The 71,676-nt window shown below is 43.9% G+C and overlaps 2 protein-coding genes and 1 non-coding gene across 5 annotated transcripts; 2 read left to right on the top strand and 1 right to left on the bottom strand.

The window, feature by feature from the left end:
* Positions 1-12,211: 12,211 nt before the first annotated feature.
* DRAM1 (DNA damage regulated autophagy modulator 1) lies at positions 12,212-62,214 on the bottom strand. Of its 3 annotated transcripts, XM_003832579.5 has the most exons (7): positions 58,098-62,214; positions 38,037-38,104; positions 34,535-34,677; positions 27,634-27,811; positions 21,755-21,813; positions 15,783-15,875; positions 12,212-14,870 (listed from the first exon to the last, which is right to left on the bottom strand). In XM_003832579.5, exons 1-7 carry the CDS (start codon positions 58,226-58,228, stop codon positions 14,826-14,828), a joined length of 717 nt encoding a protein of 238 aa, XP_003832627.1. In that variant the 5' UTR covers positions 58,229-62,214; the 3' UTR covers positions 12,212-14,825. The 3 variants fall into 3 exon arrangements, 2 of the variants coding, with proteins under 2 accessions (XP_003832627.1, XP_034790238.1); XM_034934347.3 differs by lacking the exon at positions 15,783-15,875; XR_010108951.1 differs by lacking the exons at positions 12,212-14,870; positions 15,783-15,875; positions 21,755-21,813; positions 27,634-27,811; positions 34,535-34,677 and adding an exon at positions 45,773-45,894 and having other exon boundaries at positions 38,083-38,104.
* A 152-nt stretch (positions 62,215-62,366) lies between these two features.
* Positions 62,367-62,919, top strand: LOC100986001 (10 kDa heat shock protein, mitochondrial-like). The gene has a single exon (XM_034935019.3). The coding sequence runs from the start codon at positions 62,382-62,384 to the stop codon at positions 62,688-62,690; it is 309 nt and encodes a 102-aa protein (XP_034790910.1). The 5' UTR covers positions 62,367-62,381; the 3' UTR covers positions 62,691-62,919.
* A 1,312-nt stretch (positions 62,920-64,231) lies between these two features.
* Positions 64,232-64,333, top strand: LOC112436763 (U6 spliceosomal RNA). The gene has a single exon (XR_004665792.1). It is a non-coding gene; the product is annotated as a U6 spliceosomal RNA (small nuclear RNA).
* Positions 64,334-71,676: the final 7,343 nt, after the last annotated feature.

Genomic DNA, 71,676 nt, shown 5'->3' with positions numbered 1-71,676 from the left:
TGAGTGTTATGTGTCAGGGATGTATTATTTATAGGGGTGCTATTATCATCACCCATGACTTACCAGTGAGAAAAATGAGGCTCAGAGTTTGATTGAATTGCCCAAGTACAAGACATAAACCCACATCTTTCTCACACTTAAGACTGTGCTCTTTTTAAGGGATAAAATAGGGACCTAAAGAATGGTCATGGGAGTCCCGAGTTCCAAGCAGAGGAGGGAGAAGGAAAGAGAAATGAGGAAAACTCCAAGAGTGGCAGCTCTGAATTCAAAGGAGGAGAATTTTGAGACATAGTCAACTGCGTCTAAAGCCGGAACAGGTTTGAGAATATAGACAACATTGGCATGAAGATGCCTATTGGCAAATCTTTTCAACAAAGATTTCAGTAATGGGTCTGGAAGAGGTTATTAGGAAGAGGGTAAAACGATATAGATGGCAAACAAAAGCAAAGAGCAGCCACATAGATGGTGGAATAAAGCAGGAGAGTTGTTTTGTATCCACCAAATGGAAAACTCTGGGGCAGGTCCCAGAAACTGTGTTTTAACAAACCCTCCAGGTGATTCTGATGCACACTAAAGTTAGCAAACCGCTACAGCAGAACCGTGTTTCTCAGCCTTGGCTGCACACTGAAATCACCTGAAATAATAACGCTTCCATCTGACTTCCTGAAATTCTGATTTAATTGCTCCAGGCAACAGGGTTTTAAAAAAAACTCTCCAGGTGATTCTCATGCGCAGCCAGAGTTGAAAACTGCTGCTGTACAGGGAGAAGACAGTTGAGGGTATGCAGTCGAGAAGGAGGTGGAAGGGCTATAACAGCATCTGCCATGCACAGCTCTGGCTGTGCCAGGCAAAGTGCTAAGGCTGGGCATTTCAAGCTTCAATGCGCAGGCATAAGGATCACCAACAAGTTCCCAGGTGCTTTACAGGCATTGCTTCAAGGAATCCTCGTGACAAGCCTACAAGGCAGGTGCTAGCATTATTCCCACTTTACAGATAAGGATACTGAGACATCAAGATGTTATCTGACTTGACTGAGGCGTGACAGAAAGGAAATGGTAGGTCTTGAAAATTAGGTCTTGACTCCAAAGTACTTATTCTTTAAAAAAATTATGATAAAATATACATAACATAAAATGTACCACTTCAATCATTTTAAAGTATTTACAATTTCATGGTATTCACAATGTTGTACAACTATCCATTTCCAGGAATTTTTCACCATCCCAAACAGGAACTCTTGTCCATTAAGCAATAATTCCCCATCTCCCCCTGTCCCCAGCCCCTAGTAACTTCTATTCTGCTTTTTCTTTATGAATCAAAGTACTCATTCTTAATCACTATCTTTCAGGATTGGCTCAAATATGAGATGGAGGTATCAAATTTGATCAAACTTTTTTCTTGAATTGATGGCATGTCTGAGCTAAGTGAGGCCACCATCAGCAATTTGTTCCCAAAATATGGAACAACTTGTAACTTCCCCCAAACAGCACATCCTCTTTTGCCTGTGTGCCAAAGCACATGCCAATTTGTCCAGGACATGTGCCTCTTCCCTCCTCGCCTTCATTTAGCAAACTCCATCTTCTCTAAGTCTCTTGCCAGGCATGACCTCTCCTGGGGATCTGAATCAAGTGCTTCAACTAGTGTGGTCCCATAGACCAGGACTTCAAAAGCTGACATTCATTCCAATCACCTAGGGATCTTGTTAAAATGCAGATTCGCATTTACTGAGTCTGGCTCGGGGCACTAAGATTCTGCATTTCTTTCTTTCTTCAGACACAGCGTCTCACTTTGTTGCCCAGGCTGGAGCACAGTGGTGCAATCATAGCTCACTGAAGCCTCAAACTCCTGGGCTCAAGCCATCCATTCTGCTGCCTTAACTCTCAAGTAACTAGGACTACAGATGTGTGCCACCACACCAGCTAATTTTTTTTTTTTTTTTGAGAGATGGGGTCTTGGTGTGTTGCCCAGGCAGTCCTCAATTTCTTGGCCTGAAGTGATACTCCCACCTCAGCCTCCCAAAGCTGAGATTACAGATTTGAGCTACTGCCCTAGGACTTAGATTCTGCATTTCTACAGAGCTCCCAAGTGATGGTCATGCTGCTGGTCCCTGGACAACACCCTGAATAGTGAAGCCATAGGTTGCGGTGCTTTGCCATGTCACATATTGCTACAGCATCCCCTTGGTTGTTTCTCTACTCCGCTATAAATATCTTGAGGGCAAAAACTCATCTTATTATTATATTCCTGGAGCCTAACATTGTACTACCCACAGTGACAATAAATGTGAACAGAGCAATAGATAAACGAGCAAACAGCCTGGAAGGCTAGAAGGAACCAGATCTGTGAGGAACCTCATAAGCCACACTAAGGAATTTGAAATGTATCATGACATTATGGGCAGATACTGAAAGGTCTGAAAAGGGTGATAGATCAAATGTTTATGTGCAGTGTGTAAGATACGTTGGAAAGGACCAAGATTGAAGTCAAGGAAACCGTAGCAAGCTACTACACTAGTCTAAGCAAATAATTTTGAAGGCCTGAACTAAGGCAGTAATAGCAGGGAGAATGTAATGGGAAGAGGATTCAAGACCATATGGACGGGTTGACCATACATCCCCATTTGCTTCAGACAGTTTACCCTGGGTATGATTATTAGTAGTGTCCCATTTGCTCCCCCAAATGCCCTAATTTGGATGATAATTATCTATTCATACTGTACATAGGAGCCTTTTCTTTTTTTTCTTTGAGACGGAGTCTCCCTCACTCTGTCGCCCAGGCTGGAGTGCAGTGGTGCAATCTCGGCTCACTGCAACGTCCGCCTCCAGGGTTCAAGTGATTTTCCTGCCTCAGCCTCCCGAGTAGTTGGGATTAGAGGCGTGTGCCACCACGCCGGCTAATTTTTGTATTTTTAATAGAGACAGGGTTTCGCTATGTTGGCCAGGCTGGTCTTGAACTCCGGACCTCAAATGATCCACCGGAGTGGGCCTCCAAAAGTGCTGGGATTACAAGCGTGAGCCACCGCACCCGGCCAGGAGACAATGTTAATAGAACATGGGGTGTGGGCTTTGAGCAAAGTGAGATGTCTAGGATAATGCTCATGTTTCTGCCCTGGGTGACCCAACAGATCGTAACATCATTGACCAACCTAGGCAATCCAGGAGATAAAGCAGTAGGAGAAGTTTCTCTTTAAAATAAAAATATTTAAGTTAAGGAGCCATTGCAAAGTATTAAGTAAATTTTCGTACACAGCATGACAAGAAATTTCAAAAGAAGCACAGATGGCTGAAGTTTGGAACACTGATGGAAGGTATCACCAAGTGAAAACATCCTCCCTCCCTGGCGCTCTGAATCAAATTAGTTTCAGAGCAATGTACTACATTAGGAAACCTTCCCTATGTGCTATTCAGACCAACTGCAGACGGGCTGTCACAAAGGCCAACGAATTCCGAGTTTTGTTTCTCACTCCTTATTCTCTTCCCTTCAAGTCATTGCTGTGAATGCTCCAAACAACTGGATCACAGTTGACTGCGGTCATTGAGACAGTCAATATAAAGATATACCAAGCCACGGCCAGGTTGAGTCTGAAGACCACATCGCTTGGTTCAACTGTCCTGAGTCAAAGGTCAGTAACACCAAAATGTTCCACCACATTTGAAAGCCTCATGACTCAAGATCCTTCCTAATCTCTACTCATATTTGCCAACATCTCAGCTTTTTCTCCCGCCTACAACATTTCAACAAGTAGGTAATTATTTAATAAATCTCAGAACATACCTTTGCTTCTTCTGGCCAGAGACCTGGGGTTTTCCCGGTTTCAGTTTCAAGGTGGCTGTTATTTAAGGGTCCAAATGCAATCAAGCGGAAGAATAAATTCACCTGCTAGAGCCTTTTAAGAGAACTTTAAAACAAAACTGTAGCTTTTCAAGTATTAAAAGGAAATGAAAGACTGAACTAAGCTCAGTATTCATTTTAATATGCGTGTTAAAGGTTATGTTTGCAGCTGTCAAAGCACTGGCCAATTCTAAATACATCACTCTTCACCTTAAATCAGATGTCTTAGGTGGTACCCAGAACCTGCTACTCTGGGCTGACCCTGAGTAAAAGGATTGTTAAAGAAGGTGAAGTTAGTCTTCCAGGCTTTCCTGTCACTCATGCTGATATTAGCCTGATGAGCAAGGGAGAGCAAGAGAGCTGGAACCCAGGAGCCAGAGTCCTCACCGCTTCCTGCTGCTGCTTCAGCTCCAAGAAGACTAACTTACATGCTGCTGATCTGATATCACATCCATACATGTGACAAGACTGAGGACTGAGGAAAACAACCCAATTCAAAAACGAACTGAACAGATGTTTCTCCAAAGGAGATATATAGGTGACCAATAAGCACATGAAAAAATGACCAACATCATTAATTCTTAGGGAAATGCAAACCAAAATACTATGAGATACCACCTCACACCCATTAGGAAGGCTACTAACCAAAAAAATGGAAAATATGTCAGGTGCTGTGGTTTGTGACTGTAATCCCACCTACTTTAGAGGCTGAGGCATGAGCATCTCTTGAGCCAAGGAATTGGAGGCCAGCGTGGGTAACATACCAAGACCCTCAAATTTCAAATAAATAAATAAATAGGAAAAAACAAATGTTGGCGAGGATGTGAAGAAATTAGAATCCTTGTGCACTGTTGGTGGGACTGTAAAATGGTACAGCTGCTATGGAAAACAGTATGGTGGTTCCCCAAAAAATTAAAAATAGAATTTCCATATGATCCAGCAATCCCACTTCTTGGTATATACCCAGAAGAATTTAAAGCAGGGTCTCAAAGAAATATTTGTACACACATGTTTGTAGCAGCATTATTCACAATGTGGAAGCAACTGAAGTGTCCATCAACAGATGATTGGTAAACAAAGTGGGTATAAATGTACAATGGAATCTTACTAAGCCTTAATATGGAAAAAATTCCAACACATGCTACAACATGGATGGTGCTGAGACATTACACTAAATGAAATAAGCCAGTCACAAAAAGAGAAATGCTGTATGATTCCACTTATATGAGGTATCTAGAATAGTCAAAATCATAGAGCCAGAAAGTAGAATAATGGTTGCCAGGGGCTGGGGCAAGAGGGAATCAGGAGTTATTGTTCAATGGGCACAGAGTTTCAGTTTTACAAGATGAAAAGGGTTCTGGAGATGGATGGTGGTGATGGTTGCACAACATTATGAATGTATTCAAAACCACTGAACTGCACACTTAAAAATGGCTATGACGGCCAGGCGTGCGTGGTGGCTCACGCCTATAATCCTAACACTTTGGGAGGCCCAGACAAAAGGATCTCTTGAGTCCAGGAGTTTGAGGCCAGCCTAGGCAACATAGTGAGACCCTATCGCTACAAAAAATACAAAACTTAGCCAAGCATGGTGGTGCACACCTGTAGTCCCAGCTACTTGGGAGGCTGAGGTGGGAGGATCACTTGAGCCCAGAGGTTGAGGCTGCAGTGAGCCAAGATCACACCATTGCACTCCAGTCTGGGTGGCAGAGTGAGATCTGTCTCAAAAAAAAAAAAAATCACCAAGATGATAAAATTTATGTTATATTTTACCACAGTAAATTAATAATAATGGTCACCAAGAGTGTTCAAAAATAATAGTAATAAATTAAAATAACTTTTTTAAAAAGTGAGCACTGAGGACTTCTTTTACCCAGCCCTGTGATAGCCTAGATGGTCCTTTCCCTGGGTCTCACCATGACTTCTCCTTTGGGAAGTCCAGACAGACGGACGACAACCCCCAGTCCCTCTTACCGCACCATCCAGAAGCAAAAGACACCAGGAGTTGAGAGTCGTAAGAACCCACACCTCACAGCCACCAGAGCCTGAATCGTGCTGAAAGCCTGCTGCACCCTGTCTCACTGCGCAGTGGAATCCTTGGCCTCTTCAGTGCTCCTCCTCGGGCTGTGGTGGTTGCAGGAGAACTGATATGGCTTGGCTATGTCCCCACCTAAAATCTCATCTTGAATTGTAATAATTCCCACGTGTCAAGGGGGGACCAGGTGGAGATAATTGAATCATAAGGGCGGTTTCCCCCATACTGTTCTTGTGATACTGAGTTCACACGAGATGTGGGGGTTTTATAAGGGGCATCCCCCTCTTTGCTCGGCTCTCATTCTCTCTCCTGCCACCATGTGAAGAAGGATGTGTTTGCTTCCCCTTTCGCCGTGAATATAAGTTTCCTGAGGCCTCCCTAGCCATGTGAAACTGTAAGCCAATTAAAGCTCTTTTCTTTATAAATTACCCAGTCTCTGGTACGTCTTTATTAGCAGCATGAGAACTGACTCATACAAGAACTGATCCCCATTCCCACCAAAGACCAGGTGTATCATACAAACCCTCTCTTAGGGTTTCTACTCCTGATTCCTATCACCTGCTCCCACCCCCACAATTCTTAGATGCCCAGACTTCAACCAGGACCTGCCCTTTTGAAGTGGCAATCCAAACATTTCACCCATTTTTCTAAACTTGCCAGCTTAAGGGTTTCATTTCTCAAGGCCTTATATTATATAACCCTAGAAAAGCTGACAAATTAATTCATACTCCTAAGGCAGTGACTGGGAATCACACTGTCAGCATGGCAAAGGTTGACCATAGGAGTCACAGTCCTGGGTTTGGTTCTAGCCCCATCATTTGGTATCTGGTGACAACCTCGCTACATCTTAATTTCCTCATTAATAAAATAGGGTTAACTATGAGGAAACGCCCTCCTCACAGTGTCTGTGATATAAGAAATAATCAGTATTAACAGAACGTAAGTGATCATGTAAGCAGATGAAGAAATATCCTTAGTTTTTAGGTGAAAGTCCCTGAATACCTGGTACTGAAAAAATTATGATGCCTCCCCATAGGTAATTCCAAATAATATTTTCTTTTTCCAAATGACATAAAGGATACATTTAGGCAAACATAAAGCTGATTATTTCCAAGTCAATTATTAAGTTTCTCAAAGGTAAAGTTTCTTTCCTCTCTCTTTCTCTCTCTCTCTCTCTCTCTCTCTCTCTGACTACTGAATTGCTGGTGTCCCCCACTCATTGAGTCATTCTGCAGTAACCACCAAGCTACAAGGTCAGGGAGGATCAAAAGGTCTGTGGGTTGCCCCTGGTGTTCTGTCCTGGATCACTTTGCCAGAGAGGAGAGAATATTGTGCTTGATTGTTGATGTCTATAAAAATACAATTGTCTCCAGCTGGGCACGGTCGCTCACGCCTGTAATCCTAGCACTTTGGGAGGCCGAAGTGGGCGGACCATGAGGTCAAGAGATCAAGACCATCCTAGCCAACATGGTGAAACCCCGTCTCTACTAAAAATATAAAGCTTAGCTGGGCGTGGTGGCACACGCCTATCGTCCCAGCTACTCGGGAGGCTCAGGCAGGAGAATCACTTGAACTCGAGAGGTGGAAGTTGCAGTGAGCCAAGCTCGCACCACTGCACTTTAGCCTGGTGACAGAGCAAGACTCCATCTCAAAATTTAAAACAAACAAACAACAACAACAACAAAAATACAATCCTCTCAAAAGATAGGGAAGAAGTGTAAGACAAGTAACAGGACTTCAGAGAGATAGCAAAAAGGAAGTGAGTACAAACTGGAAGAGGCATTGACAAAACTTTTGCAACTAATTGCAAAAGTTTGCAAGATCATAATGAAAAACCCAAGTGAACTGGAGACACTCTTGCCCATAAAAAGAAGACATGTCCGGGTTGGGGTAGGAGGCAGAAGATAGGTGAGTTCTGCTGTCAGCAGAAAGAGGAGCACACAGCCTTGCATTCCCTGCAGTAGGTGGTTACATAAAAGAGGGAACAGAAGAGGTGTTTGTAGAAGACCCGTGACCAAGTTGGCAGGCCTCTGTCCCACACCATCTACTGCAAAATCCACATTTGCACCTGATCTACAGTCATGGATGACTGAGTCACCAAGGAAACATGAATTTATATTCAGCATCCTCAGGTTAGAAGAAAATGTGTGTAATCAGAAAGATTCCTGGCTTGTCCGAGTGCAGTGGTGTTTACAACTAATTGATCACAACCAGTTACAGATTTATTTATTTTAGTTTAGTTTTCTTTGAGACAAAGTCTCGTTCTATAGCCTAGATTGGAGTGCAGTGGCACGATCTCTGCTCACTGCAACCTCTGCCTCTCCAGGCTCAAGCGATCCTCCCCGCTTGCCTCCTGAGTAGCTGAGACCACAGCTTGCACCACCATTCTTGGCTAATTTTTTAAATTTTTTTGTAGAGATGGAGTCTTGCTATGTTACTTAGGCTGATCTTGAACTCCTAGACTCAAGTGATCTACCCGCCTCAGCCTCCCAAAGTGTTGGAATCACAGGCATGAGCCACCATGCCCAGCCCAGTTACAGATTTTTTTCTTCCTTCTCCACTCCCACTGCTGCACTTGACCAGCCTTTAAAAAAAAAAAAAACAAAAGAAAAAGAAAAAGAGGTTCCCAACAAAAATATTCAAGTAAAAAAGTTCTAAAGGCAAGATAACATTTGCAAAATAACAGATGAAGTTTCCAACATCCCACTCACTGGAATTTGTCCTAGAGATTTCCTTGCACATGTGTGATATGATGTATGTACAAGGTCATCTACTTGTAATTGCAAAAATTTGGAAACCACATAATTGCTCATCAGATAGGGAACTTGCTAAATAAATGATGGCACAGCCATACAATGGAATACTGTAAGGTATAAAACAAAGCAAATTAACCTTAAAAATGAGGGAGATCTCCATGTATTGATAAAGGAAACATCTCCAAGATACATTGCTATGTCAAAAAAGTAAGGCTCAAAACTGTTCTTACAGTATACTATATTTGGGGTGAAAATGAAAAGGAAAACGTTAAAATATTTGTTTTGGCTTGTATTTTCATAAATATCTGATAAAAAGTGGATACCTAGGCTGAGCACAGTGGCTCACACCTGTAATCTCAGCACTTTGGGAGGCCAAGGCAGGCGGATCACTTGAGGTCAGGAGTTGACCAACATGGTGAAACCCTGTCTCAACTAAAATACAAAAGTTAGCTGGGTGGGGTGGTGGGCACCTGTAATACCAGCTACTTGGGAAGCTGAGGCAGGGAGAACTGCTTGAACCCAGGAGGCATAGGTTGCAGTGAGCTGAGATCATGCTACTCCACTTCAGCCTGGGCGACAGAGCAAGGCTCTGTCGTTAAAAATAAATAAATAAATAAAGTGGATATCTGCAAAGAGAGAGTGAATTGAGTAAATGCAGGTAGGGAAAAGCAAAAAGGCTTTTCACAGTATAACTTTTCATACTGTTTTGAGTTTTGAATTGTGAAAATATTACTCAAATTTTTTTAAATAAAAACAAATGGTTCAGAGGGCGAGGGTTGTGAGTGGGGGCAGCTGAATCCACTTATATAAAAATGATCTTTCCTGTGAAGGCAAGTCTGTACTGAAAAAAAAATGCAAAAGAAAAAAATGAAATAAAAATGACTCTAGATGATAGTTGTTTACTGTATTTTCATATTAGGGGAACTCTTGTGTATCCGTTATCAGTCAGGACTCTTACAGGTATAATCATCTGAAGTCTAACTCCAGTTTATTGAAGTTAGAGACTTTATCAACTCATGTAACTGAGTCGTCCAGAGGTGGAACTGGCCTTGAGGATGGTGGGGCACAGAGCAGTGCTCCTTGCTGAGGAACTACCTAAACCACAGGCTTTCCAGGCACCCCACGCCACCCCGTCTTAAACCACAAGGCAGATTGTTGACATCTTCCTCAGCATTTTCCAAGCATGGACTCTGGAGGTCACTGCCACCTCCAATATGGGTCTGGAAAACTGCTACCCTTCATTTTAGAAGATGAATCTGGGGCCGGGCGCAGTGGCTCATGCCTGTAATCCCAGCACTTTGGGGAGCCAAGATGGGTGCATCACCTAGGGTCAGGAGTTTGAGACCAGCCTGGCCAACATGGTGAAACCCTGTCTCTACTACAAATACAAAAATTAGCTGGGCGTGGTGGCATGCGCCTGTAATTCCAGCTACTTGGGAGGCTGAGGCAGGAGAATCGCTTGAACCCGGGAGGCAGAGGTTGCTGTGAGCCGAGATCACGCCATTGCACTCCAGCCTGGGCGACAAGAGCGAGACTCTGTCTAAAAAAAAAAAAAAAAAAAAAAATGAAGATGAATCTGCTGGGAGTGACCAAGGAGAGTCAAAGGCTTCTCCTCCAGGGCTTGAGGCTGTGGTTGCTCTCTTGTGCAACAGACATGATGCAGATGCATGACATTCTGGACTGGAGAATGTGGGGCATTCAGAGCCAGACCAAGAGTATGTGTGTGGGGAGACGGCTGGGCTTACTGGCTTGCCAGAATCAGGCAGTGGGAGAGAATGGGATACCACTTATCTTCCTCCCACTCCCCTTTCCTCATTCCAGGCTCAAACACCAGACTAGTGTGTCTCCAACTGAGTAAAAATGAGAACATGGGACAATGCCACATGTAAGGGATGTTAGGAAACCCAAACACAGCACAACACTGATGCACTTAATTTGGTTTATAAAATGCAATTTCTGTGGAATCCTCAGTGTTAATGTTAAAAAAGAAAAAAAAAAGACCCACTTGATTAGAAATCAGGAAAACTGATTCTAAATAAGAGAGACTAAATAAGAAAACAAGAACTTTTTAAAAATATAAACAGAACTTTGGAGTTAACACAAGGTTTTTGTATTATCTAAATGGCTTATTTACTTTCAAATTCGAAAAGGTTATTAGCAAGTATATTTTGGTTTACTGTGAAGCGAGTTAGGTTGCCTTTTGGGCGGGGAGGGTATGAAGGGAAAGGGGGTTTTAATTCTACAGTGGAATCTGCTGCTTTTTGTCTGTTAGAGACCCATTTCCACCCTTTTCTTCTGAGAAACAACCTTCAGCCACCATCAGCCCACTAGTTTCGGCGGTGTTGACCCCTCCCTGCTCCAGAGGTGAACATGTGACTCGTGTCTGACCAATCAGAGCCTCAGACCTCCCAATGGCATGTGATCCAAGCCAGCCAATGGGAGACAATTCATGGGCTTGTGGTTGGAACTGTTGAGAAGTCCTTTCTTTCCACCTCTTTTTGTGGATAGGTTGTGGGTCTGGGGGTTCTAGATGCCCTGTCACTTCCACCAGGGGAAAGCCTGCCTGAGAATGAAGCCAGCTGAGAGGAGGAAAGAGAAGATGGAGTCCTAATGGCACTTTTAGATCCAGCCCCCATAAAGCCAGTTCCACTCCTAAATGTCTCAGTTACTTGAGGCAATATAGATTCCCTTTTCCCCTTCTTGTTGGATTTCTGATTCCCTTTTCTCCTTCTTGTTGGATTTCTGATCTCTTCATCTCTGAATCTTGAGTGACATAAACTTCTGATGCTAACGTTTGAGAATCTACAAAGATGAACCAATCGTGCCCTCGTGGAAAACTACATGAATTAAGAAAGCATAAGGTTTAAATCGTAATCATACCTTTATAAAGTCCAAATGGATCTGGAATCATCTCCCAGATAAATCTACTTCATAGTAGTAGCCAAGTGACATTTTCTAATTTAACAGCAAAACAAATTACTGGGCCGGGCGCAGTGGCTCACGCCTGTAGTCCCAGCACTTTGGGAGGTTGAGGCAGGCAGATCACGAGGTCAGGAGATTGAGACCATCCTGGCTAACACAGTGAAACCCCGTCTCTACTAAAACACAAAAAATTAGCTGGGCGTGGTGGTGGGCGCCTGTAGTCCCAGTTACTCGGGAGGCTGAGGCAGGAGAATCCCTTGAACCCAGGAGGCAGAGGTTGCAGTGAGCCGAGATCGCGCCACTGCACTCCAGCCTGGGCAACAGAAAGAGACTCCATCTCAAAAAAAGAAAAACAAATTTTAAAATAAATATTTCATTTCATTTAACTATTTCAGCCATGAGGTACAAGGAAATGCAAGTTCATGGAAATTAGAAATAATACCAAAATCCGAATAAGACCGGGTTTAGAGGTCGCATGGAATCTGCTGAATATGGTTGTCTGGAGTGATTTTTTTGGCCTTCTCAGTTTGCCAAGACAGGTGTACCATTTGGTCTAGCCCATGTAACAATTTTCTGTGGTAACTGTCCAGGTTGAAGATAGTTGTCATAGAATGGTGATGCCGAGACAACTGAAATGTTTACAGTACACAAAGAAGAAGAGTCAACATTACCAGGCGATACAGACTATTTATTATGAAACTAACTGGTAAAGCAGAGTAAATCCCATTCTATATTATAGCACTACAAACATCCTTAGTCATTCCTTCATTTGTTCATTCATTCATCCATGCATTCAGTGAGTATTTCTTAAGCTCCTACAGTGTACCAGGAGGCACTCTGTTCATTGTGGCATTACAAAGATAAAGATTAAGGCACGTACTCTGCCCTCAAGGAGCTCCCAATCTAATTGTGCAGAGAGATGTGAAAATGAACCATGAGACTCCATCGTGACGAGTGCCGAGAACAAAAGTCTGCTCGAAGTGAGGCAGAAGTATGGATTCATTCCACCACAGGTCCCATGGGAAAGGTATGTGGCATTTCTCCTCCTCTTCAGAATAACGAATGCTTGACATAGCTTTCGTCACTATCTTTCAGTTCCAGTGTTACAAGGGGGATCCCCAGCACTACAATGAGTCACAGTGAACCCAGAAATGATTAGCATTCTCTTTATTTATTTATTTATTTATTTATTTATTTATTTTTGAGACAGGGTCTCACTCTGTTGCCCAGACTGGAGTGCATTGGCATGGCTCACTGCAGCCTCCACCTCCTGGGCTCAGGTGATTCTCCCACCTCAGCCTCCCAAGTAACTAGGACTACAGGCATGCCACCGCACTTGGCTAATTTTTGTATTTTTGTTGTAGAGATGGGATTTTGCCATGTTTCCCAGTCTGGTCTCGAAGTCCCAGGCTCAAGCAATCCTCCTGCCTAGGCCTCCCAAAGTGCTGGGAATACAGGTGTGAGCCACCACAGCCAGCCAGCATTCTTTTTTTTTTTTTTTTTTTTTTTTCTTTTTTTTTTTTTTCTTCTTTTTTATTGATCATTCTTGGGTGTTTCTCGCAGAGGGGGATTTGGCAGGGTCACAGGACAATAGTGGAGGGAAGGTCAGCAGATAAACAAGTGAACAAAGTTCTCTGGTTTTCCTAGGCAGAGGACCCTGCGGCCTTCCGCAGTGTTTGTGTCCCTGGGTACTTGAGATTAAGGAGTGGTGATGACTCTTAATGAACACAGCATTCTTAATGTTTTCTTACAAAGGTGTTTCTGTCAAACTCTTCCATTCACTTAAAGAAAACCATGTATGATGCGTCTTAAAGAAAGCATGCTTACATTTGCCTTTTATTGCCAGATTTCTCTACTTGGCTTTATTAAAGGGCCCAAATGGCAGTGGTAGGGGTGTCGGACGTGTTCTAATAACATATGCTAAACACATAGAGGGGAGGCAGCTTGTCATTGCAGAGGTACCTGCCACTGAGCCTCACCCCTTTACTCACCCAACAAATAGTTAATGAGGAGCTATCCCAAACTCCCTACACCCCCATGCCCTCTGAAGCTGTCTACATGGGCTGCTCTGCCCTTGGCATGTGCCCTTGAGGGCTGATCCCACTTGGCCACACATGAGTTTATGCTCTAGGATTTGAAAGAGAGAATTCCTGCTCTTCACCTTTCAAGCCTAAGCCTTAACATTTCAAGGGCTGCTTCTTCCTCTGGAATAACTTGCTTTTTATTGGTCATTCATGATTTGGGTGAAAAGATGGAGTCTGTAGTTCTTGCTTAACACAAAGGGCTTGACTTATATTTCCTATAGGGTTGTGGGACATCCAGCCACAGGCATGAAGAGGAGGAGCAAATAAACAGCACCCTGAACCCAGAAGTTCTTCTTGGCTGCCCCCTTCTCCATTCTTCTTGTCTCGCTCTTGGGCCTTTCTTCTCTTTGCCACATTTACTGGCATGAAATGAATTTGAGATGTGAGCTTCAGTTCTGAGTCAGACTATTTATCAAGTTGTGCCAGCAACAATAAAGGATGGTTTTCACCTGACTTGCTGAAACCATTCCACCTGGAATTACACCCACTATGAATGGGCAATTAGCAGCAAGAGCAAAAGGTGCGACCTCATGAGCAGGGAGAAACAAGGTGGCAGAATTTCAAAACCAAGGTCTTCCGTATTCACTTAGAGTTACTGTACATGGTGGTATAAAGGCCTCCCAGTAGAAGCACTTTGTTTAGTTCGGCTAAAAATCAGAGTATCTTAGTGTTAATGTATCAACTAAATCTTCATTATTTGGGTATATGATCTTTATAAATTGAATTTTATAAATGCTCTCATGATAAAAAAAATTATACAGTTCATTCATTAAGAATAAAATTTACAAATGAATATCCCCTGATTTCACTTTGTAATAAATGTACTGAACCTGAATTACTCATTTAGTGTATTTCCATAAATCGCACACAAATAAAAAAAAATGACAGAATCTGTACAAAAATAAGAGCTCTCCATTTTTTGTAACACCTTATTTTTTCTGTATATGAATTTGTTAATATAAAAAAATCTACTTAGAAAATTATAAAAACATCACTACAGTGTCATGAGGCTGTACATTCTCTGGGAAACACATCTTTAGAAATACAACTATTAGGAACTCGTAATGAAATTCAAGTCCTGGATGTGCTGCAGATGCATCCCAATAATCAGGGTGGCCTCAAAACCCTGTCTGTCCTCTGTAGCACTTTTAGAAATGGCCTGCGACATTCACTGAGTGAGACTGAATTCTTCCTTCTTCAAATATCACCATTGATTTCTGTGGATATCCTTAGGGTGACACTCTATTTTTAAAAATGAAAGAGAAAGGTTTAAAAGAAGTTAAACAATCCCAGCATTGACAATGACATTTCCAACAGCTCTGCACCACCTAAGGAATGATCTCACTATTGTTTGTGCTATGCTTGAGTCAGGTCCTAAAGAATTTTCTTGGCTTTCTATATCCTTTGAGCTAATAATTCACTTGTTTCAAAATGTAAGATTTTTCCTGTGGACAAATCTGATATAGTCCCATCTTCTATCTGCTTTGGGAATGTTTTTTGAACAACACACTTTTATTTTTTATTTATTCATTTATTTATTTATTTAGAGACAGAGTCTCGCTCTTGTTGCCCAGGCTGGAGTGGAATGGCATGATCTCAGCTCATGACAACCTCCGCCTCCCAGGTTCAAGTGATTCTCCTGCCTCAGCCTCCTGAGTAGCTGGGAATACAGGCATGTGCCACCACCCCCAGCTAATTTTGTATTTTTAGTAGAGACAGGGTTTCTCCATGTTGGTCAGGCTGGTCTCGAACTCCTGACCTCAGGTGATCTGCCCGCCTCAGCCTCCCAAAGTGCTGGGATTACAGACGTGAACCACCACACCTGGCATACTTTTATTTTTAAAAAAGATATATTTACTTTGTATTATTTGGAACTAGTAAGTGAGACCTCCTAAAAGAAAACAACCAGGATACATGACTATTAACATCAAACAGCAGAGGACATATGAAAATCTCATTGGTGGGAGAGCTATTAAAGATGCCTCCCATTGGGAATAAGCTAACACATGAAGTTGCACAGTCCTTACAGATTTTTCTCAAACACATTAAGGATAAAAAGAAAGTGCTCTTTTTAAAAATGCAAAATGTCTTCTGCAAATTTTTACTAATCCTAATTGTCCGCAATTTAAAACATTTGAATTGATAAACACCTACCTGGAAATCTTGGATGAAAGTTAGGAAGTAGAAAATAAAACCAAAGGCCACTGTCCATTCACAGATCGCACTCACTACGTGATATACATAATCCTAATGCAATAATAAAGAAACAGAATTTAGCCGAAAAAGACTCACTTTAATGTACATACTGAAATACAATGAGGAGTTTCAACCAAAGGAAAAAGCTGTCCAGTGAGCATAAGTCAGAACTTTGAGGATATACGGTAAGCACAACCACGTTACTAAGTGTCAGGGCACCTGCCCACTGAGAATGCGAAGGCAGGTATTCCAAAGTTCTTTCTGGCTCGCACAAACTCTTGTTTTAAGATTTAGTTTGTCACTTCAAAAGGTAGACTAAGGACTGCAAAATGGCTGAGACTGGGAAGCAAATTTGGACTCAACAGAAGAAAGAAATTTCCATACAAGGCATGACTTGGTCTCGCTCTGCTGAGAATCCCTAAGTGTAAGGGCATGCTTAACAAGCACTCTCGCAGTTGTTCCAAAGAAAGTGTGTACACATCTAGATGAACTTGGCCAACTAGTCCCCTAGGTTTCGTGTTTCCCTGTTTATATAGAAATGATCATTCAGGAAATAGTTCTGCTTAACATCCTAAGGTAAATACAGCTACAAAGAAAATGCTAATAATGGACATCCACATGTTAACTGTATATCTTCTTGGAGGCAAGAATGGGAGAATGGAAGCCAAGGAGAATGGCTTCAATCAGATGTTCCAAACTCAGTTGCCTATGGAGGCCAGAAAATTAACAATAATAAATAAAACTGATGGTTGTGAAAAGAGAGGGAAGTTAGGGAGCCCACGCCTCATCAGCTCAATTCCATGGGAAAATAATACACTAGTGTTGCTTTCAAAGGGGTTTAAAAAAAAAAAAACGTGTTTGCGTGTGCGTGTGTGTGCGTGTGTGTGTCTGTGCGTCTTTGGATGTGTCTGTGTGTGATATCTCCTGATTTTTCAGTGCTGGAAACTAATTTTAAAACTCTGTTGCAATGGCTCACACCTGTAATCTCAGCACTTTGGAAGGCTGAGGCAGGAGGATCACTTGAGCCCAGGAGTTTGAGACCAGCCTGGGCAACATAACGAGACAAAAAAAAATTAGCTGGGCGCGGTGGCCTGCGCCTGCAGTCCCAGCTACTTGGGAGACTGAACTGGGAGGATCACTTGAGCCTGGGGGATAGAGGTTGCAGTGAACCATGATTGCGTCACTCTACTCCAACCTGGGTGACAGAGTGAGACTCTGTCTCAAAAATAATAATAATAATGAAATAAAAATAAATAAAACTCTGAGTCAAATATGCATGTCTGCATTCTGATGTTAGCTCACATGCCAAATGAGGCCTGGGGACTGTCAGTGTGCCCCCTCTGATTTCCTACGTCACTTTCTGCTCTGCTGAAATGAGGAACTACCCCTAACTCCCTACACCCCCATGCCCTCCGAAGCTGCATACATGGGCTGCTCTTCCCTTGGCATGTGCTGTTGAGGGCTGATCCCACTGCTCTTCTACCCCAAACTGCTGTAGGCTACAAGGGTAAGTAAATGTGCTGGATCACAGGGCAGCTCCATGGTGACAGTTGTTTTCTTTGATCCTGTTTTCATCCAGACAGATCGAGTGGAGGCACACCAAGCCCTCTGAGCGTCACTCTTCACTCTCCTTGTCATGGTCACACTCACCCACTGTTTTCATGCTAGGTCACACCGAGGAGGACCTGACCAGCCTACAGTAGGAGGTACAGAACAGAGGCTTCCTCCTTCTGGTACCAGTACCAGGGGACCTGCCACATCCCGTATCATTCCTGAACAAGGAAGATGGCTTCTAAAAATAAAGGCAGAACTTTGGGGGGAATTTCTTAAGCATAATATTAATGAAAGTACATGGAACCAAGAGTCCTGAATGCAGGCAAAGCCCTAATATCCTTGCTATGTGAAATGAGATAGTGACATTATAATTCTCACCTCCCCCTACCAAGTAAGTCACTGCATATAAATGTGCTGTGAAAGCTGTAAAGCACTACACAGAAGTTTGAGGCAGTACCTAAATGATTATTCAGTGAATTAATGTAAAGGGAAATTTTTTACATCCTTTGATATTAGGAACAGGAGGAAATGCAAGAGTGGCACAGTCATTTATGGAGTGAATAGAAAACCATGTGCTTTTCACATTTTTAAGATAGAAAGTGGAATACAACAGATTTTTAACTGCCTGGGAATATACTTCGATAAGCCCTTCCCAGCAGCGGGTTTGTGATAGAAGGTCTCCCCCGAGTGGCTGAAAAGTAAAGTACACCTGAACTGCTCCGCTATGCGGTCTCACTTTCGGAAAGAGGTTCTCTCCAATGGAAAGAGGAACTGAACCCCCTTCGCATGATGGGGCTAATTCCCCATATATAAGAAAGAAAAAAACCCTGCCTTTTGCCTAGGTCTAACCTATTGACGAATTTGACCATTTTAAGGTTAGATTTTAAAGAAGCCTTTTTTTTTTTTTTTTTGAGATGGAGTCTCACTCTTGTTGCACAGGCTGGAGTGCATTGGCGTGATCTCGGCTCACTGCAGCCTCCAACTCTCCAACTCCTGGGTACAAGCGATTCTCCTGCCTCAGCCTCCCAAGTAGCTGGGACTACAGGTGTGTGCCATTACACCAAATTTTTTTTTTTTTTTTTTAGTACAGACAGGGTTTCGCCATATTGGCCAGGCTAGTCTTGAACTCTAGCCTCAAGTGATCCACCCGCCTTGGCCTCCCAAAGTGTTGGAATTACAGGCCTGAGCCACCGCACCCGGCCAAGAAGCACTTTTTGATCTCCTGTCTGGATCATTCTCTTCCTCACCATCTTCTGTCTCTCTCTTGTCTTGGCAGGCTTCCATTACCTGCCAGAGTTCTCCATATTGGGAAATCCTGCTGTCTCCTCTAGCCACCCTGGTGTTCCTCCTTTACCTCTTACCTCCAGTCCAGAACAGGACTCAATAAACATTTGGTTGACAGCTGAATGAATGAACCATCCCTCTCACTATTTAACTTCTTGCCATTGGCTTCTAACCTCGGCGTTTTACTGAAACTACTTTTTGACAAACATCACTGACTCCCTTATTGCCCAAATTGAGGGACTTCATTCCTAAAGGCTATTCAGCTGCATATGCCATAGTTAGCCATTTCCCTTGCCTTTGAAAAATGTCCTTTAGTCTCTGGGATCGTATCTCCTCTCATTCCATCATTAGGATTAATTGCTATTGCTTCTGCATTTCCACAATGTGTTGTCTGAAGTCCAGTTCAGCATTTTTTTATTCTTCAAAGTATTACATTTAGCCATTGACAACTGGCTGTTTGCCCCTCTGAACTATAAAATCCCTCAGGATCCTCTATCCCATGGCCACCCTGCCCTCTATAATCTTTCACAGTCTTGCATGTGGTAGGGACTCATCAATGAGGTCTACCATACAGCACAAGTCTAGTTCTTCTCTCTGGTCCATGATCCCTTTACTTCTCCTTTGCTGGAGGTATTCTTCCACCTGCTCCTTGGGGGAAAGAATCCTCTGTCTCTCACTAACTCTCTTCTTTCCTGGGGCATCCTTGATTCTCCTGTAAGGCATCTAGATGAACCACTACTACAGGTATCTAACAGGATGGGTTGATCTCAATGTCAAACATTTGGTTCCATGTGTTCTGATGCTTGGTCCAAAATGTCCTGGTCTACCCCACACTCTAACAACTCTACCCTACACTCTGACGACTCCCAGTCCCACCAGAAGTCTAGGCCCACCGGAGTGCAAGTGATCCTTCCACCTCAGCTTCCCAAGTAGCTGGGACTACAGGCGCATGCCACAACGTCTGGCTAATTTTTGTAGAGACAGGGTCTTACTGTGTTACCCTGACTGGTCTTGATCTCCTGGACTCAAGCAATCCTCCTGCCTCAGCCTCCCAAAGTGCTGGGATTACAGGCATGAACCACAGCACCTGGCCTAGGCCCATGTTTCTAACCTCGATATCTCATCATATCCTCAGAGTCATCAACTCTAACCAAACTCATCCACTTCCACCTACTAAATTATTTATCCCTGTTAGGGGCCTTATTTCTGGTCAAGGGAATAAATTCTTTGGTTCACCTAAGATAAAAACTTAGAAGTCATCTTTGATTCATCATGCCACTTCATTCTTGTGTTAATCATTTGCCAACACCCATCAGATTTCCCCTATTTGAAATGTGAACTAGTAGAACTGCCTTCTCCTTGTCCTCCTAATGCCAAGCTCTCCAAGCCATCCCAGGCATTGCTTCTGTCTAACACTCATCTAATAATACTCTTTCTATTTGCTTTACCGTTCGAAAGTCTGCAGGTTGGGCGTGGTGGTTCACGCCTGTAATCCCAGCACTTTAGGAGGCCAAGGAGGGCAGATCACGAGGTGCAGAGATCAAGACCATCCTGGCTAACACGGTGAAATCCCGTCTCTACTAAAAATACAAAAACTAGCTGGGCATGGTGGTGCACGCCTGTAATCCCAGCTAGTGCCTGTAATCCCAGCTATTTGGGAGGCTGAGACAGGAGAATTGCTTGAACCTGAGAGGCAGAGGTTGCAGTGAGCCGAGATCGCGCCATTGCACTCCAGCCTAGGCAACAAGGGCGAAACTCCGTCTCAAAAAAAAAAAAAGTCTTCAAAGTCTTACTCTGGTCACCTAGGCCAAGTACAAGCCTCTCTGCCTGCCTCTTACAGCTACTACACCCTTGCACAGTTATCCCCGGCTGCAGTGATTTCTCACTCTATCCTGAAATGAACTATCCACCACACTGGAGCTGGTATCGTCCTCTCTACTTAACATTCCACGCTCCCTTTCACCACCAAACACCTTCATTCACACTGTCCCTCTACCCTCTTTTACTAAAGATAGATAGTTGAAGTGTTTAAGAAAGAAATTAAAGGCCAGGTGCGGTGGCTCACACCTGTAATCCCAGCATTTTGGGAGGCCGAGGTGGGCAGATCACAAGGTCAGGAGATCGAGACCATCCTGGCTAACACGGTGAAACCCCATCTCTACTAAAAATACAAAAAAGTAGCCGGGGGTGGTGGCAGGCGCCTATAGTCCCAGCTACTCAGGAGGCTGAGGCAGGAGAATGGCGTGAACCCGGGAGGCGGAGCATGCACTGAGCCAAGATTGTGCCACTGCACTCCGGCCTGGGCGGCAGAACGAGACTCTGTCTCAAAAAAAAAAAAAAAAGAAAGAAAGAAAAGGAAGAAATTAGAGGGACGGGTGCGGCGGGTCACGCCTATAATCCCAGCACTTTGGGAGGCCGAGACGGGGGGATCACTTGAGGCCAGGAGCTCCAAACCAGCCTGGTCAACATGGGAAAAACCCTGTCTCTACTAAAAATACAAAAATTAGCCAGGCATGTGGTGCACGCCTGTGGTCCCAGCTACTCGGGAGGCTGAGGCACAAGAATCACTTGAACCCAGGAGGCAAAGGTTGCAGTGAGCTGAGATCACGCCACTTCACTCCAGCCTGGGTGACAGAGCGAGACTCTGTCTCAGAAAAGAACAAAACAAAACCAAAAATTAGCTGGGCCTTGTGGCAGGTGCCTGTAGTCCCAGCTACTTGGGAGACTGAGGCAGGAGAATCGCTTGAGCCTGGGACGCAGAGGTTGCAGTAAGCTGAGATTGTACCACTGCACTCCAGCCTGGGCAACACAGCAAGACTGTGTCTCAAAAAAAAAAAAAAAAGAAGAAGAAGAAAGAAAGAAATTAGGAACTCAAAATTTTGAAAATACTTCCAGGAAGCATTTGGAATTACCCTGATAGCTAATTACTACATACTGCCAAATGATTGGACAGTAAATTGATTACATGCCATATTTATTTGACATTTTGCAACTTGTTCTAAGGAACGGCAGTGATCTTCCCTACGCCTAGCCTGGCCACAAGCTCACATAACCACGTCCGACAACCACATTCACAACAACTTAAATGTTACCTTTTCTCTTGGATTCCACTCCAGCTTGGTTATGGAAATTAGTGAAGCACAGACAATCACTGAAAGAAGTAAACAGTTAAGGAAACTACAGCACACAACAGTTCCTTTAATGTTAAGACTACATTATTCTCCTAATAACATAATCATTATACGGTGTTAAAATGTTAATACCAACATTTCTATCATCAATTAAAATGTTAATACCAACATTTCTACAATCAAACCAGTTATATTAGCTTCTTATAAACTCAAACTTCAAATTCAATGATGAGAGTTAAATCACAACACGGAAATACCTTCGCAATAGTTTTCCAGTGTGTATAGTAAAATTTATTAAAACTTGTCACTACATTTTGCACAACCCTACATGTTTCTGGATCTTCCCATTTAAACTAGCTGTTTAAATTCGGTCAAAATGACTGACGCAGCAGTCCAGGATGGTTCTTTTTGAGTACTTCCCACTGAATAAAAATACTTTTTCCCTAAAATACTATTTTCCTTTCCTTGTTTTTTTTTTTTTTTTTTTTGAGACGTACTCTCGCTCTGTCACCCAGGCTGGAGTGCAATGGCGCGATCTCGGCTCACTGCAACCTCCACCTCCTGGGTTCAAGCATTCTCCTGCCTCAGCCTCCTGAATAGCTGGGATTACAAGCACCCACCACCATGCCCGGCTAATTTTTTGTATTTTTAGTAGAGACGGTGTTTCTCCATGTTGGTCTGGCTGGTCTTGAACTCCTGACCTCAGGTGATCTGCCCACCTCGGCCTCCCAAAGTGCTGGGATTACAGGCATGAGCCACCGTGCCCGGCCTGAAACACTATTTCCAAGTTAACAGCTTTAAGGAAAATTTTAAATTCCAAAGTGCCAAGGCTCATATACAAAAACAAGCTACAGAAACTCAAACTATTATCTTTAAAAAACAGACTTCTGTTGGGTAATTGGGTATAAGGTGAGCCCTTCCTTCCTGGACCAAAGATCTGGCAAATCAAAGAGATTCGCCCCATATCAGACTTCAGGGATGACTGACACATGCCTACAGTCCAGCCTAATAATGCCAGGGGCTGAGGCTCCTATCTTCCACTGGCAATACTTTCTGCATGAAGGCAGTGATAACCATTTTGATTGAACTTAGAATGCAAAAGAGAAAGCTAGAGAGAAATGGGATGCTCTAAAAAGTCTGCAAAATATTAGAAATTCAAAATGTTAGGCCGGGCGCAGTGGCTCACGCCTGTAATCCCAGCACTTTTGGAGGCTGAGGCGGGCGAATCACCTGAGGTCAGGAGTTCGAGACTAGTCTGACCAACATGGTGAAACCCAGTCTCTACTAAAAACACAAAAATTAGCTGGGCATGGTGGCGTGCACCTGTAATCCCAGCTACCTGGGAGGCTGAAGCAGGAGAATCGCTAGAACCTGGGAGGTGGCAGTGAGCTGAGTTTGCACCACTGCACTCCCACCTGGGCAACAGGGTGAGACTCTGTCTCAAAAAAAAAAAAAAAAAATGTTGAGCCAAGGAAAGTTTAGAGCCTCCTCTGAATTCAGAGTCAGCGTCATCTCTCTTAACTCCAACCCCCCCGCAAATTGTGCAGAGTTTAATGCTTCTGATTCTCAAAATAAAAGAAGTAGAGAGCACAGAAGATTCTCTGATCATTTCATCACCTCACATCTGTTTCTAATAGTTTAAAAGCCTCTTAATTCTTTCGTTTATTTATTCTTAGCTCCATCTTCAGTGCACCAGGTACCATTCTGGTCTGGGGGTGGGAGAAGGGAAAACTTGGTCTCAGCTCTCAGAAATATCACAACTTTGTTGGACCAGACCCAGAGAACGTACCATAGTAGACAGAAAAGAACTGGGTACAGCAATGACTGTAAGGGAAAATTATTAATTCAGAATGGAATGGGAGAAAGCTTCATTCAGTGAAACTTAATGTAAGTTGTGAAGTTTAAGGAGCTCTCTAGAGCAGCACCATCCCAAAGAAATATGTGTAATTTTTAATTTTCTAATATCCAAATTTATTTATTTATTTATGTATTTGAGATGGAGTCTCGCTCTGTCACTCAGGCTGGAGTGCAGTGGCGTGATCTCAGCTCACCTGCAACCTCCACCTCCTGGGTTCAAGCGATTCTCCTGCCTCAGCCTCCTCAGCAGCTGGGATTACAGGTGCCCACCACCACACCTGGCTAGTTTTTCTATTTTTAGTAGAGATGGGGTTTCACCACGTTAGCCAGGCTGGTCTCGAACTCCTGACCTCAAATGATCTGCCCACCTCGGCCTCCCAAAATGCTGGGATTACAGGCGTGCCTGACCCCTAACTTAATTTTAATAATATATCTTATCTAACCCGACACATAAAAATATTGTCAATATAAGATATACATAATATGCAAAACATATCTTATATATTGATAAACAACATACATCTTATTTAACTCAATATATCAAATAATATTGCTGATGATATTATCATTTCAATGTGTAATAATATAAAAAATTATTGAGATATTTTACTTCTGTTTCTTATCAAATCCTTGAAATCAGGTATATGTTTTACATTTAGGACACATCTCAATCTGGACTAGCCACATTTCAAGTATGCAAAAGCCACATGTGGGTACCCTGTTGAACCAACAGCTCTAGCAAGACAAAGTGGAGGAGGATAATCCAGCCAAGTAGAGATCAGTTAAAAACAGAGGACAACAAACAACCAAGCCTAAGGGAGAAGCCGTAAAAACAAGGATGAAGAACTAGGAGGTCTCAGATCATGGGTCTGATGCAGAGGAACCTGGACTTTATGCTGTTGGTGAGTTCTGCGAAGGCTTTCAGAAGCTTTAGAAGCCCGGTGCAAGACAGATAATTCATCAGGAAAGGTTTAGAAGCAGGATTCTAACGTCTGCCTCACTAGGTGCCTCGGTTTCTTCGGTAGTCAAATGAGGCTATTATACAGAAATACTGCAGTAAGAAGAAACCAGGGCATTTTAAAGATGCTTTCAACTCTTTTTTTTTGAGACGGAGTCTCACTCTGTCACCTGGGCTGGAGTGCAGTGGCACAATCTTGGCTCACTGTAACCTCCCACTCCTGGTTCAAGCGATTCTCCTGCTTCAGCCTCCCAAGTAGCTGGGACTAAAGGCATACGCCACCACGCTTGGCTAATTTTTGTAACTTTAGTAGAGATGAGGTTTCACCATGTTGGCCAGGTTGGTCTCGAACTCCTGACCTCAAGTGATCCACCTGCCTCGGCCTCCCAACGTGCTGGGATTACAGGTGTGAGTCACCGCACCCAGCCTATTTAAAGATGCTGTCAATTCTTTGTAAGGAAATATAAATACCACGTTAATGTTTAAGACAGAAGATCTTTTTGTGTGGATGAATTCATTCAAGTTAATCTGACATAGGGTTATAACCCCTTTCTGTGTGGGGCTGCTTCCTGTTGGCATGACTTATAATAAGAACTTCCTAGAGGCCAGGCACAGTGGCTCACACCTGTAATCCCAGCACTTTGGGAGGCTGAGGCGGGTGGATCACCTGAGTTCAGGAGTTTGACACCAGCCTGGCCAACATGGTGAAACCCCCGTCTCTACTAAAAATATGAAAAGTAGCCGGGCGTGGTGGTGAGCACCTGTAATACCAGCTACTAGGGAGGCTGAGGCAGGAGAATTGCTTGAACCCGGGAGGCGGAGGTTGCAGTGAGCGGAGATCGCACCATTGCACTCCAGCCTGGGTGACAGAGCAAGACTCTGTCTCAAAAAAAAAAAAAACTTCCTAGAAATGAGAATTATTAGTAAGTGAAACTCTGAGGCCTGAAATGCTTATTTTGCAAAAACTCTCTGACTTTGATATCTAGGGATCTGTTTCCGAAGTTGGAAGCAAGGGAAGGTTTCCTGCATCAAGAAACTTTGCTTGTAACACTACAACCACTATTATGAATTTTACAACTAACACAAGATAAAAAGTTGAAGGAGATATATTCAAAGAGAAAGTGTTCCTTTAACCTATAAGTAAGACAAGGAATTTGAGAAGCAACTATCTTAGGAACAAGGGTATATATTTTGTTGGTAAACTTCTCGGTACTAGGATTTGGCTACTCTGTGCTTGGAAATTTTGTAATTAAAAATGTCCTTCCCCAAGATGGAAGAAAACCCAAAATCATACTTAGACTTCACATTTTGTAGTTTCTATTTTAGAAAAGAAACACAAAGCTTAATATTTAGAAGCAAGTGATGTGTTTTCACTCCATCTTGCCCACTTTATACCGTAACTCAACCCAGACTAACAAAATTGCCGCCGATAACATAGTTCCGATTTTCCTACAATCTGACATTAGTCATCAATGTTTAATGACCCTGAAGCTTTCTCTGATATGACTACAGATGGTATTTTGAAAGATGGGGAATTCTGCAACTCTTTAAGATCACGGCTTTTTTTCTTTGTTAAATACTTCATTAAAGAAAAGAAAAAGGGAAAGAAAAAGCTTTCGTTTCCTCTAAATCAGAATCTACAAGCATGCTAAATTTATATTTTCATTTCCTTTCAGATTGCTGAGTTAGAAAATAAAATGGATTTCATTTTGAAAATGAAATCAGTGACTATAAAAAGAAAAGGCTAAACATTTAAATTTACTCAGTAATAAGTGATCTAGAGCTTTTTAGAAATTTCTTCACATGAATGAGTAAATCAAACTGTCTTGCCACCTACGTGCAGGGAGGGGGGAGAGTTTAGCCTTGAGGGACTTTGTGGGGCTATTACTTTGAGTACAATATCAATATTTGGTGTCTTTAGCCAAGCACTACAAAGAAAAATAAATATTTTCATATGGCTCATGAAACTGGCCCTGTGAGAAGGAAAGTAAACAGAGACTAAAGTGTTCCTACATTTTCCACCCTTCTTTCATACCTTTCTTCCCCGCAAAGAGACTTTTGATCTAACTAGACAATGTTGAGACATTTTCTCAATGATCTACACTTTTTTTTTTTTTTTTTTTGAGACAGAGTTTCGCTCTTGTTGCCCAGGCTGGAGTGCAATGGTGTGATCTGAGCTCACCGCAACCTCCATCTCTCGGGTTCAAGCGATTCTCCTGCCTCAGCCTCCCAAGTAGCTGGGATTACAGGCATGTGCCACCATGCCCGACTAATTTTGTATTTTTAGTAAAGACAGGGTTTCTCCATGTTGGTCAGGCTGGTCTTGAACTCTCAACCTCAGGTGATCCACCCACCTGAGCCTCCCAAAGTGCTGGGATTACAGGCGTGAGCCACTACGCCCAGCTTGATCTACACTTTTATCCCAATTGTTTTTCTGAAAAAATGTGGAAACTTGGTTGTTATACTTTGCTTTTTTTTTTTTTTTTTTTTTTTTTTTTGGTTGTGGGGAAGGGAAGTGTCAAGCTTTGCTAAGACACCGTGACAAAGATCCTTTGCTTGGCTGAACTTTAGTCAAGCTCCTGAAACTTCTCCTAGGTCCATCTGTGCACTTCCTTGTAAGATCCAGTTTTAGCAAAGAACCCTGGCTAAGTCAGTTTAGCAAGGACCCCCCACCCTCATATCTGATCACACTCAATATCTGATTGGGTTCCTCCTCCTCCACCCTTCCCAGGTGATGTCTGATCACATGGCCAGTACTCAATAAGAATCCTGTTAGGTTGGTTTGGCCAGAATTCCCCCTCATCCTTGAGGTTTCCTTTTAGTACTTTTCCATTCACTGACCTCATCCTACTCCTTGGCTATAAATTCGCACTTGCCAATGCTGTATTCAGAGTTGAGCCCAATCTCTCTGCCCTGCTGTCAGAACTCATTGCAGTGGTCCCTATAAAGTCTTCATTACCCTTCTTTAACAAGTGTCATTGCATGTTTTATTCCTTTAACAAGGCACAAATGTGAAAAAGGATACTGGGGATGACAGCTGCGCAAGAAACGGCAGAGATGACCATCCGTATGTGGCATGTCGAGAGACTGTTCCACTGGGGACATGATTTGTAAGAGATGATGGACTGTAGGAGCGTGTACACGACACCACAGACAAAGGCCAAAAGAGCGCCCCCGTCATGAACCACTGGCACAGCTAACTCCTGGAGAAAAAGTCATAAATGTGTGTTACTCTGGGTGGGTTTGTCAACATCGAGCCGCAAGCACTCTCACTCTGGGCTGCTTTGAGCCATTGGTCATCACAGATGCACCACTTCTTGGAAAATGTGGCTGTTTAACTACCAAAAGAAAAGCCCTCCAGGTGCTGAAATTAATGCCAAAAAGTTGGTTGTTCCACAGCCAACCTGGGCTCATGGGACAAGGAAAGGAGGTCTGCCTTACAGGTGGGAGGGTTGAGTATGGCGGGCTTCAGAGTCTGGTACACCTGGATTAAAAGTCCTGACTCCACCATGAGGCTCTGTGACCTTACTGCAAAGCCTCGATTTCTGTATCTAAAAATGGGCATAATCATCTCAGTCTTGCATGTTTGCAGTGAAGATTATAGGATACATATCATATACAATTTTCTTTTTTTGTTGTTGTTGTTTTTGAGACAGAGTTTCACTCTTGCTGCCCAGGCTGGAGTGCAGTGACATGAACTCGGCTCACTGCAACCTCTGCCACCCAGGTTCAAGCAATTCTCCTGTCTCAGCTTCCCAAGTAGTTGGGATTACAGGCACGTGCCACCACGCCCGGCTAATTTTTGTATTTTTAGTAGAGACAGGGTTTCGCCATGTTGGCCAGGCTGGTCTCGAACTCCTGATCTCGTGATCCGTCCACCTCGGCCTCCCAAAGTGCTGGGATTACAGGCATGAGCCACCGCACCCAACCCTGCCTTTTTTGTTACAGAAATTTTTGTTTGATGTCATCAATAAACTTCGGTATGATATGATTGAAAAAAAAAACCAAAGTACGTGACTCGTTCCATGATGGTGCCAAGGGTGGTTTGGGGTTTTTAGGCTCCCTGCTCCCTGATAATCTCTACTCATCCCTCCCAAGGCACCTCAAATGAACACACCATCTAAGTAAAACCACTGCTTTTGTTATGCAAATGCAGCTTCTTCCTTTTTCTTCTTTTTTTTTTTTTGAGACAGGGTCTCACTCCATCGCTTAGGTGGGAGTGCAGTGGCATGATCATAACTCACTGCAGCCTTGAATTCCCAGGCTCAAGAGATCCTCCCAGCCCAGCAAGTAGCTGGGACTACAGGCACATGCCACCACACCCAGTTCTGGCTAATTTTTTTTCAAAGGCAGCTTCTAAACAAGTTCCCTGTCCCCGCCATCCTGTAACCAGCCATTTCAACCAGAAGGTAGCCCCTGTGCCAGTCTAGGCAGAAAGTTGGTGCAGACCCTATACACACTACACACTCAAAATGCACCTCACCTTCGGCTCCCTTCTTTTCTTTTCTTTTTTTTTTTTTTTTTTTTTTTTTTTGAGGCAGAGTCTTGCTCTGTCACCCAGGCTGGAGTGCAGTGATGAGATCTCAGCTCATTGCAACCTCCACCTCCCGGGTTCAAGCGATTCTCATGCCCCAGCCTCCCGAGTAGTTGGGATTACAGGCATGCACCACCACACTGAGCTAATTTTTCTGTTTTCAGTAGAGACGGGGGTTTCTCCATGTTGGCCAGGCTGGTCTCGAACTTATGACCTCAGGTGATCCACCCACCTCAGCCTTCCAAAGTGCTCAGATTATAGGCATGAGCCACCACGCCCAGCCTCGGCTCCTTTCAAATGTGCACTGGGCACAACCTTCCAGTCGAGGAACATTTAGATGGAACCACTGGGTCTTGACTTAAGCTTGAACATGCAAGCTTTGCAAAGGGCAAGTTAAAGTGTTGTCCAGGAGAGCCTGGTTTTGGCCACAGGCCACCCCTTGGCCTCAGCTCACGGTGAACACACTCTTCCCCCAGCTTCCCTCTGACCTGGGCTTCCCCAGCACAATATTTGCCATCCAGACAGTTCAACCTCAAGCTGGAGCACAAATGAACTGATATTAAATTTTCATTCACCACATAAGAAAGGGAGGTGCAGAAAAAAAAAAAAAGACCTTTTAACTTATTTCTAAGGAAATGTATTTCTTAGTATCAAACCTAGAAATAAGGGGAGAAATTGATTACATGATTGGTGTTATATTCAAATATGACTGCACTGACTCTGCAATACATCATATAGTTTCTGTATACCTAAGATACCTTGCATGGGCCAGGTACTGTGGCTCACGCCTGTAATCCCAGCACTTTGGGAGGCTGAGGCAGGTGGATTACAAGGTCAGGACTTTGAGACCAGCCTCGCCAACGTGGTGAAACCGCGTATCTACTAAAAATACAAAAATTAGGCAGGCGTGGTGGCGCGTGCCTGTAATCCCAGCTACCAGGGAGACTGAGGCAGGAGAATTACTGGACCCCAGGAGGTGGAGACTGCAGTAAGCCGAGATTGTGCCACTGAACTACAGTCTGGGAGACAGAGCGAGACTCCATCTCAAAAAATAAATAAATAAATAAATAAATAAATAAATAAAATCAGATGGGCATGATGGTGTGTGCCTGTAGTCCCAGCTACTTGGGAGGCTGAGGTGGCAGAATCACTTGAGCTTGGGAGACCAAGGCTGCAGTGAGCTATGATAGCACCACTGCACTCTAGTCTGGGCAACAGAGTGAGACCTTGTCTCAAAAAATAAAATAAAAATAAATAAAAGACTGGGCACAGTGGCTTATGTCTGTAAACTCATCACTTTGGGAGGCCAAGGCAGGTGTATCACTTGAGCTCAGGAGTTCAAGACCAACCTGGACAATGTGGTGAAACACTGTCTCTACAAAAACTACAAAAATTTGTTGGGCATGATGGCATGAACCTGTAGGTTTAGCTACTCAGGAGGCTGAGGTGGGAGGATTGCTTGAGCTCACAAGGCAGAGATTGCAGTGAGCCATGATCACACCACTGCACTCCAGCCTGAGCAACAGATCAAGACCCTGTCTCAAAAAATAAAGGTAAAAATACAAATACAAATAAATAAATAAATAAGATTCCTAACATAGGCATATAGATTCAGGGAAGTTATATATGAAAAATAAAATACGACAGGGTATGGTGGCTTGTGTTTGTAATCCCAACATTTTGGGAGGTGGAGATGGGAGGATCACATGAGGCCAGGAGTTGAAGAACAGCCTCAGAAACATAGCAAGACCCCATCTCTACAAAAGTGAAAATAAGAATTAGCTGGGCATGGTGATGCACCCATAGTCTCAGCTACTCAAGAGACTGAGACAGGAGGAGTTCAAGGCTTAGTCTAAGCGTTCAAGGTTACAGTGAGCTATGGTTGTGCTATTGCACTCCAGCTTAGGTGAAGGAGCGAGACCCTTCCTCAACCAATCAATCAAAAAAGCAGGGAAATGATTTTTAGATCAGACATGAATTTTCGATAAAGTTAAAACCCGGCACTCTTTCTGGATTGCTTTTTAGAAACTCTCTTGGTAATTTAAAAGGTAATAACAACAGAGAGGGAGAGAGAGAGAGAATAGTTTAATAAAGCTCTATCAGCCAGGCGCGGTGGCTCACGCCTGTAATCCCAGCACTTTGGGAGGCTGAGGCAGGTGGATCACGAGGTCAGGAGATCAAGACCATCCTGGCTAATGTGGTGAAACCCCGTCTCTACTAAAAATACAAAAAATTAGCCGGGCGTGGTGGCGGGCGCCTGTAGTCCCAGCTACTTGGGAGGCTGAGGCAGGAGAATGGCGTGAACTCGGGAGGCAGAGCTTGTAGTGAGCCGAGATTGCGCCACTGCACTCCAGCCTGGGTGACAGAGCGAGACTCTGTCTCAAAAAAACAAAAAAACAAACAAACAAAAAACAAACCCTAAAGCTCTATCACTCAGCTTCAAAAAAAAAAAAAAAAGAATACGTGAATACTGACAGGGTTAAACCTTGGAAAGTTTGTTTTCTAAAAAGGAAACTTTAAAAGTTTTTATTTTTAATTGACAAATAATAATTGTTTATAGGCTGGGCACGATGGCTCACACCTCACAGCACTTCAGGAGGCCAAGGTGGGAGGATCACCTGAGGTCAGGAGTTCAAGACATGCCTGGCCAACATGGCGAAACGCCATCTCTACTAAAAAAATACAAAAATCAGCTGGGCATGGTGCCAGGTGCCTGTGATACCATCTGCTCGGGAGGCTGAAGCAGGAATAATTGCTTGAACCTGAGAGGCGGAGGTTGCAGTGAGCCGAGATCGCGCCACTGCACTGCAGCCTGGGCAACAGAGAGAGACTCTGTCTCAAAAAATAATAATAATTGTTCATATTTATGAGGCTTATAGGTGTGTGTGTGTGTGTGTATGTGTGTGTGTGTTTCCAGAGGCACGGTCTCCCTGTGTTGCCCTATGTTGCCCAGACTAGTCTCAAACTCCTGGGCTAAAGCATTCCTCCTGCCTTGGCTTCCCTAAGTGCTGGGATTACAGGTATGAGCCACCACACCTGGCTGTAGATGTTTTGATGTATGTTTACACTGTGGAATGATTAAATCAAGGTAATTAACATATCAATCACCTCACATACTTATTCATTTTTTTTGTGATGAGAACATTTAAAATCTACTGTTTTAGCAACTTTGAAATATACAATACACTATTATTAACTATAGTCACCATGCTGTGCAGTAATAGATCTCCAGAATTATTAATTCAGTCTAACTGAAACTTGGTACCCTTTGACCAATAACTCCTCGCTCCTCATCTTCCTCTTCATTCCTGTAACACCATTCTACTCTCTCCTGTAAGTTTGATTTTCTTAGATTCCACATATAAGTGACAGCATTCAGTATTTGTCCCTCTGTGACTGGCTTATTTCACTTAGCATAAGGTCCTCCAGGTTCATCCATGTTGCCACAAATGACAGAATTTCAAAAAGAAAACTTTCTGAGGGAAAATAAAGTATTGACAGAAGTTAGTGAGGACACACCAAAAAGTAGCCATCTCACCCACCCATTTGGGAAAAAGATTATCTGTGAAATTCTCAAAAATGTGATTTATTGCAACTCAAGAAAAATCACCATGGCTGGGCACGGTGGCTCATGCCTGTAATCCCAGCACTTTGGGAGGCCAAGGCAGGCAGATCACTTGAGTTCAAGACCAGCCTGGCCAACATGGTGAAACCCTATCTCTACTAAAAATACAAAAATTAGCTGGACATGGTGGTGGGTGCTTGTAATCCCAGCTACTCGGGAGGCTGAGGCATGAGAATCACTTGAACCCGGGGCGGAGGTTGCAGTGAACCGAGATCACGCCACTACACTCTAGCCTGGGCGCCAGAGCAAGACTCTGTCTCTACAAAAAAAGAAAAAAAAAAGAGGCAGTCACACTCTCTCTTGCCCACACATCTCAAAATCATCTTGAGTTAGCTCAAGTTGGTTTGCTCCTGATATGACGAAAATGAATTACAGGATACCAAACAAGGAAGTTGTAAAGATACAGTTATCGGAACAATGACAAGTCAAACACTTTGCTCCTTGGGAAGTTAAGATTCTATTTCTGGTTTTTGTGAAGATTTAATCACATCATTGAAGACTTAAGGGGAACCAAAAGTTGAAATTATTTAACCATCTAAGTTTTCTTCTTAAAGTCAGCCCTTAAATGGTTTAAAAACTGACATCTGTATCTCTCATGATGTGGTTATTCAGAGGATAAAGTGATATATCTATACTAGCCCCCATTAAACCATAACCACACTGTACTAGACAAATTATACCACTCTAGGTCTTCCTTTTTAAATTTTCTGTGTGTGTGCTTCCTGATGGTAGAACTATGCATCGTGTACTTGGTTTTTTTTGTCACAGATATATCTTCATGTTAGCATTGAGGATAGCTCTCACAGGCTCTAGGAAGATGACTTCAATTCAAAGCTCGCCTCTGCCATGCATTATTCAACTGATCTTAGGCAAGTATTAACCTCTCTAGGCCTCCATTTTACCATTGATAAATGGGGAAAATAATAGTGCCTATCTTACAAGGCTTTTATTATAATTGTATGGTTAAAATATGGAATATTTTCTTAAACATGTGTCACAGGAAAATTTCAATAAATGTTTGTTGTTATGAAAAACAAAATGCATACTGTCATAAAAATATAAAGAAATGTCACCGGGAGCCTCCTCTTTGAATACCAGAGGTTTACATGGTAGAATTGGTAAACACATACAAATATTTTCACACTCTTAACAAAATCATCACAGTAGCTGAAGTAGCTCTCCCAACACATCAAACCACATCAATGACAACATGGAGCAATGCAAAGCCCAAGGCCTCCTCTGAATCACACACTCTCATAATCATGCAAATGTGCACCCCATTTTTCCCAAGTATCAGAACTCACTTTCAAATGCTTTTTTTTTTTTTTTTTTGAGATAGAGTCTCGCTCTGTCAAGTGCAGTGGCACAATCTCGGCTCACTGCAACCTCCACCTTCCAGGTTCAAACAATTCTCCTGCCTCAGCTTCCTGAGTAGCTGGGATTACAGGCATGTGACGCCACGCCTGGCTAATTTTGTATTTTTAGTAGAAATGAGGCTTCACCATGTTGGCCAGGCTGGTCTTGAACTCCTGGTCTTATGATCCACCTCAGTTTCCCAAAGTGCTGGGATTACAGGTGTGAGCCACCACACCTGGCCCTGATTTCCAAATGTTAAAGGTTTCTAAAAAGCAAACTAACCCACTTATTGTAAACTCATCAAGCATTTAATGGCTATAATGGCATAAGTGTGCCTCTTGCATTTCTGCTGCTCTCTTCAGACACATACACTCCACCACTCCTCATAACTGAAAAAGCTCCAGGTTATACCTGAAAATTGGCGACAATGCCCATTCCGAAACATCCCACCAATCCAAGCACTAAAGACACCAAGTTAAAAACAGGAGTGCTGAAATAGCAGGTTTGATTTTGCTTCTGTACTATTTTATATCTTGTATACATCGTGGCTGCACCTGAAAAAGAAGAGAACTTTGATGAATGTTCATAATTTGATGTCTTTAGGATGAAAAACAGGAGCAGCTTTGTATCACTTTTTAAAAATGTACTGATTGCAAGTCTCCCCACTTTCCCACCCCTGTCCCTCCTGACTCCATCTTACTCTCTCCCCAGCATGAACAGACACACACACACACATACACACACACACACACACACCCCTTGGCTGTTGTCCTTTTCATGTAAATGCTATTATAGTACATGTATTACTCTGTGACTTGCTTTTTCCATTTAACAGTGTACCATGGAGATCTTTTCAAGCAAGTACAAACAGATCTACTTCATTGTTTTCAGGGATCTTATCATGGTCTGTGGTATGAGATACTATATTTATTCCTCATTCTCCTAAGAATGAATTTCTACATTGTTTCCATGTTTTTCCTGCTACAAACAACACTCCATGAATATCCTTGTATATAAATCTTTGGGTTTCTGAAAGACCAGTTCCTAGAAGTAATATTACTGGGTCAAAAAACCATGCACAATTAGAAACACCTCCAAATTGCTCCAGCCCGTTGACGATTTAGACTCCCACCAGCAGAATTTGCGAGCAATTGTGTATGCCCTTGCCTTTTTAATTCTGTCAGTCTAATAAATGAAAATCCAACCTGTTGGGTTAGTTTGCATTTCTCTGATCATTAGCAAGATTTAGCAACTTTCAGTATATCTACTGGTCATTTGCATTTCTTCTTCTGAGAAATGCATGTTTACAATTTTCTTTTTATTCTTCTCTTGGGCTTGTCGATATCTAATTTGTAGTTACTTTTTACACATTATGTCCATTAGTCTATTATCTGCTATAAATATTACAAATTTTCTTCTGCTCTGCTATTTGTCTTTTAACATTGTATCTTGTATCTTACATCATTTGAAAGTTTTAATTTTTAATCTACTCATATCTATCAATTCTTCTGCGTTTTGTGTTTCTATTCCAAGGTTTAAAAAACATTCTCCTGTAATTTAATTATTGCATAGTTTTGCTTTTCATGTTTATTAAATTGCAATTGGTTTTTGTGTATGATGTGAGGAGGATAGTAAAGGTATGTTTTTCCAAATAGCTAGTCAATTAACCAAATACCATTTGTTGTAATTTGGCAATAAAATGTAGCCTCCATGAGAGCAGGGCTCTTGTCTGTTTTGTTGGCTGTTGTAACCTCAACACTAAGTCATAAACAAGCACAAACCCTATCATATAGTACATACTTAGTAAATGTTGAATAAATAAATAGCTACCATAATTTTAGATACATATTCCCTTTAACTCAGCAAATTTATCTTATAGAAAAACTCACACAAATATGCAAAGATATATTTAAAAGATGTTCACTTCAACATTAGAATTACAAAATACCAGAAATAGCCTAAATGTTGGACAATAGGGAACTGATTAAATAAATGATAATACATCCTTGTGAAAGATATCATGCATGTGTGGAAAGGATAAAGTAGATGTGTATATATTTACATAGTATGACGGCCATAATCTATTCCTGAATTTTTAAAAAGCAGGCTAAAAACTAATAACTTATCATAAGTCTTTTTTTTTTTTTTTTTTTTTTTTTGTGGAGACAGGGACTTGCTCTGTCACCTGGGTGGGAGTGCAGCGGCACAGTCATGGTTCACTGCAGCCTTGACCTCCTGGGCTCAGGCAATTCTTCCACTTTATCCTTCCAAGTAGCTGGGACTACAGGCACACATCACCACACCCAGCTAACTTCTTTTTTCTTTCTTTCTTTCTTTTTTAACTTTTTGTAGAGATGAGATCTCACTACATTGCCCAGGCTGGTCTTGAACTCCTGGGCTCAACAGATCCTCCTGCTTCAGCCTCCCAAAATGCTAGAATTACAGGCATGAGCTCACATAGACTATTTCAAATGAATATATTTATGTCAGTTTCTGCTTTATTCAGAAGCAAAAGCCGTATTTATCACTTGCTGTGATAAAATAATCTCTCTGTTTTCCAAGTCTGGATTCTTGGCAAGGATGGTGTAAGAGGGCACTGGGATTGACTGACTCCATATTGCTACTTCCCCTTGCTCACCTCCAAAACTTTAGGAGGACTACAAATGGTGATGCGGTGAAACTTTCCTGCTACCAAGTAGGATGAACAAATTCCAAAATGCCAAGTCACTAAGTAGGGTCAGCATCACTGTCCCTTCTCACACTGTACCAGTAGAGAGGAACAGAAAGCGTTGGTTACAAGATAGGCCCTTGGCAAACACTTGATTGTTTGGGGGGAGATTATAGAAGGACTAAGAGAAAATGCCCCACATCTGATATCTATATACTTGGATCACCTTATAGAAGACTGAGCTTTACATTAATTATACAATAGTTGTAATTAATATGCATTACATTAATTGGCTTATGACAAGGTTGTACCCTATCATCTGCATCTTAGGTACATCTGAGGAACTGAAAAGAAAAATCATACTATTCCTTGCTCCACCTGTCCCCTTTCTCTAACAGGTAAGATAATGCCTTTGTCAATGGTCCTCAAACTTTAGTGAGAAACCAAGTCCCCTAGAGTGCTTGTTTACAACCCATCTTCAGGAACCCACACTCCCAAAGGTTCTGGTTGAGTAGCATGGCCCAGGAACCTGCATTTTACGAGAACTCCAGGTGACTTCTCATCAGCTTGCCTTCAGAATACACTTTGAGAAACTTAGCTTACGCATTGGGTGTCTTTGGCTTACATAAGTGTCTTGACCATAAATCAACACTTTTAAAAACTAAATTGCACTTAAAATCCGTTCCAGAAGTTTGGTATTTAAAACCACCTACAGCAAATCCTGTTACAAATTACTAATTAAAGTATAGTTCTCTAATAAAGCCATAATTTTTTATATCTTTTAACTTCAGTTTCTCAAAATAGGACAAAAATCTAGCTGCAAAGACTGTGCTTTTAAAAAAATTATACACAAGGCCGTGTGCAGTGGCTCACACCTGTAAGTTCAGCACTTTGAGAGGCCAAGGCAGGTGGATCACTGAAGCCCGGGAGCTCAAGGCCAGCCTGGCAACATGGTGAAACCCCATCTCTACAAAAAAACTACAAAAAATTAGCTGGGCGTGGTGGTGTGTGCCTGTAGTACCAGCTACTCCGGAGGCTGAGGTGGGAGGACTGCTTGAGCCTGGCAGGTTGAGGCTGCAGTGAGCCGTGATCACACCACTGCACTCCAGCCTGGATGACAGAGACCCTGTCTCAGAAAAAATAAATAAAATAAAATAAAAATTATATGAAAACTACAAATGACACATCAACTTCACTTGGAATTGTGAGCTTTTCAATTATTTATAATAATTATTGCGTACTTACCAAGAAATGCAGAGAAGTTTATCATAAACCCAAAAATACCACTCTCTGGAGGTGTTGTTCCCGTATCACTGGCAAAGGGAAGAAATGTCCAAATTATTAGAAAGAAATTCTGTCCAGACCTCTGGGAAGACACGTAATTGGCAAGTTTTATATTCTGTTTCTTTTAGGTGTTCAGCCACTTTGAATTCCAAAGATTTGGCCTGATTTTGTTCTAAAGTATTTTCATTTTGGCTCTGAAAAATCTAAAATTTATTTTTATACCATGAGAGATTCCATAGTAAAAAGCCAGAAAATGTTTAAAATGAATGGTGCTGCCATTTTTCAAATGATCAAACCCACTAACCTTGGTATGTGTTCATTCTCAGTGAAGAATGACTACTTTGAAAAAGAAAAAAAAAACAAAAAAAAGATCTAAAATCATGTTTGAGGCCGGGTGCAGTGGCTCACACCTGTAATCCCAGCACTTTGGGAGGTGGAGGTGGGAGGATCACCTGAGGTCAGGAGTTCAAGACCAGCCTGGCCAACATGGTAAAACCCCCATCTCTACTAAAAATACAAAAATTAGCCCAGCGTGGTGGCAGGTGCCTGTAGTCCCAACTACTTGGGAGGCTGAAGCAGGAAAATCTCTTGAACCAGGGAGGCGGAGGTTATGGTGAGCCGAGATCATGCCACTGCATTCAAGCCTGGGCAACAGAGCAAGACTCGGTCTCAAAAAAAAAAAAAAAAAAAATCGCGTTTGAAAATTCTAATATTGGCATGTTAAATACACATAAACACATCACTTTATTTTCTAATAATTGAGATTTTATTATCTGCTGAAAATATTATGATAAAAATCTGAGGCCGGTCACGGTGGCTTACGCCTGTAATCCCAGCACTTTGGGAGGCTGAGGCGGGCGGATCACCTGAGGTCAGAAGTTCGAGACCAGCCTGACCAACATGGAGAAGCCTCATCTCTACTAAAAATACAAAATTAGCCGGCCATGGTGGCACATGCCTGTAACCCCAGCTACTCAGGAGGCCGAAGCAGGAGAATCACTTGAACCCGGGAGGCGGAGGTTGCGGTGAGCCGAGATCACACCATTGCACTCCAGCCTAGGCAACAACAGTGAAACTCTGTCTCAAAAAAAAAAAAAGAAAAAGAAAACTGAACAATATTATTGATCTCTAGGAATACTTTATGGAAATAATAGGGTATCTAGGGTATATTAATTGTGGTAAATTATTTTAACAAAAAAGGGTTTCTGTAAAACATTTTTCAGGTACAGTCTTTCAATTAATTAAATGAGTTGGAAAATACTGTTTGACATGTTCTTTTTTTTTATTTTTTAGAGACAGGGTTTTGCTATGTTACCCAGGCTGGTTTTGAAGTCCTGAGCTCAAGCAATCCTCTTGCCTCAACCTCCGAAAGTGCTGGGATTACAGGTGTAAGCCACCATGTCTGGCCAACATGTTCTATTTTCTATTAGTGCCAAGCTTTAATTTTTTTCATTTTCAGGCTGCTCACTTTAAAACTGATGGCAAAAGAGCTCCCAACATGAAACAACTTGAACTTATTTTGAGTGTTTCTACATTTGTAAACAGCTCTGAAATTTAAGTATTAAAAAACCGATCACGTTGAAAATGATGCACTTGTAAGTGTTTGAAGAATTCCACAAGGAGCCTGTGTATGCAGAAAACAGGAATTTTTTAAGTTTTGCGAACACTTCGTATTTAAAGTGGAGTATAAAGAAGTTAATAGGGCCAGGCGCAGTGGCCCACGCCTGTAATCCCAGCACTTTCGGAGGTCGAGGTGGGTGGATCACCTGTGGTCAGGAGTTCGAGACCAGCCTGACCAACGTGATGAAATCCCATCTCTACTAAAAAATACAAAAATTAGCTAAGCATGGTGGTGGGTGCCTCTAATCCCAGCTACTCAGGAGGCTGAGGCAGGAGAATCGCTTGAACCCAGGAGGCAGAGGTTGCAGTGAGCCAAGATTGCGCCATTGCACTCCAGCCTGGGCGACAGAGCAAGACTCTGTCTCAAAAAAAAGAAAAAGAAGTTAATAGCCTCCCTTATGACCAGGCGCGGTGGTTCACACCTGTAATCCCAGCACTACGGGAGCCCGAGGCAGGTGGATCACGAGGTCAGGAGTTCAAGACCAGCCTGGCCAACATGGTGAAATCCCGTCTCTACTAAACATATAAAAAATTAGCCAGGCGCGGTGGCAGACGCCAGTAATCCCAGCTACTCCGGAGGCTGAGGCAGGAGAATCACTTGAACTCAGAGGGTGGAGGTTGCAGTGAGCCAAGATCGTGCCACTGTACTCCAGTCTGGGTGACAGAGTGAGACTCCTTCTCAAAAAACAAAAAAAAACAAAAAAACAAAAATAGCCTCCCTTACAGCAAATGCCTTTACTCCAAATTAATTCAATTTCAATGTCACTGGTATTGCAAGAACCTGAAGGGTTTAGAATTTAGGCTGGGTATAGTGGCTCATGCCTGTAATTCCAGGACTTCCGTGGGCCGAGGCGGGAAGATCACTTGAGCTCAGGAGTTTGAGACCAGCCTGGCCAACATGGTGAAACCCTGTTTCTACTAAAAATACAAAAATTAACTGGGCATGGTACAGCGTGCCTGTAATCCAAGCTACTCGGGAGACTGAGGCAGGAGAATCGCTTGAACCCAGGAGGTAGAGTTTGCAGTGAGCTGAGATCACGCCACAGCACTCCAGCCTGGGTGACAGAGCGAGACTCCGTCTCAAAAAAAAAAAAAAACCTGAAGGGTTTAGAATTTAGCATTACCACTTTTCCTACAATAACCATTTTTCACACTACAGGAATGTTGAGGTGGAGGATGCCCTTCTGAGCACAATGCTGAATGGGCAGAGAGACAGGAATGGGAACCAGTAATGGGGAAAAAAGCAGAGACAGCTCATAACCTTGGGCAGCACTTTTGCCACACAATTAACTCTGCCAGGGAAATCAGGCCTCCCTGCCTTGGCCTGAGGGTATAAAAAAGCAGGCACCAGGTGACTCATCCTAGAGTTCTTGTTACACAGGTCTGAGAATAATTCTGAACCTCAGACAGCCACATGCCAGGCATGGGAGCAAACACAGAGGAGAAGCGCTGGGAAGAAGGTTGTTTGCCTGTCTGTGGAGAAAGGGAAGGCAATGAAAGAATGAGGAGGATATTTAGGAAGATAGGGAGGTGGGGATATGAAGGTGCTCTAGGTGCTCTGACTGAAGAGAAGACCAGACTTGGGGACTCTGTCTATTGATGGCAAATTGAGACTATGTCAAAGGCCCAGGTGTGGAGTCCACATGACATCAAACACGTGATCTGAAAACTCGGAATTCCAGGGTCGTGTTTTATTCTTGCTTATCTGTACATTTAAAACCATACAGGTGGAGGCCAGGCACGGTAGCTCACACCTGTAATCCCAGCATTTTGGGAGGCCGAGGAGGATGGATCACTTGAGCTCAGGAGTTCGAAACCAGCCTGGGCAACATGGTGAAACCCTGGGCAACATGGTGAAACCCTGTCTCTACAAAAAATACAAAAATTGGCTGGGTGCGGTAGCTCATGCCTGTAATCCCAGCACTTTGGGAGGCTGAGACGGGTGGATCACTTCGGGTTAGGAGTTCAAGACCAGCCTGGCCAACATGGTGAAACCCCATCTCTACTAAAATATAAAAATTAGCCAGGCATAGTGGTGCATGCCTGTAATCCCAGCTACTCAGGAGGCTGAGGCAGGAGAATCATTTGAACCTGGGAGGTGGAGGTTGCAGTGAGCCAAGATCATGCCATTGCACTCCAGCCTAGGCAATAGAATGAGACTCTGTCTCAAAAATTAAAAAATAAATAAAAAATAAAATAAATACAAAAAGCCAGGCATGGCGGCACCTACCTGTAGTCTCAGCTACTCAGGAGGCTAAGGTGGAAAGATCACTTGAGCCCAGTAGGCAGAGGTTGCAGTGAGCCGAGATCATGTCACTGCCCTCCAGCCTGGGTGACAGAGTGAGACCTTATCTCAAAAATAAATTAATTAATTAATTAAAAAAAAATACAGGTGAAGGGAAGCTCAGAATATTTGGGACTAAGATTAAAATAAATAAGTAAATAAATAAAACTATACCGGTGGAACCAAAAGCACTTTGCAAATAGCCATTGAATGAATATCAGTACTGGCCAAAAAAAAAAAAAAAAAAACTGACCTAATCAACACCACTTACTGAGCATTGACTATGTACACACCAGGCACCATTAGGTGCTTACCATATATCATTTCATTTCATCTTTACAACCCTGAGGGGGGTCTATATCAACCCCATTTTACAAAGTAGGAAATTGGGTATTAGAGAGGCTATATAACTTGTTCAAGATCACAGAGCTACACAGAGGATTCCCTATCCCAATACAGATGTTTAACTCCCTGACTTCCCAGCCTCTCCTCTGCTTTAACAGCAGACAAGGAACTAAGCCATTAGGAGAATGATTGGGGGCGGGGAGCAAACACTAATATAGATGCTGGTCAGTGTTTAACAGCCAGCTCTGGAGGGTGCCTGGTTTGTGGCATTTGCCAACTTCCATGGTGAAAATACTCTCAACACGTTAAAATTCAGGCTACCAAAAGAACCAAAACAAAAAAACGAAATAAATAAATAAAAACAAAATTTGGGCTACCAAACGGCAGGTCATTGAACGTGGAGTTGGAAGAGAAGCACACAGTCCCTGCTCAGGAGCAGACACCAGCTAGCTCCAGCACGCCACGGGAATGAACCAGCATGGTGATGAGAAGACATCATTATGCCTTTGTTGTAGACCAGAAAGATGTAAACTAGGCAAGATCTTAGAAACTCCTCAAATGCTATAATTGTAAAACCTTTCTGCCAAATACTGCCATGGCAAATCTGATTATTTTTCAGGATGACTGAGGCTATAACACCCACCATCAATGCCTGAATATCAATAGCCCACATTCCTACACCTTTGCACTGCAACAGTACAATACAACAGTGTTGACACAACAAAAATTCATACCCAGTTGTTTGATTAAACACCCATCTTTTCAAAGTTTTTTTCTTTTAACTCCACAGATAGCTATAAAATTTACTCATTCATCAGCAAAATATTTGTTAGATACAATCTGAGTCACAAATTCCCAAATCTATCAGATAACAATTATCAATTTGTGATTTATTTACACTAAGTGTAGAATTCAAAGAGGTGAGGAAATAAAAAATACATAAAAATAATTTTTAAAAAATTCCACTAAGTGACAAAGCAGTACCAATTTACATTAGCTGAAATTTTGCTCAAGAATAGTTCATGAAAACTTTCCAAGAGGCAAATGAAAATGTGAACGTTTCAAAACTTTTAAGAACAATAGTGTTTGCCCATTACCATTTTAAAGATGAAAGAAGGCTGGGTGCACATTAGCTCACACCTGTAGTAATCCCAGCACTCTGAGAGGCCGAGGCAGGTGGATCACTTGAGGTTAGGGGCTCGAGACCAGCCTGGCCAACATGGTGAAACCCTATCTCTACTAAAAAAAAAAAAAAAAAAAAAAAATTAGCCTGGCATGGTGGTGGGTGCCTGTAATCCCAGCTACTCAGGAGGCTGAGGCATAAGAATCTCTTGAACCCAGGAGGTGGAGGTTGCAGTGAGCCGAGATCGCACCACTGCACACCAGCCTGGGCGACACAGCAAGACTCTGTCTCAAAAAAAAAATAAAAAATAAAATAAAAATGAAATAGCTCTTACCTCTCAATGAAAAATGTTCTTATGTCTTTCCATGTCTGATCTTATATATTAAGTAAATATTTTTTATTTTTGTTGGTTTGTTTTTTGCTTTTTTGGACAGCATACATAAGTAAATATTAAGTCACATATTCTGGTGATACTGGAATCCAGATAAGTAAACACTAAGAGGTAACCAAGAGACCCTGTGGGTAACCTCTTTTTATTTATTTATTTTTTTTAAGCTCAAGCTAAATGATTCCATCATGCAAGGGCAGAGGTAGTAGTATTTGGTTGGCCTAACTGTGCCTGGGTGCCTGATTCAGTAAACTGGAGAATGAGTGAGAGGCAAAACCAGTTGCTTCCCAGCCTGGCAGCAGTAGTCTCTCTACCCAGCTCCTACCACATCATTCTGCACCACACAGTTTCTGCAGTGCAGTGGGCCCTGCCCAGCTCCACCCACCACCTGATTTGCCTCCTTGCTAATAAGGCACTTTCTGGAAACTGTGAAGAGGACAAGGCCAGCAAATTGTTCATTTGCCTGTGGTTCAGAAGCTGTTGAGGCTGTTATGTGTACACAGTTATTTTAGGGGTAGGTTGTGCCTAGGAAATCCGTTTATGTCCACATTTCCTGTATTTACATTTCTGCAAGTTAAGCAGACTGTGGAAAATTCCAAGTCGTTTGTGTAACATCCTACTTCAAACTAATTTATGATGTTAAGCTAGTGAATAATCACTTGATACTGAAAGGAATGAAAACGATACAAAGAAAACATGCTGGATAATAGAAGACTTTCTGAAGCTTGGTCAAACTTTGTTCTTTAAGTTACTGGATACACAGGATTTAAATATTCCAAAGCCTAGAATTATGGTTTATTGGAGGAACTTAGATGCTAACAAAATGCAACATCATGTGTGTCTCCAGCCTGAAATTTATTAGATTGTTCCAAACTCATACACTAATTGCTTGGATGATTGATAGGGACTTAGAATCTTAAAAAAACATAATTCCCCAGTATAAAGAGAACATCATTTCCTTTATCTTTATAATATTTAAATATATTATTTAAAAGGGATAAGTACGGAATAAAAAGTCATACTACATTTTATTAGCTACTTTTAGTTACGAGAGCTAACTTTCTGGCAGCTTCACTTGGTGATGACTGTTTTAGAATGTGGGGGGCAGGCCGGGCGCAGTGGCTCACGCCTGTAATCCCAGCACTTTGGGAGGCCGAGGCGGGCGGATCACAAGGTCAAGAGATCGAGACCATCCTGGCCAACATGGTGAAACCCCGTCTCTATTAAAAGTATAAAAATTAGCTGGGCGTGGTGGCGGGCGCCTGTAGTCCCAGCTACTCGGAAGGCTGAGGCAGGAGAATCGCTTGAACCCGGGAAGTGGAGGTTGCAGTGAGCTGAGATCACGCCTTTGCACTCCAGCCTGGGTGACAGAGCAAGACGCCGACTCAAAAAAAAAAAAAAAAAAAAAATAGAATGGCGGGGGCACCCTTCAGCTATATCAACTATTCTGAAACTTAAAAAGAATTTCCTACTGACAAATACAAATACCTTGCTCTTTTCTCACTACCCACAAGCAATTTTGCCCTCTCTCCATCAGAGTTCCCTCTTGTTCACACATACAACACGTTTTTAAAGGATGTTTTGAAAAGACTGTAGAGAGGCAATTGTGGACCAGGGAGACCGTAAGGAAGCTATTTTAGCAGTTTGTCCAGAGTGCTTAGCCCAGTATGGTGATAAAGAGGGAGATGAACGTGGTTTGATTTGGAAAGTTATTTGAGGGGAATCTCTAGAAACCATCCCCACATGGACTCCAGTGGCTACAAGGACCAAAAAAAATAGGGCCGGGCTCGGTGGTTCTCACCTGTAATCCCAGCACTTTGGGAGGCCAAGGCAGGCAGATCACCTGAGGTCAGGAGTTTGATAGCAGCCTGGGCAACATGGTGAAACCCTGTCTCTACTAAAAAATACAAAAATTAGCCAGGCGTGGTGGCACATACCTGTAATCCCAGCTACTCGGGTGGCTGAGGCAGGAGAATCGCTTGAACCCAGGAGGCAGAGGTTACAGTGAGCCAAGATCGTGCCACTGCACTCCAGCCTGGCCGACAGAGTGAGGCTTCATCTCAAAAAATAAATAAAAATCAAAAAAGAAAAAAGAAAAAGAAAAAATTAGAAATGAACACTTCCTTAGCAACTACATTCCGCCAGGCACATCTTACTTGATCTTCACAACATTAGAAAGTACTCATTACTGGCATCTTTTTTTTTTTTTTTTTTTTTTTTTTTTTTGAGACAGAGTCTAACTCTTGTCATCCAGGCTGGAGTGTAGTGGCACGATCTCGGCTCACTGCAACCTCTGCCTCACAGGTTTAAGCAATTCTCGTGCCTCAGCCTCCCAAGTAGCTGGGATTACAGGCACCCACCACCATGCATGGCTAATTTTTGTATTTTTAGTAGAGATGGGGTTTCATCATGTTGGCCAGGCTGGTCTCAAACTCCTGACCTCAAGTGATCCACCTGCCTTGGCTTCCCAAAATGTGGGGATTACAGGCGTGAGCCACCACGTCCTGCTCACTATTGCCATCTTAAAGATGAGGAAACGGTCTTAGGAAACTAACTTGATCACAGAGTAAACAAGGAAGCCAAGCTGTGCATCTAGAACTCTCCAGTTTCCTTTTTTCCTGCCTTCTTTTCCTTCCTTCCTTTCCTTCCTTCCTTCCTTTCCTTCCTTCCTTCCTTCCTTTCCTTCCTTCCTTCCTTCCTTCCTTCCTTCCTTCCTTCTCTTCTCATCTCGTCTCATCTCATCTCTTTTCTTGTCTGAGTGGAGGTTTAATAGGGAAAAGAAAGAGAAAGGAAAACAGCTCTCTCACGAGAGGGGACTTCCAAGAGGAAAGAACCCTAGAACTCTCTAATTTCAATGGAAACAATTTAGGAACTCTTCTCTGCTGTGCTATATTACATTTCTTTAAAGTTGTTATCATTTTGATGTGAGTTTACATGTTGTACATTTCAATCAGGGGTGTATCAGCTATTTCTTCTGGAGCCAGCTATGGTGTCCTTGGCTCACAATAACTCTTCAATGCATGTTCTTGATGGAATGAAAGGCAATTACTGTGACGTAAAGAGGACTATGAAACTTTTTTTTAATTGAGATTGAGGCCAGGCACAGTGGCTCACACTTGTAATCCCAGCATTATGAGAGGCTGAGGTGGGAGGATCTCTTGAGCCCAGGAGTTCAAGACCAGCCCAGGCAATACAGTGAGATCCCGTCTCTACAAAAACACAAAATTAGCCAAGCATGGTGACATGTTCCTGTAGTTCTAGCTACTTGGGAGGCTGAGGTAGGAGGATCACTTGAGCCCGGAAGGCAGACGCTGCAGTGAGCTGAGATCATGCCACTGCAATCCAGTCTGGGCAACAGAGTGAGACCCTGTCCCCTGACCAAAAAAAAAAAAAATTGAGATGTTTGAAAGTCGTCAGCCCTGCATCAGTCAAGACTTTTGAGCAATACTCTAATGCCCTTTTAAAAGGAAAAATAGAAGAAAAATATTCATAATTTTACTTAATTCACTGAGAACAAAAGAATTTGTTGTACCCAAATGACAGGGAAAATTCAAATCAGAGGAGAAATTATATATTTACAGTAGACTCAGGATGAACAACACTCCATCCATCACCCTCAGTTAATTTTGGGGCTGCAAAAGTTTGGGATCTTCACTTTTCTTACTATGCTTTTCTTAGAATTAACTAATTTCATGTGTTTGTGAAATCAATATTCAATTATAAATGATCATCTCAAAAATAATACTTTTCGGCCAGGCACAGTGACTCATGCCTGTAATCCTAGCACTTCGGGAGGCTGAGGTGGGTGGATCGCCTGAGGTCAAGAGTTCGAGACCAGCCTAACCAACATGGTAAAACCCCGTCTCTACTAAAAAATACAAAAATTAGCCAGGCATGGTGGCGGACGCCTGTAATCCCAGCTACTCGGGAGGCTGAGTCAGGAGAATCACTTGAACCCAGGAGGAGGAGGCTGCAGTGAGCTGAGATCACACCATTGCACACCAGCCTGGGCAACAGAGCAAAAACTCTGTCTCAAAACAATAATAATAATAATACTTTTCTAGCTAAAGGTTTTAAATGGCATGCCTACCTTTTCATCTTTGTGACACTGTAGATTAGAAATACTACGAGGTTATAATCACTGCACTGTAAAAACTGATATGTCATTAACATCATGTCAGAATACGTGATTTTATGCACACAGCCCTCATTAACTGAGTATTTTTTATCCTGGTACTCATTGTTACGGCTGAACAGGAAAGCCAACATCACCACTGCCTGAAAATCTGTGTAGTTTCAGTAATCAAAAAAGTTGGTTTAAGCAAAAGTCATCAAAAATTAGGGCCAGGCACAGTGGCTCATGCCTGTAATCCCAGGACTTTGGGAGGCCAAGGCAGGCAGATCACTTGAGGTCAGGAGTTCGAGACCAGCCTGGCCAACATGGTGAAACCCCCGTCTCTACTAAAAAAACAAAAACAAAAAATTAGCTGTGCATGGTGGCACGTGCCTGTAGTCCCAGCTACTCAGGGGGTTGAGGCCAGAGAATCACTTGAGCCCAGGAGGCAGAGGTTGCAGCGAACCGAGATTGCAACACTGCACTCCAGCCTGGGTGACAGAGTGAGACTTCGTCTCAAAAAAAAAAAAAGAAAAGAAAAAAGTCTTCAGAACTTGTATGAATGAATACATACCACAAACATTTTATTTTAACTTAAAGTGTATCAATGTATATTCATTTGCCCACCTGTGGATGTAGACCAAAGCCGTTACAAGAGTATGGGTCCACTATGTCTTCTTGGCATATAAATCGCATCTACTCTGAATCATCTCATTTCCAATTTTGGTTTCTTTAAAGTGGAGGGAAGTTTTAAAAACACTTTTGAAGCAATTTGAATTCAGACTCCTTCCAGTTTTCCTTATACCAGTTTCCTAAATCTTTACAGCTGTCAGATAATTACTAAAAGGGCTACAAATTTTTTTTGGACAATTTGTCTCTTTTTAATCTTTCCAAAGCATTCAACCAATTTTTTCTTTTTTGAGACGGAGTTTCACTCTTGTCGCCCAGGCTGGAGTGCAATGGCACAATCTCAGCTCACAGCAACATCTGCCTCCCAGGTTCGAGTGACTCTCCTGCCTCAGCCTCCCGAGTAGCTGGGATTACAAGTGTGTGCCACCATGCCTGGCTAATTTTGTATTTTTAATAGAGAAGGGGTTTCACCATGTTGGCCAGGCTGGTATTGAACTCCTGACCTCAAGTGATCCGCCCACCTCAGCCTCCCAAAGCACTGGGATTCCAGGCATGAGCCACTGCATCCGGCCCAACCAAATTTTTTTAGAAATTACAATTCTCTTTTTGCCTACACAGATCAACAGTTAATATGTATTGCATTAAGTCACACAGTTACAATACAAAATACAACTGGCATGAACATAAATACAATTTGGGAATAAACACAATTGGCATTTGATGAGAATACAAAGACATGGGTAAGAGAAGCAAGTACCTATAGAGTGGCCCTCACAGGAGGGAGTTTTCAGAGGCCATTGGCTTCAGTCAGTGCATTTTTCAAAGAACAAATTCATCAGTTAACCCAGCAAGTTGATTAAGTTGAGGCTACTGAATAAAAGAGCTTCTGATATTACATTCACATATAAAGCGATCACTTCTAAAATTAGCTCCCAACCAAACATCCTTTCCTATCCAGACCAATGTGGACTGGCCCCTTGATAATACTAATAGCAAGTGCTTCTACATACTATGTTCCTCCACCAGGGTGTTAATGAGTTTTCTGTGAGTTCATGTTAATAATGAAGTACGTGCAATTATTAACCAATAGAGAAGCAGAGAGAAGTCAAGTAACCTGTCCAAAGTTCTACAGCTGGAACACATAATGGAGCCATACCCTAATCCAGGCTGTCTGTTCCAAAGCTGTTGCTCTTAATCATGCTATGTTCCCTCTCAGTATTATTATTAAATATTGTAAATAGTCAACAATGCAAGTCAAATCGACCACAAACTGGGACCGCAAATCTTCTGAAACACAAGGATTTCATCTCTAACTGTGCTGGAAAACAGAGCTGCAACCAAAGTCAATGAACAATGAGGTGCTGGCAGAATCAGTTAACAATTAAAGAGGAGGAAACTAACAAGGTTAATGAAACAGGACCATATGACACAAATTATCTTGTTCAACATTCAACCAATATTTACCAAGTGCCTGCAATGTGTCAGGCTCTATCACAAATGCTGTGGACAAACCCCAAATCTCTATCCTCATGGAGCATGTATTTTGTGTGAGACAGGTAATAAACAAGATCAATATCCTTACATATAGATTAAGAATGGCCACTGGGAGGCCGGACGCGGTGGCTCACACTTGTAATCCCAGCACTTTTTGAGGCCGAGGCGGGCAGATCACTTGAGGCCAGGAGTTCGAGACCAGCCTGGCCAACATAGTGAAACCCTGTCTCTACTAAAAATAAAAAAAATTAGCTGGGCATGGTGGCAGGCACTTGTAGTCCTGGCTACTCAGGAGGCTGACACAGGAGAATTGCTTGAACTGGGAGGCAGAGGCTGCAGTGAGCTGAGATCATGCCACTGCTCTCCAGCCTGGGCGACAGAGCAAAACTCTGTCAAAAAAAAAAAAAAAAATGTCCAGTGGGAAAATTGGAGTCTTCAGACATTTTTGCAAAAATGAACCTCTTCCTATCCCCCTTCAAAAGCTTAATGTGCTTCATGGGAAACCTGGTGTTAAACCATTCATAGACAACCTGCTCCTGGGGCAGGGTTTCGTAGTAGCAGAGCAGCTCCCTCCCTCGATTTGAGCTACTGAAAGTCAGCGCTTGACACAAGGGTTTATCAAAAACAAACAAAAAGAGAAGAAGGAAACTTTCTTTAAAGTTAAATGTGAAATGAAAGACTTACTATAATATAATCATAAAATTGTATTGGAAAAAGAATGCAAGGCTGGGCGTGGTGGCTCACGCCTGTAATCCCAGCACTTTGGGAGGCCAAGGCGGGAGTTCAAGACCAGCCTGACCAACATAGAGAAACCCCGTGTCTACTAAAAATACAAAATTAGCCGGGCGTGGTGGCACATGCCTCTAATCACAGCTACTCGGGAGGATGAGGTGGGAGAATCGCTTGAACCAGGTGGCAGGAGGTTGCAGTGGGCCGAGATTGCGCCATCGCACTCCAGCCTGGGCAACAAAAGCGAAACTCCAACTCAAAAAAAAAAAAAGCATTTTCTCTATAAAGATCAGCATCTGAAGATTTAACACACACTTGTCATAACCCAAAATTTGTGATTGTTACATAAATGCAAGTTAAAATCGTTATTTTCCTAATTTTTAGTATCATTTTTGAAGTTAAAGACCTGACCAAACTTCTTTTACTTCATTTACTCTGCAATTTTGTTCCTCCTTTTAAAGTGGCTTGATTCCAGGTGACCCAGTTTTCTGTCATCAACTACTGAGCAGAGATTATGGGGTCATGAGGTAGGACAATATGGGTGGCCAAAGGCCACAATCTATCCCACAAAACTGTATTCACACGGAAAGTGAGACGTGCTAATAAAGAGAAAAGCCAGGATCTAGAATCGGCAACACTGAAGAGTAAAGGATCACAGAATATCATGAGCAAGATATCATGGCAGGAGACACATGCCAAAAAGAAGATGGAAGACAGTGATCTATCAGCTGGAAAAAGTTAATAATTTGATAAGAAACTATAACAAGTTAAGCATGATTTGGCTTGAGAATGTGGGTGTGGCCGTGTGCAAATCTTTTTTTTTTTTTTTTTTTTTTGAGACAGGCTGTCACTCTGTCACCCAAGCTGGAGTGCAGCAGTGTGATCATAGATCACTGCAGCCTCAGACTCCAGGCTCAAGTGATCCTCCCACCTCAGGCTCCTGAGTAAGTGGGACTGTAGGTGCATCCTACCACGCTCAGCTAATTTTTTGTATGTGTTGTAGAGACAGGGTTGCACCATATTGCCCATGGCTGGTCTCAAACACCCGGACTCAAGTGATCAGCCCACTTCAGCCTCCCAAAGTGCTGGGATTACAGGCATAAGGCACCACACCCGAGTGCAAATCTAAACTAATTTTTTGAGATTAGCTTTTATTTGTCCTTCCTTTTGATATGTTTTTGTTAATGGTTTCAGAATAAGAAATATCACTTTATGCTATCCTAACTTGTTATATCTCACGGTGGTTGGTCCCATGTTTTTATTTTGTATTTATTTATTTATTTTTTTTTTTGAGAAAGAGTCTCGCTCTATCACCAGGCTGGAGTGCAGTGGCACAATCTCGGTCCACTGCAACCTCCACCTCCGGGTTCAAGCGATTCTTCTGCCTCAGCCTCCTGAGTAGCTGGGACTACAGGCACATGCCACCACGCCCAGCTAATTTTTGTATTTTTAGTAGAGATAGGGTTTCACAATGTTGGCCAGAATGGTTGCGATCTCTTGACCTCGTGATCCGCCTGCTTTGGCCTCCCAAAGTGCTGGGATTACAGGCGTGAGTGAGCCACTGCGCCCGGCCTCATGTTTTTAATTTAATTTTCTGATAGGAAACATTCATGCGGGGCGCAGTGGCTCACGCCTGTAATCCCAGCACTTTGGGAGGCCGAGGTGGGCGGATCATGAAGTCAGGAGATCGAGACCACCCTGGCTAACATGGTGAAACCCCGTCTCTACTAAAAATACAAAAAAATCAGCCAGGTGTGGTGGCACGTGCCTGTAATCCCAGCTACTCAGGAGGCTGAGGCAGGAGAATCGCTTGAACCCGGGAGGCGGAGGTTGTGGTGAGCCGAGATCATGCCATTGTACTCCAGCCTGGGCAACAAGAGTGAAACTCCATCTCAAAAAAAAAAAAAAAAAACCTATTCATTTGGCTAAAAAATAAAACAAAAAAGTATGCCTTATAATCATCCTTTTTCCCCATCTGCCAATGTCTCACTGACCTTGACCTACTCCTCCCTCCATCACACACAGATAAACCACTTTTATTAGTTTCTTTATGCAAGCTAATGCAAATATATATTATTTTTCTCCTCTTTTTTCTTAACTAACGAGAGCATAGGTTGTTCTGCATCTTGCTTTTTCCCATGTAACAATGTATCTTGGAGATTTTTCCATATAAGTGTATTGACGTAAAAATCTGCTAGGTACAGAGAGCTTTCACTTGAAGTATCCTTTAATAAATAAACCATATTTATTTAGGCAATTCTCTACTGATAGTCATTTGTAGTTTCCAATCTTTTGTTATTCAAAGCAATGCCCTGAGTAACTTTGCAGAAATGCCATTCTTCACATGGGCATGTACACCTATAGGATAAATTTCAAAAAAAAAAAAAAAAAAGGCTGTTGCATCAAATGATGGGGGGGTGTGTGTGTATCTGTCATTTCCATAGATATTGCCCAAGTCCCACCATGGAGACTGAAATCAATTCACGTTCCTGTAAGCAATGTATGAGAGAGACTGTTTCCCCATATTCTCACCAGTACTAGTATCAAACATTTGGGTTTCTGCTAACCCAGTAGATCACAACTGGCATCAGTGAGTTTTAATTTGAATATTTATTCCTATTCATAAAGTTGAGTATCTTTTCATATGTCTAAGAGCCATTTGCCAATTTATCCAATATGCTGAAGAATAACAATGTTACAAGGAGAAAGTATCTGATAAGGAAGCTGATTCTAAATGTCATACTGGGGAGAGGTCCTCCTTATGGTTGTGGCTCTTATTTAAAGTGTTCAACTGTGCTAAAAACATTAGACCATCAGGGGCCGGGCGCGGTGGCTCACGCCTGTAATCCCAGCACTTTGGGAGGCTGAGGCGGGCGGATCACAAGGTCAGGAGATCGAGACCATCCTGACTAACACGGTGAAACCCCGTCTCTACTAAAAAAATACAAAAAATTAACCGGGCGGGGTGGCGGGCGCCTGTAGTCCCAGCTACTCGGGAGGCTGAGGCAGGAAAATGGCGTGAACCCGGAGGCGGAGCTTGCAGTGAGCCGAGATCACGCCACTGCACTCCAGCCTGGGAAACTCTGTCACAAAAATAAATAAATAAATAAATAAAAAATAAAAAAAAAAATTAGACCATCAGAATGACTGAACAATGTTAGAATGTAAAAGGAAACTCATCCTAAGGACTTTCAAATCACTGACTAGCCACCAAACAGAATGGCCATGTCAAGCTTTTCCTTAAGGGATCTGCCCTGTCCTGGGGTAAAGAGTGAGTACCCAAGAAATATTCATTCAGCAAATATTGAGAGCTTTCATGGACCTTACAATCCAGTGAAGGGAGACAGAAAATAAACATAATAAATAAGTTAAATCACATGATTTGTTAGAAGGTGATACGTGCTGTGGTGAATAATAAGACTGGATAGGGAGACCAGTAGTGGTCAGGTGCAATTTTTAAAAAGGGTGATCAGGGCAGGTCTCATCAAGATGATAACATTTGAACAAAGGAGGTAAGTGAAAAAGTCTGCAGGAAGGTAACATTTGAAAAGAGGTAAGTGAAAAATAGCTGCAGGGAGAACACCTGGCAGAGGGAACAGCCACTGCAAAGGTCTTGAGAAGGACGGGTGCTTGATGTGTTTAAGACACAAGGCCAGCGTGGTTGAAGGGAAGTACAAAGAGTAGGGGTAGAGGAGAGGAGGAGGTGATGAGCTAAGAGATACCTTCAGCCTGGCATGGGGGTGCACACTTTTAATCCCAAGTACTCAGGAGGCTGAGGTCAGGGGATTGCTTGAGCCATGGAGTTCGAGACCAGCCTGGGCAACATAGCAAGACCCCATCTCCAAAAAAAACACAACAAAAAAAGAGATAAGGTTGAATATTTCAGGGCCAGTGGATAAATGTAGAGTTATCACTTCTCTATGTCTGGTTCTTTCATTTTTTTGAGAAAGAGTCTCACTCAGTCACCCAGACTGGAGTGCAGTGGCACAATCTTGGTTCACGGCAACCTCTGCCTCCCTGATTCAAGCGATTGTCATGCCTCAGCCTCCTGAGTAGCTGGGATCACAGGAATGTGCCACCACGCTCAGCTAATTTTATATATTTTTAGTAGAGACTGCACCCAGCCTTCTTCTCTATGTGTGGTTCTTATCCACATCTTGTTGCTGCACCAAGAACTTCTTTTCTAGGAGCGGGCAGAGGCAATCCAGTGCTCCGGCTGCTCAGGTAAGCAGAGAGCAAACAACCTAAAAGACCCAGGCACACATGGGCAATCAGTACAAATGTTTGTTGTGTGTTGGCTGAGAACTCCTGGCAACAAGGGGGCATGCCTTTTTCTCCTGTAATTCTGCTTTTCCTGAAGGCTTCCTTGTTAAATTTTAAACCCCTTCCTTGTAGGGTCTGTGATTTGAGCATCTCATAAGTGGTTCACCTTGTCAGCTTATTTTCCCATTTCTGAATGTCTCCCATTTCAAGTTCACCTTGGAGTGATATTAATCACAACTACATCAGACACCTCTATGAACATTCAAAACCTGCCTTTGACAGCCTGGCCAATGAATATCACGTATTATCTGTCCTCAACCTTCAGATCTGGGACAAACATGACTACTGTTTTCTCAATAAGAAACACTGCAGGCTGGGTGTGGTGGCTCACGCCTGTAATCCCAACACTTTAGGAGGCTGAGGCAGGTGGATCATCTGAGGTCAGGAGCTTGAGACCAGCCTGGCCAACATGGTGAAACCCCGTCTCTACTAAAAATACAAAAATATTAGCTGGGCGTGGTGGCAGGTGCCTGTAATCCCAGCTACTTGGGAGGCTGAGTCAGGAGAATTGCTTGAACCGGGAGGTGGAGGTTGCACTGAGCCGAGATTGCACCATTGCACTCCAGCCTGGGCGACAGAGCAAGACTCTGTCTTAAGAAAAAAAAAAAAAAAAAGGAAGCATTGCAGGACACAGCAAGATGCCATCTCTACAAATACAAAAAAAAAAATTAAAAATTAGCTGGGCATGGTTGTGCATGCCTATCTACGGTCCCCAGCTATTCAGGAGGCTGAGGTGGGAGGATCAATGGAGCCCAGGAGGTTGAGGCTGCAGTGAGCTGTGATCCCACCACCACACCACAGACTGGGCAACAGAGCGAGACTTTGTCTGAAAAAACAAACAAACAAACAAAAGAAGCAGCACTGCAGGTAGAGCAGCTCTTTACCTTTTTTTTTTTTTCTGAGATGGAGTCTCACTCTGTCACCAGGCTGGAGTGCAGTGGCTCTGTCTCGGCTCACTGCAACCTCTGCCTCCCGGGTTCAAGCAATTCTGCCTCAGCCTCCCGAGTAGCTGGGACTACAGGCGCGCACCACCACGCCCAGCTAATTTCTGTATTTTTAGTAGAGATGAGGTTTTACCATGTTGGCCAGGACGGTCTTGATCTCTTGACCTCATGATCCGCCAGCCTCGGCCTCCCAAAGTGCTGGGATTACAGGCGTGAGCCACTGTGCCCAGCTGAGCAGGTCTTTACTTTTACACAAGTCTAGAAGGATCTATCCTGCTTCAGAAGCAAGATGATGGCACTTGGACCTGAGATGTGCCATGAGAAACCAAGCCTAGGTTTCTTCCAAGCATAATACCAGATGGGAGGGCCAGGCGTGGTGGCTCACGCCTGTAATCCCAACACTCTGGGAGGCCAAAGCAAGGAGAATGCTTGAGCCCAGGAGTTTAAGACCAGCCTGGGCAATATAGTGAGACTTTGTCTCTACTGAAAATAAAAAATAATAACAATAAATGGAAAAAACCGAAAGGCCAGATGAGAACATCTTGATATACATAACATCTCTTCTTTCATAGGCAAAAACCACCATCATTACTGCAAATTTGCACTATTCTACCTATTGCTCTATTCCCTGCATCTTTTAAATGCTAGTTCCCTGGGAACACTGGCTCACACCTGTAATCCTAGCATTTTGGGAGGCCAAGGCAAGAGGATCATTTGAGGTCAGGAATTTGAGACCAGCCTGACCAACATAGTGAAACCCTGTCTCTACTAAAAATACAAAAAAATTAAGCCAGGTGTGGTGGTGCACGCCTGTAATCTCAGCTACTCGGGAGGCTGAGGCAGGAGAATCGCTTGAACCCGGGAGGCAGAGGTTGCGGTGAGCCGAGATTGTGTCACTGCACTCCAGCCTGGGCGACAGAACAAGACTCTGTCTCAAAAAAATAAAAAAAATTTTAAAAAATGCTAGTCCCCTCTTGCTCGATCTTTGTTTCCCCTTTCTCCACACTCCTCACCCCCACCCCAAAAAAAAGGAAACAAACAAACAAACAAACAAAAAAACACAGAACATTGCTCACCAGACAGAATGGCTGCAGGGAAGAAGACGCCCTACATTTTCTATCATAGCAGTAACAAACCTTGGGTGTCACCAACCTTATCATCCGTTCACCAACCAATGCCTGTCCAGAGGGGTGACACTACTTAGATAAGGATGGATGGTTCTAACGTTTAAAGAATCCTGCCACTATGAGAAAGGCACTGAGCTGGAACCCACATAGGAGGATCAGACCACTGTCCCTGGCACTGAAGTGCCCCTCAGGAAAGGTAGAGGCCAAAGCACAGGAAAAGTGAATGGGTAAAATAACACAAAAGATGTCACAAGTTGTTGACAAGTTGAGGACTTTGGGGTCACGGTGCCCAGAGGTGTCTGGTGCAGCTCCAGAGAATTTAAGCCAGACTCCCAGAGACCTGGGGGCAGCACAGTGTTGCTTTCTGCATGGCCGGGTGTGAATTCTGCTCCTACCATTAACTAGTGTGACATCAGTGTCACGTTGATGATATTTCATCAACTTTACACCACCGCTCGCTTGCGGGAATAATAAGCCCAAACATCCACTTCAAGGGATGTTGGGATGCAGAAGTGAAAATAGTGGCTGTTTAGCATATACCTGGATCTACCTCTTGTATAATATATGTCATCTATCAGAACCCATCTTGTTTCAATATCGCCTAAGAACGTCCTGCTGAGATTCTGTCCCATACCCAGAATGAAAGCTCTACCATCTATCCTGAACCTCTCCTTGCTGCCACCCTGTTCCATGCTCCGGGTGCAGGCAGAAGTGCTCAGCGCCGCACCCGCTGCCTCCCTAAACATCCCAGGCTATCGGGAGCACCTCTCCTCCTGCTCCCACCTCTGCCTGACCACACGACGCCCCAAGCTGGGTCCGGACGCCTTCCCTCCCCGTCGGCAGCGCTCCCTGTGGTCCCTGTGCCTGCTCCTGGGGCCCTGACGCCCACCCTGCCACTCACCTGATATACGGGAGGAAGGGGTTGACGTGCCCGGAGAGCACGGCGACCACGTAGGAGATAATGAAGGCGGCTGACGACCAGGTCACCAAGAGGAAGGGGACGAAAGCCATTCCCCTCAGGAAGCACAGCATCGCGCCGCCGCCGCCGCCGACGGAGTGCTGCGCCCAGCGGGGCCGGGCGCCGGGTTGCTCCGGGCTGCCTGGAGGCGGCGGCCGGGCGCGTACACTCACGGACGGTGGGAGGGGAGGCTCCGCGACGGCCGGGGCAGGCCCAGCCCCGGAGGGAGGGGAAGCGCGAGGAGCGGAGCGAGGCTGCGGGCGGCGAGGCTGCCGGGCCAGAGTGGGTGGGGCGCGGGCTGCCCGGGCTTGTTGCGAAACGAGTGAAGTCACAAAGCGGCCCGGCAGGGTCGGAGGCGCCGGGCGAGCTCCAAGCGGACGCGACTACGGAGCCGCCGGAGGGGACGCGGGGGTCGGGTTCCTTTCGCTTTTGGTTCGGACACTCGGCGGAGGCCGGGTTGGGCGCGGACGGGCGGCGTGGGGTCACTGGCGGGGACGCCCGCTCTGGCCTTCCCACTCTGGCCCTACCGCGCTGGCTCTTGCGCAACTCTGGAGAAAAGGATTTATTTCTCCCAACCCCTCCCTCCCGGGGGATTTCCGGAGTGCCGGGCCTCGCACCCCGAGGGCGCCCCCTCCGAGGTCCCGCCGCCGGCGCTTCGCAGCAGTGAGAGTGGCCACCGCGTGGTGACACCCACGCCATCCGGTCGCGCTGCTGCTGCGGGGGTCGGGCAGAAGTGTTCAATGAGGTTCGCCAGGTCGCGGGGCGCAGATGTGGCTCCCACCTCAATGGTGAACACCCGAAAACCCAGACAGGGTGGGAACGGGTGGGGTGGAGAGTACGCGGGTGGGGTGCGGGGCAGGCGGGTGGGACTGCGCGCCCACGGAGCCGGGAGGCCCATTGTGCTGCTTTCCAGGAGAGCGCAACTGGAGAATATTTCCTGGAAATAAGATTTCCCAGGCCGGGCGCCGTGAATAGCCATCACTTTGGGAGGCATCCAAAAGCCATCACCCCTGGAATGCCACCACTTTGGGAGGCCGAGTTGGGAGGATCGCTTGAACCCAAGAACTAGAGATCAGCCTGGGTAACATAGCGAAACCCCTCTTCTACAAAAAAAAAAAAAAAAAAAAACGAAAAAGAAAAAAAGCCCGTTCCAGTTACTCAGGAGACTGAGTTGGGATGATCACTTGAGCCTTGGGGGTCGAGGCTGCAGTGAGCCTTTATCACACCACTTCACTCGGCCTGGGTGACAGAGCAAGACCTTGTCTCAAAAAACAAAAAACAAAAACAAAAACAAACAAACAAAAAACTCCCCTCCGGGTTCTGGAGTAGCCCAGACTCAGAGCCTTGGCCTAAGATGATTAATGGTGACTTGATACATTTCAAGCCCTGTGAAAGGGATTTGTGTTCTGGAGGCACTTATAATATAAGCACATGATTTTGATAGTTTAGGGAGTCTGAGCCCAACATATGTGGCCAAAATTGTTGGGTCATTGGTGACCAAAGATAGGTTCCTTTCAGCCACAAACACATTTCATGGGCGCCATGCTAGGCTACAAAGATGAAATAGTAATAGTACCCTCAGGACGAGGACACTCATAGATCAAAATAACAAAATTAGGCCAGGCGTGGTGGCTCATGCCTGTAATCCTAGCACTTTGGGAGGCCAAGGTGGGTGGATCACCTGAGGTCAGGAGTTCGAGACCAGCCTGGCCAACATGGTGAAACCCCATCTCTACTAAAAATACAAAAAATTAGTCAGGCACCATGGCTCACGCCTGTAATCCCAGCTACTCAGGAGAATCGCTTGAACCTGGGAAGTGGAGGTTTTCTCAGTGAGCTGAGATCACACCACTGCACTTCAGCCTAGGTGAGAGAACGAGACTCTGTCTCAAAAATATAAATAAATAAAAACAAAATTATGTTATGTGGTTTATTAAATGGAAAGGAGAGGATTTTAAAAAGTAGAGACATGCCCAGAGCTGAGGGCCAGGGACCTGGGCTCAGAGGAAGGACCACGGAGGTTTTCTGACAGATGACATCAGAGTTTTCAAAAGGAAGTAATTACTAACCAGGCAAAGAAAAATAAGATTAGCATTCCAGGCCCAGAAAACAACTGGAGGAAATGCATACACAGAGCTTGCTTCCCTGGGACTATGAAAGCACTTAAATAAGTGTGAGGCAGCAAATGGAGAGAGGAACAAAGAGGCAAAGTCACCAGAGTCCTGCTGAGAATCTTGGATTATTTTTGGTATTAAGGAGAAAGTAGGAACATGGGCAGACTAGTATTTCAAGAGATCACTGTGGCCGTGGAGTGAGTGCCCGCCATACAAAACAAAATAGAAAATTTAAAATAAGGCTTTTTAAAAACCACAAAAGCTGGCCAGGCATGGTAGCTCACAGTTCTGTAATCCCGGCGCTTTGGGAGGCCGAAGCCTGGACAATATAGTGAGACCCGCAACCATATCTACAAAAAATTTAAAAATTAGCTGGGTGTGGTGTTGCATAACCTGTGGTTCCAGCTACATGAGAGGCTTAGGTGGGAGGCTCACTTGAGCCCGGAGTTCGAGGCTGCAGTGAGCTATGATCACACCACTGAACTCCAGCCTGGATCACAGATCGAGACTCTATTTCAAAAACAAATAAAAATTTAAAAATGGTCAGGTGCAGTGTAATCCCAGCACTTTAGGAGGTTGAGGCAGGCACATGACCTGAGGTCAGGAGTTCGAGACCAGCCTGGCCAATATGATGAAGCCCCATCTCTACTGAAAATACAAAAATTAGCTGGGCATGGTGGTGCTCGCCTGTAATCCCAGCTACTCGTGAAGCTAAGGCATGAGAATCGCTTGAACCTGGGAGGCAGAGATTGCAGTTGAGCTGAGATTGCAGCCACTGCACTCCAGCCTGGGTAATAGAGCGAGACCCTGTCTTTAAAAAAAAAAAAAATGGCCAGGCACAGTGGCTCACGCCTGTAATTCCAGCACTTTGAGAGGTGGAGGCCAGTGGACCATGAGGTCAGGAGTTTAAGACCAGCCTGGCCAACATGGTGAAACCCCGTCAATGCTAAAAAATACAAAAATTAGCCAGGCATGGTGGCGGGCACCTGTAATCCCAGCTACTCAGGAGGCTGAGGCAGGAGAACTGCTTGAACCCAGGAGGCAGAGGTTGCAGTGAGCGGAGACCGTGACATTGCACTCCAGCCTGGGCAACAGATAGAGACTATGTCTCTAAATAAATAAATAAATTTTAAAAATAAAAAATAAAAATCACAAAAGTTAGCAACCATGGTTTCATTGTAATCTCTACCTAGGTTTCTGTGTTCTGAAAATCACTCTATTCCTTCCCTTTTTCCTTTCGTGCCCTACTACTGATTCATCAGACTAAAAAAAAAAAACTCTCCCTAAGCAAAGAAATTATAATATCAAAGGGAATTCACCTGATCATCTTACCCTTCTGCTGCTTATGTAATTTCCTTAATTAAGCAATTCAATTGGCTAATCACTTTTAACCCAGATATAAGAATTGTCTGGCCGGGCGCGGTGGCTCACACCTCTAATCCCAGCACTTTGGAAGGCCGAGGCTGGCGGATCACGAGGTCTGGAGATCAAGACCATCCTGGCTAACACGGTGAAACCGCGTCTCTACTAAAAATACAGAAACAAAATTAGCCGGGCGTGGTGGCGGGCGCATATAGTCCCAGCTACTCGGGAGGCTGAGGCAGGAAAATGGCGTGAACCCGGGAGGCAGAGCTTGCAGTGAGCCGAGATCGCGCAACTGCACTCCAGACTGGACGACAGAGCAAGACTCTGTCTCAAAAAAAAAAAAAAAAAAAAAAAAATCTGAGGCCGGGCATGGTGGCTCACGCCTGTAATCCCAGCACTTTGGGAGGCCAAGGCGGGCGGATCACCTGAGGTCAGGAGTTCGAGACCAGCCCAGCCAACATGGTGAAACCTCATCTCTACTAAAAATACAAAAATCAGCCGGGTGTAGTGGTGGGCCCCTGTAATCCCAGCTACTCGGGAGGCTGAGGCGGGAGAATCGCTTGAGCCCGGGAGGCGGAGGTTGCAGTGAGCCGAGATCATACCACTGCACTCCAGCCTGGGCAACAAAGAGCAAAACTCAGTCTCAAATAAAAAAAGAGTTGTCTGACTATAGAGCTAACAAGAATTTGTCACTTAAGATGAGTATGTATACACAAGAGCAGAGTACGAGTCTGAGGCGGAGGGAATCATGGCAAGCCAAGCGTTTAGAAAGTTTCTTCCACTCCTTGACCGAGTTTTGGTTGAAAGGCGTGCTGCTGAAACTGTAACCAAAGGAGGCATTATGCTTCCGGAAAAATCTCAAGGAAAAGTATTGCAAGCAAGAGTAGTCGCTGTTGGATGGGGTTCTAAAGGAAAGGGTAGAGAGATTCAACCAGTTAGCGTGAAAGTTGGAGATAAAGTTCTTCTCCCAGAGTATGGAGGCACCAAAGTAGTTCTAGATGACAAGGATTATTTCCTATTTAGAGATGGTGACATTCTTGGAAAGTACGTAGACTGAAATAAGTCACTATTGAAATGGCATCAACGTGAAGCTGCCCATTCTACTGAAGTTCTGAAATCTTTCATCATGTAAATAATTTCCATATTTTTCTTTTATAATAAACTAATGACATCCAGTGTCTCCAAAATTGTTTCCTTGTACTGATATAAACATTTCCAAATAAAAATATGTAAATGAGTGTAAAAAAAGAGTATGTATACATATATATTTAAAATAAATACACTATAAATGTAAAATTTCTGGCTTTTTTCTTACTTTTTTTTTTTTTTTAGAGAGTCTCACTCTGTCACCCAGGCTGGAGTGCAGTCGTGCGATCTTGGCTCACTGCAACCTCTGCCTCCCGGGTTCAAGCAATTCTTGTTCCTCAGCCTCCCAAGTAGCTGGGACTACAGGCATGCACCACCATGCCCAGCTAATTTGTTGTTGTTGTTGTTGTTGTTGTTGTTGTTGTTGTTGTTGTTGTTGTTGTTGTTTTGAGGTGGAGTCTCGCTCCCATCATGCAGGCTGGAGTGCAGTGGCACAATCTCTGCTCGCTGCAACCTCCACCTCCTGGGTCCAAGCGATTTTCCTGCCTCAGCCTCCCGAGTAGCTGTGATTACAGGCAAGTGCCACCACCCCCAGTTAATTTTGGATTTTTAGTAGAGATAGGGTTTTCGCCATATTGGTCAGGCTGGTCTTGAACTCTTGACCTCAGGTGATCCACCCACCTCCGCCCCCCAAAGTGCTGGGATTACAGGCTTGAGCCACCCGTGCCCAGCCAAGCCATTGATCTTAGGAGTAGTTTAGGGATGGTCAATCTTGTAGCCTCCAGCGGCATGACTCCTAAACCATAATTTTTAATCTTTTGAGTAATTTGTTAGTCCTACAAAGGCAGTCTAGGCCCCAGGCAAGAAGGGGGTTTATTTCAGGAAAGGGCTGTTATTGTCTTTGTTTCAAACTATAGTCTATAAACTAAGTTCCTCCCAAAGTTTGTTCGGCCTATGCCCAGGAATGAACAAGGACAGCTTGGAGGTTAGAAGCAAGATGGAATTGGTTAGGTCAGATCTCTTTCACTGTTTGTTATAATTTTGCAATGGCAGTTTCAGAGTCACATGATTTTTTTTTGTTCTCCAGTGCATATAGAATTTATATTTACATTATAATCTATTACGTGCACAATAGCATTATGTCTTTAAAAACCATGTACAGACCTTAATTTAAAAATATGGCCAGGCACAGTGGCTCATGGCTGTAATTCCAGCACTTTGGGAGGCCAAGGAAGAAGGATCACTTGAACTCAGGAGTTTGAGACCAGCTTGAACAACATAGTGAAACCTCATCTCTACAAAAAAATCAAAAAATTAGCTAGGTATGGTCATGCACACCTGTGGTCCCAGCTACTTGGGAGGCTGAGGTGGGAGGACTGCTTGAGCCCATGAGGTCAAGGCTGTAGTGAGCCATAGTTGTACCACTGCATTCCAGCCTGGGTGACAGAGAGACCCTGACTCAAAAAAAAAAAAAACAAAAAACAAAAAACAAACAAACAAAAAAACAAAATAGTGCTTGCTTTGGCAGCACATAAACTAAAATTGGAACAATACAGAGAAGATTATCATGGCTGCTTAAAAAATATATTACAAAATAATTTTTAAAAAAACTTTATTGACTGGGCTCAGTGGCTAACACCTGTAATCCTAGCACTTTGGGAGCCCAAGGCGGGCAGATCACAAGGTCAGGAGTTCGAGACCAGCCTGGCCAATATGATAAAACCCTGTCTCTACTAAAAATACAAAAATTAGCCAGGCATGGTGGCGGGCGCCTATAGTCCCAGCTACTCAGGAGGCTGAGGCAGGAGAATTGCTTGAACCCAGGAGGCAGAGGTTGCAGTAAGCCAAGATTGCACCACTGCACTCTAGCCTGGGCGACAGAGCAAGACTCTGTCTCAAAAAAAAAAAAAAAAAAACTTTTATTGGTGGCAGGGCATGGTGGCTCATGCCTGTAATCCCAGCACTTTGGGAGGCTGAGGCAGAAGTATGGCTTGAGGCAAGGAGTTCAAGACCAGCCTGGGCAACATAGTGAGGTCTTCATCTCTACGGGGAAAAAAAAAGATAAATATGTATTTTTAAAAATACTTTATTGCAAAACATTGCTAATCATCATCTGAGCCTTCAGCAAGTCATAACCTTTTTGCTGTTGGAGTGTTTTCCTCGATGTTGATAGCTGCTGACTTAGGGTGGTGGTTGCTGAAGGGTGGGGTGGCTGTGGCAATTTCTTAAAATAAGACAGGGAAAATTGACTCTTCCTTTTACAAAAGATTTCTCTGTAGCATGCAACTCTGACAGCATTTTACCCACAGCACAACTTCTTTAAAAATTGGAGTTAATTCTCTCAAGCTCTACTGTTTCTTTATCAATTAAGTTTATGGAATATTCTTTTTTTTTTTTTTTGAGACAGAGTCTCACTCTGTCGCCCAGGCTGGAGTGCAGTGACCCCATCTCGGCTGACTGCAAACTCCGCCTCCTGGGTTCACGCCATTCTCCTGCCTCAGTCTCCCGAGTAGCTGGGACTACAGGCGCCCGCCACCACGCCCGGCTAATTTTTCGTATTTTTAGTAGAGACTGGGTTTCATCATGTTAACCAGGATGGTCTCGATCTCCCGACGTCGTGATCCGCCCGCCTCGGCCTCCCAAAGTGCTGGGATTACAGGCGTGAGCCACTGTGCCCGGCCAAGTTTATGGAATATTCTAAATCCGTTGTTGTCATTTCAACAATGTTAACAACATCTTCAAAAGGAGTAGACTCCACCTCAAGAAACCATTTTCTTTGTTCATCCATAAGAAGTAAGTATGGCTGGGTGCAGTGGCTCACACCTGTAATCCCAGCATTTTGGGAGGCCGGGGCAAGCAGATCACCTGAGGTCAGGAGTTCAAGACTAGCCTGGCCAACATGGAGAAACCCCATCTCTACTAAAAATACAAAAATTAGCTGGGTGCAGTGGCATGCGCCTGTAATCCCAGCTGTTCAGGAGGCTGAGGCAGGAGAATTGCTTGAACCAGGGAGGCAGAGATTGTGGTGAGCTGAGATCACACTACTGCACTCCAGCCTGGGTGACAGAGTGAGACTCCATCTCAAAAAAAAAAAAAAAAAAGTAACTCCTTGTCTGTTTACCTTTTATCATGAGATTGCTGCAATTCAGTCACATCTTCAGGCTCTACTTCTAATTTTAGTTATTTTGCTATTTCCACAATGGAGGAGTTACGTCCTCCACTGAAGTCTTGAACCCCTAAAAGCCATCCATGAGGGTTGGAATCAAGTTCTTTTAAACACCCATTAATGTTAATATTTTGACCTCCTCCCATGAATCATGAATGTTCTTAATGGAGTCTAGAATGATGAATCCTTTCCAGAAGGTGAATCCTTTGCCGAGATCCATCAGAGGAATCACTGTCTATGGAAGGTATAGCCTCATGAAATGTATTTCTACAATAAGACTTGAAAGTTAGGGGCTGGGCATGGTGGCTCACACATGTAATCCCAGCACTTTGAGGCAGGAAGATTGCTTGAGCTCAGGAGTTCAAGGCCAGCCTGGGCAACATGGAGAAACCCCATATCTACAAAAAATTTTAAAAAATTAGTTGGGCATGGTGGCATGTACCTGTAGTCCTAGCTACTTAGGAAGCTGAGGTGGGAGGATAGCTTGAGCCTGGTAGGCAGAAGTTGCAGTGAGCCACAATCACACCACTGCACTCCAGCCTGAGTGTCAGAACAAGACCCTTTCTTAAAAAAAAAAAAAAAAAAAAAAAAAAGAAAGTTGAAATTACTCCTTGATCCATGGGCTGCAGAACGGTTGTGTTGGCAGGCATAAAAACAACATTAATCTCCTTGTACATCTCCACCAGAGCTCTTGTGTGACTAGGTGCATTGTCAATGAGCAGTAATATTTTGAAATAAATCTTCTGAGCAGTAGGTCTCAAAAGTGGGCTTAAAATATTCAGTAAATCATGCTGTAAACAGATGTGCTGTCATCCACATGTTGTTATTCATTTATAGAACACAGACAGTGCAGATTTAGTGTAATTCTTTTTTTTTTTTTTTTTTTTGAGATGGAGTCTCGCTCTGTCACCCAGGCTGGAGTGCAGTGATGGGACCCCGGCTCACTGCAACCTCTGCCTCCTGGGTTCAAGCAATTCTCCTGCCTCAGCCTCCCAAGTAGCTGGGATTACAGGCACGCGCCACCACGCCCAGCTAATTTTGTATTTTTAGTGGGGATGGGGTTTCACCATGTTGGCCAGGCTGGTCTCGAACTCCTGACCTTGTGATCCCCCCCACCTCGGCCTCCCAAAGTGCTGGGATTACAGGCGTGAGCCACCATGCCTGGCCCTTTTTTTTTTTTTTTTTTAATTTGAGACAGAGTCTCGCTCTATTGCCCAAACTAGAGTGCACTGGCATGATCTCGGCTCACTGCAACCTTTGCCTCCCAGGTTCAAGTGATTCTCCAGCCTCAGTCTCCTGAGTAGCTGAGATTACAGGCACACACCACTACACCCATCTAATTTTTATTTTTAGTAGAGACTGGGTTTCGCCATGTTAGCCAGGCTGGTCTTGAACTCCTGACCGCAGGTGATCCGCTGCCTCGACCTCCCAAAGTACTAGGATTACAGGCATAAGCGACCATGCCCAGCCTCATGTCTTTACTTCTATATGTTTTTATTCACAGGCGGTAAAAACCTCAATTATCTCTCCATTCAAAAAGTTGGAATATCTCCTCTCTCTCTCTCTTTTTTTTTTTTTTGAGACGGAGTCTCACTCTGTCGCCCAGGCTGGGGTGCAGTGGCATGATCTCACCTCACTGCAACCTCCGCCTCCCAGGTTCAAGAGATTCTCCTGCCTCAGCCTCCCGAGTAGCTGGGATTACAGTCGCCTGCCATCACACTTGGCTAATGTTTGTATTTTTAGTAGAGATGGAGTTTTACCATGTTGGCCAGGCTAGTCTCAAACTCCTGACCTCAGGTGACCCACCTGCCTCAGCCTCCCAAAGTGCTGGGATTACAGCCATGAGCCACCATGCCTGGCCAATCCCCTCTCTTAGAGTGTGGACTAAAGCTGGGGATGGTGGCTCATGCCAGGAGTTCAAGACCAACCTGGACAATATAGTGAAAACCCACCTCTACAAAAAATACAACAAATTGGCTAGGCATGGTGATACACACCTGTAGTTCCAGCTACTCAGGAGGCTGAGCTGGGAGGATTACCTGAACCCAGAGGCAGAGGTTGCAATGAACTGTGCTCACACCACTGCACTCCAGCCTAAGTGACAGAGTGAAACTCTGTCTGAAATAAATAAATAAAATGTAAAAAAATAATAAAAAGGAGTGTGGACTAAGTGATTTGCTTCTGAAGACTTGAATATGGAAAGAGAAAAAAAGATCTTTGCAGGAGAAATATGGTAGACACCAATTTAACAAGCTGATTAAAGTTAACATTGAAACCACCATTGCAAAATTATAACTGAGCTGACCTAACCAACTCCATTTTGCTTCCAACCTCCAAACTGTCCTTGTTCATTCCTGGGCGTAGGCTGAACTACCTTTGGGAGGAACTTACTTATAGTTATGGTTTAAAACAAAGATAAGCCAGGCATGGTGGCTCACGCCTATAATCCTAGCACTTTGGGAGGCCGAGGCGGGCGGATCACCTGAGGTCAGGAGTTTGAGACCAGCCTGACCAACATGGCAAAACCCTGTCTCTACTAAAAATACAAAAATTAGTCGGGCATGGTGATGGATGCCTGTAATCCCAACTACTCAGGAGGCTGAGGCAGAAGAATTGCTTGAACCTGGGAGGTGGAGGTTGCAGTGAGCTGAGATTGCGCCATTGCACTCCAGCCTGGGTGACAGAAAGAGACTCTGTCTCAAAACAAACAAACAAAAAACAAAACAATCACAAAAAAAACAAAGATGATAACAGCCCTTTCCCAAAACAAACCCCCTTCTTGCCTGGGGACTAGACTGCCTTTGTAGGACTAACAAATTAGCCACAAGATTAGAAATTATGGTTTAGGAATCATGCAGCTGGAGGCTCCAAGATTCTGACCCTCCCTACACTGTTCCTAATGAAGCAGGATATTTCCCTGACCCCTTCACGGGACTTGCAACAGGGGTGCCTTGTTTACTTAGCCCACCACTCTCAACTCCTTGCAGGAGGAAGCACACAAGCGAGCAAGGCAGGAATTGGAGTGCACAAGCACTGGAATTGGCTGGCTGCTTCAGCACCAGTGGAATCAAACTCCACTCACGCAGGCCCATTGTGTTCCACCCCTTGCGGGAGGGAGCACACAGGTGAATGGGTGCAGGAGCCAGAGTGAGTGCTTTTGGGCACCAGCAGTAGTGAAGTTTGTGCAGGCCCCTCAGCAGTGTCCAGGCAGGGGTACCTGCAACTTCCAAAGCCCCAGGGGGCGGGTTACAGTGCTCTTTTAGCTCTGCCATCCATCAGCAACTTTGTTAACAGCTCAGTGGGCCCGCTGCCCTTTCGTGTAGGCAGCTGCCCTCTGCCAGCAAGGGCTAAGGGCCGATAGACAGCCTTTTGAATCCGCACTTGTGGCTCCTGAGCTCTTGTCCAGAGTCCAGGAGAAACGAGGTCACATAAACGAATTGAAGGATGTTCATGCAGGGGATTTTATGACGGATTAAAGTGGCTTATAGCGGGAAGGGGAGCTGAAAAAAAAGATAGAGTGGGTAGGTAATCTTCCCCTGAAGTCAGCTGTCTCTGGCCGGATTGTTCTCCGAAGTTATGCCATCAAACTGTCCCTCTGAAGTCAAGTCACTTCTCTCCAACGTCCAGCCATAGTTCCCAGTGTCCAGCTGCTTCTCCTTTCTGAAGGTGAGTCTGGGGTATTTATAGGCACAGGCTAGGGTAGGGCGGGGTCATAGGTGATTCAGGAAAAGGCAACATTCAAGCGGGAAAACGGGGATATGAGTTCTGACTTTGAGCCGTGGTCTCAGGCTTTTCAGCTTGAGGGTGGGGCTTCACCAGAGACCTGCCCCTGTCTGCCTGGAATTTCTCTGCCTCCTGCCTCTATCATTGTATCACTAAGATCAGTGCTTGAGATATTTTGCAGACCCTGCACTTGATGGATCAGCTGGAACCACCCTAGATGGATGAATTGGCTCATCTGATCTTGCGGCCCCCATCCAGGAACTGACTCAGCACAAGATGACAATTTCAACTTCCCGTGATTTTATCTCTGACCCAACCAATCAGCACTCTTGACTCACTGACCTTCCCCACTCACCAAATTATTCTTAAAAACTCTGATCCCTTGCCAGGCGCAGTGGCTCATGCCTGTAATCCCAGCACTTTGGGAGGCCAAGGCGGGTGGATCACAAGGTCAGGAACTCTAGACCAGCCTGACCAACATGGTGAAACCCCGTCTCTATTAAAAATACAAAAATTAGCTGGGTGTGGTGGCAGGCACCTGTAATCCCAGCTACTTGGGAGGCTGAGGCAGGAGAATCGCTTGAACCAGGGAGGCGGAGGTTGCAGTGAGCTGAGATCGCACCATTGCACTCTAGCCTGGGCAATAAGAGCGAAACTCTGTCTCAAAAAAAGAAAAAAAACAACAAACAACTCTGATCCCTGAATGCTCAGGGAGACTGATCTGAGTAATAATACAACTCCATCTCCCACACAGCTGGCTCTGCATGAATTACTCTTTCTCTATTGCAATTCCCCTGTCTTGATAAATTGGCTCTGTCTAGGCAGTGGACAAGGCAAACCCATTGGGCGGTTACAAATTTGGGGCTCGTCTGGGATTGCCCTGTAATTACCTGCCTGTGGTTCAGTAGCCCCCCTCCAGCAATGGATCCAGAGGCCAGCCCAAGCAGCCACCTAGTTCTCTTGGACTGGGGGCTGACTCTGGTACTCTCTACTGGTGGGACACGGTTGACCCAAAGAGATGAATTTGGCAGGGTGTCTGTTTGTAGCTCCATCATAGGTTGTCTGTTTTGTTTGGCTCCTGGGAGGTCTCACTTGGCTCTCCCTAACTAATAGGAAGATTCCTGATTCTGGAGACTTCTCCTTGATGAGGAAGATTTCAGGGAGATTTCTCAGATGGAGAATAGGATAGTTTGGAAGGGATGATCTTGGAATTCTTGGTTAGGGATCTGATTTGGAAGGCCTTCTGTCTGTCATATCTTTGTGTGTGTTTGTATATGTGGAAGGGATCTCAGAAGGAATTGCTGATGGAAGTCCAGCATGCCTAACTCAGAGAACCCTTCTTATTTGTCTGGTGACATTTGGTGAGCCCTGAAGAAAGTTCAATAGGCCTGTCTCGGGGTGTAATTCTCATAATGTGTGTGTGTGTGTGTGTGTGTGTGTGTGTCACACAGGGTTTCACTCTGTCACCCAGGCTGGAGTGCAGTGGCATGATCTCAGCTAACAACAACCCCTGCTGCCTGGGTTTAAGCAATCCTCAGCCTCTCGAGTAGCTGAAGCTACAGGCATGTGCCACCACACCTGGCTAATTTTTGTATTTTTATTAGAGATGGGGTTTCGTCATGCTAGTCAGGCTGGTCTTCAACTCCTGACCTCAGGGTTTTGCCATGTTAGCCAGGCTGTTCTCGAACTCCCAACCTCAAGTCATCTGCCCGCCTCAGCTTCCCAAAGTACTAGGATTACAGACATGAGCCACTGCGCCTGGCTAATTCTCACAATTTGGAAGGCTAAGGTGGGAGCATCACTGGAGCTCAGAAGTTCAAGCCCATCCTGGGCAACATAGGGAGACCCCTGTATCTACAAAAAAATTTAAAAATTTAGCCAAGTGTAATAGCTGGACCTGAGGTAGGAGGATTGCTTGAACCCAGGGGGATGAAGCTGCAGTTAGCCATGATCTCGCCACTGCACTGCAGCCTGGGCAACAGAGTAAGACCTTGTCTCAAAAACCAAAAATACAATCTCATATAATTTCACACTTCATTAGTGTCTTAGTTTGGGCAGCTATAACAAA

Source organism: Pan paniscus, chromosome 10 (genome assembly GCF_029289425.2).
Source record: "Pan paniscus chromosome 10, NHGRI_mPanPan1-v2.0_pri, whole genome shotgun sequence".
NCBI lineage: Eukaryota > Metazoa > Chordata > Mammalia > Primates > Hominidae > Pan > Pan paniscus.
The sequence above is the reverse complement of the archived record's forward strand: the minus strand, read 5'-3'. Positions and strand labels throughout refer to the sequence as shown.

What these genes read in the sequence shown, in the direction of transcription:
- LOC100986001 (XM_034935019.3), top strand. Translation starts at nt 62,382, where the DNA reads ATGGCAAGCCAAGCGTTTAGAAAGTTTCTTCCACTCCTTGACCGAGTT.
- DRAM1 (XM_003832579.5), bottom strand. Translation starts at nt 58,228, where the DNA reads ATGCTGTGCTTCCTGAGGGGAATGGCTTTCGTCCCCTTCCTCTTGGTG. An exon ending in AAACTTCTCTGCATTTCTTG is followed by an intron (nt 34,678 to 38,036) that starts GTAAGTACGCAA and finishes CTTCTTTTTCAG; the next exon opens with GTGCAGCCACGATGTATACA. An exon ending in CTTTCATCCAAGATTTCCAG is followed by an intron (nt 14,871 to 15,782) that starts GTAGGTGTTTAT and finishes TTTTAAAAATAG; the next exon opens with AGTGTCACCCTAAGGATATC.